General features: G+C 35.1%; 1 pseudogene; it reads right to left on the minus strand.

Moving 5' to 3' along the window:
• Positions 1-26,452: 26,452 nt before the first annotated feature.
• LOC138165566 (uncharacterized) lies at positions 26,453-30,891 on the minus strand (annotated as a pseudogene).
• Positions 30,892-72,089: the final 41,198 nt, after the last annotated feature.

The following is a 72,089-nucleotide window of genomic DNA, read 5'->3' on the forward strand; positions in this document are numbered from 1 at the left end:
AAAATGAGTACAGCTAAGTAGAAAATGTAGAGAAAAAGAAATCCAAAGGAATTAGAAGTGTTGTATCTTAAAGTAAATAACCAAAGAGTCACAGAAGTATGGAGAGTACAAGAGGTCCCAAATCTCATTATGGTAAATTAATTATGGTAATATATGTTAATAATTAAAGTGTAAGTATTAATTATGATAAATTAATTGTTGTTAATTCTAAAAATACTAAAGTATTCACACAGGTTATCACAACCACAGTTAAATCTACAAAGTAAAATTAAAAATTAAAAAACACCAAAGAGCTAACAATGGTCATAAGTAAAAATATTTCTTTATTCTATTGGAGTAGAAAAACTAGACATATGCACGGGGTCCTCTACTCAAACTCAGGAGATCCTTTAGTGTGGCCAAATCACAATAATGTAGCAATGGCTACACAGTGATCTGTAGCCCTGACAATGAGGCGTAACAGCAATAATGGGACAAGTTTGACCCATAGCAGTGCTTCATGAGCACAACATGGTGTCTGCAGCTAATGTCTGAGCTGAAGGACCACCTGGTGCTTGAGTGAAACAATTCTGGAATCTAACTGTAGCTCAGTTCATCCAGTGGGTGAGTACAAATGATTGTTGTTATGACAAGCTCAGGGAACAGCTTTTGTGCCTAATCTTAGATGTGGCGAGAAAAAAAGGGGTGTCTTCTAATGCTAAAAAGAGAAGGGTGGTCTTCTCATGGAGATTCTGACAGACAGAAGCTACTCTATTTTAAAGATTTGCTTACATTATAACTAGGAGGAAAGAGACAAATGCCATTTAAAACACAATTATTTTTAACAGACACAGAACTTATTGGGAAATAAAAGCATGAGGTCTGTGAGTTTTGCTTTGCTTTGCTTTTGTATTTTGATGATCCTATTTTTGATCCTCTGTAGGGCATATAGTAATGAGCTACCATACCCAGTTTATTATAGCGTCTTGAAGAAATCAAAGAAAAGTAAAGGGAAAATGAAATATTTTAGGGAACAAAAGGGAAGGGGGAGGAACTTGGTACCTTAGAAAAATAGTATATAAAAGTGAGGGATGGGAAAGAAGTACTCACCTTATGAATCTCATTCTTTTTCTGCAATGAACAATAGGGGGTTGAATGATCATATAGACATACAAAAATTGTGTGTAAATACATTGAGCAAGAAAGGAAATAATGGAGACATAGATAAAAGATAAAGTGGTTCAAGAAATATGAGTGGAAAAAATAGGCACAAGTTAAATGAGAGTTAATTGAGTTGTGACCAATCACCTCAACTAACTTATCCCTCATACCTTTGTTGAGTATTCAACTGGATTGATCAAAAAGGGGTGTGAAAAAGATCTCGGCATCTCCAAAAAAGGTGATTTACAGTATATTTAAATTACTTAAGAAGCTTGCTTTGACCCTTTGGATTTAGTTAAACTAATAAGCTATTTTGAGATCAAGGATTAAAGTATCTTACAGCTTTGAGGGGATGCTTTCAAGGAAGATTTTGTGAAGGAATTGCTTGTGAGTAGGGTAAGAACTCTGGCCTTGACTCCAGTCTTAGTCACCACCTAGCATCCACAACTTACTACTTCTTGACTAAGGAAGAACGATTGAGCTCCACAAAACCAAATAACTCAGAGCTTATCAACTTTTTGATAGCATCCTCAAAACAGCACTGGGAACCAAGAAAAATAAATTGACACTCTTAAGAAAGGCTGCTCTAATAATTATGAAAAAAAAAACAGAAGAAAAGCTACATTATACCTAAGGAAACCATCTAGAGGATGCCAATAAAAGAACTTCTAGGAGTTACAATTTGCTGATTTTATTATGCCTTCAGGAATAATGATGATGATAACAGGAAGAAATATAGTAAGCTATCTCCCTCCTCCTCTATCCCCCTCTCTTATTCTTTTCTTATTTTTTTATTTTGTTGTTATTATATTTTATTTTTAAATTTATTCTTAAAAAACACACTGAATACCTTTTCCAATTTGGGGAGGGGGAGAGGGGAGAGATGGGGAGAAAATCTGTGGCTCAAAATATTGTGGAAACGAATGTTGAAAACTAAATATAAATAAATAAATTTTTAAAAATAAAATTTAATACAGATCACTGAAACTTCCAATGGCAAAAATTTAGAGACCTGTTGTTGAGATTCAGACATACGTCAAGACATTGCATACCTTCAAAAAATGGATGTAGTCATAAGATTTTAAGCTAGAGAAAGACAATAAATATTGATCTAAAAATATTGAACCAAATGTCAGCAAATAGGTTGCTACAATAAATATATCAAATTATATGCTCTCTAAAGTTTGGAGTTTTGCCAGGAATGCAAAGTTGGATAAGTATTATGACATCTATAATTATAATTGACTGTATTGATAAAAATAAAAACTCAAATGATAATATCAATCCATGCAGGAAAAAACCAACAACTCTATGTTTATATCACATGGCTATCAGATAGGTAAAGATGACCCAAAAAAATTGTCAAAGGGGACTTGGGAAGGCAGGTATACTAATACATTGTTGGCAGAGCTCAGAATTGATTAATTCATTCTTGAAAGTTATTTGGATTTATATTTTAAGAAAATCAGTAAAATGTATTCTTATTGTCCTATCAATTTCAATCCTAGGTCTACTTCCTACAAAGATAAAAATGTGTAGGGTCCTCATATGTATAAACACACATATACACATTCATTTATACACATATATGCATACATGTATATATATAATAAAATATTTTAAAATAACTTTTTGTAATAGCAAAAAAAAAAATGAAAATAGTAGAAACAAAAGGCCAGAAATTATACCGAAATGAAGTGTAAGCAGGAAAACCAATGAAAATAAAGTAAGTCATTTTTATAGTCCTAACTAAATAAAAGATACAGAAAGTCTACAGACACTTGGTGCAGGCTGGCCAGTATGAAAGTGCAGCAGACAAAGCAAGAGATGATAGTAGAAGCATCAATATCAGTAGAGGTGGGCAGCTCCTCAGTGCACAGTGATGGAAAGGATACAAAAAACATGGGCAAACCATAGGAATCCTGTAATATTACTGGACACATGATCAGGATCAATTTGCCAACTCTGTCTTCCATTATTTACTTCTGGCTTACAGTTCCAGGGAAATTCCAACAGTCCTGGACTTGTGACTTTGACAGTCATTACAAGAAAATAGTTCCTGAGAGTACAGGAGCATTTCGGTCTAAAAGGAACAAGAGCCCTATCTGGGTAAAAAACAGAGCGCACATCAGGAAGGCAATAAATTAACTCTTCTAGACACCATCAAGTTGGAAACACCAAAATCTTACTGGCACCCACACTGAACTAAGAAAGCAATAGAAGAATATAAAAGACCAAAGCTCAACCCAGTCATTCTCATCCTACTCTCCAGAGAGGAGCAGAGCTCAACTCTAACACAAAGTCCAATGGAAAGAATTAAGTTGACAAAACAGGCAAACAACAACAAAAAGAACATGATCATAAAATTTTATAATGTTGACAGAGAAGCCCAAGACACGAACTCAAAAGAAGGCAATGACTCAAAACATTTACACACAAGGATTCAAAGGAAAAATAATGCAGATTTGATACAAGCTCAACAAGAATTATGAGAAGATCTGAAGGCATAAAAATTGGGGAAAGAGTGTTATGCAAGAAATTTATGAAAAGGGGATTAATGACTAGGTAATAAAAGAAAAGAAACAAAAGTATAGAAGAAAATAATTCCTTAAAAATCAGAATAGCCAAATGACAAGAGATACAAAAACCTCTCTCAAGAAAATAACTCCTTAAAATTAGAATTGGTCAGGTAGAATCTAATGATTCTATGAGAGTTCAAGAAATAACAAAACAAAATCAAAAGAATGAAAAATAGAAGAATATGTGAAAAGTCTCATCAGAAAAAAAAAACAGCTCTAGAAAATAGAATGAGGAGGGATTATTCAAGAATTATTTGATTACCTGAAAGCCACAATGAGGGGAAAAAGGGGCCTAGACATCATATTTCAAGAAATTATAAAGAAAAACTACCTTTAATACTTAGACCCAAAGGACAAAATAAAAATTAAAAGAATCCACCCCACACATACACACTAACATACACTGATACTCCCAAATAAAAAATCTCAAGACAATCACAGCCAAAATTCAGATTTCCAGGTTAAGGATAAAATAATTCAAGAAGCCAAAAAGAAAGAATACAAATGAAATTGAGTCAATATTGGGATCTCTCAAGACCTAGAAGTGATATTGCTGGGTAAAAGGCTATACATGGTTTTATAGCCCTTTGGGTATAATTCCAAACATCTCTCCAAAGTGATTGTATCAGTTCACAACTCCACCAACAATGCATTACGGTTCCAATTTTCCCACATGTCCAACATTTATCATTTTTCTGTTTTGTCATGTTAGCCTATATGAAAGGAGTGAGGTGGTACTTCATAGTTGTTTTAATTTGTATTTCTCTAATCAACAGTGATTTAGAGCATTTTTCAAATGACAATAGATAGTTTCAATTTCTTCATCCAAAAACTGATTGTTCATATCCTTTGACAATTTAACAGCTGGGGAATGAATTGTATTCTTATAAACTTACTTAATATCTCTATATATGTTAGAAATAAGTCCTTCATCAGAGATGCTATTTATAAAAATTGTTTCCCAGCTTTCTACTTTGCTTCTAATCTTTTTTTTTCATCTGTATGAGAGGAAAAACATTCCTTGCTCTCCTAGTTTGCTTATTTTATCAGCCTTTACATCTAGCTCAAGCACTCATTTTGACTTTATTTTTCTATACTGTATAACACATGGCCTATTTATAGTTTCTGTGAAACTATTTTCCAATTTTCCAACAGTATTTATTAATTAATGAGTTTTTATCCCAGAAGCTGGAGTCTCTGGGCTAATCAAACAGTAGATACTATAGTCATTGACTGTAGTGTCTTGTGTACATCTCATAAGTTTTACATGTTGTCTCATTAATATAATTCTCTGGGATGAAGTTATTGATGGTTTATGTGATTTTTTGTTTGACCCACTCATTCTTTAGGAATAGATTATTTAGTTTCCAATTAAGTTGTAGTCTCTCTTTCCATGACTCTTTTTTCCATGTGATTTTTATTGCATAATGATCTGATAAGGATGCATTTAATATTTCTGTCTTTCTGCAGTGAATTGTGATGGCCCTTTATTACATGTATTTTGTTTTTTATTGTACTGTGTTCTGAAAAGGGTGTATTTAATATTTCTGGCTTTCTGCATTGGATTGTGGGATATTATGCTATAATACATGGCTACTTTTTGTGTAGATGCTATGTACCACTAAAAAAAAAGATATATTTCTATCCTCATTCAATTTTCTCCAGAGGGGTACCATATCTACATTTTCTAAAATTCTACTCACCTCCCTAACTTCTTTCTTACTTATTTAGTGGTTAGATTCATCAAGTTCAAGGAGGTGGTACTTGAGATTGTTCACTAGTATAGTTTTGCTATTTCTTTCTGTAATTTCTTTAACTTCTTTAAGAATTTGGATGATATGCCACTTGGTGCATATTTATTTACTAATGATACTAATTCATATTCCATGGTACCTGTTAGCAGAATATACTTTCCTTCCTTTTCTCTTTTAATGAGATGAATTATTATCTTTGCTTTGTCTGAGATCAGGATTGCCACCGCTCTTCTGTATTTTTTTATTGTTTTTTAATTTCATTTGTAGCATAATGTATACGACTCCAGGCTTTTACCTTTATAATGTGTGTATTCCTTTTTATTTTCTTGTAAACAACATATCATAGGTTTTTAATGCATTCTGCTATATTCTTCTGTTTTATGGGAGAGTTCATCCCATTCACATTCACAGTTATGTTTACTATCTGTGGCTTTCTCTCCATCCTATTCCCTCACCTTGTTTTCCCTCTCCTTTCTCCCTTTTCTTTCTCACTACAATTTTGCTTTTGACCACTGCCTACCTCAATCTGTCCTCCCATCTGTCTGTCCCCTCCCTTTTCTTCCCCCTTTTCCTTATCCCTTCTTCCCTCCTTCCTATCTATATTTTCCGTTCCTCCCCCCCCAACTTCCTATAGGTTAAGTTAGATTTCTATACCTAATTGACTATCTTATTTTCTTTCTGAGGCAAATCTATTAAAAGTAAGGTCAAACAATGCTCATCTCCCTCCCTTATTACCCTGTACTGTGACACGTGTTTGTGCCTCTTCGTATAATGTAATTTACCCCTTTTTGCTTCCTCTTCTCCTCTTCTCCCAGTACAATCCCTTTTCACCATGTAATTAGGTTTTGTTTCACCACATGAAAGTCAACTTATAGTTACCTTACTTATACTTAACTTATACTTACTTTTTATATACCCCTTTTGAGGGTTATAATAAAGATACAGTTCTCAAGAGTTAGAAGCATTCTTTTCACTTGCAAAGGATGTAAAAAGTTTGCTGCTACCGAATGCATCTTGTTGGGCTTTTTTTCCCCTTTACTATTTATCTTTTTATCCCTGTCTTGAATCTTGTATTTGAAGAACAAATTTCCTGTTCAATTCTGTTCTTTTTATCAGGAAAGTTTGGAAGTTCCCTATTTAATTAAATATCTATCCCCTCCCCTCAAAGATTATGCTCAAATTTGCTGGGTAGTAAATCCTTGATTGTAATCCCACTTCCTTTGCCCTATGAAATACCATATTTCAAGCCCTCCATTGTTCTAAGATAGAGACTGTAAGGTCGTACATGATCCTTTCTGTGATTCTATGATATTTAAATTGTTTCTTTTTGATTGCTTGCAATATTGTCTCTATGACCTGATAATTTTGGAATGTGGGTAAAATATTCTTCCAATTTGGGATCTCTTTTGGAGATCATCCATGGATTCTTTCAATGATTATTTTACCCTCTGGTTCTAAGAACTGAGAGCAGTTTTCCTTGATGATTTCCTGAAAGATGCTGTCCAGATTCTCTTTCTGATTATGGCTTTAGGGCAGACTAATAATTTTTAAGTAAGTGTCTGAGGCTGGATTTCAACTCAGGTCCTCCTGACTCCAGGAGCAGTGCTATATTCACTGCACCACCTAGCTACCCCTTCCCTGTACATTTAATAGGTCTAAGTGATGACATATGTTGTTCTTTCTCCTTGGAACAGGGGAACAATCTGAGGACTAAAAAGGTCAGCCTATACCTGGCTGATTTCTCTTCATGGAAGAGTTGGCCACCCTTATAGGGATATTTGGAATTGATTCTGTGTCCTTTTGAATATAGACATTTTGACATCTCAATCACAGATGTCTTCCTCCTTTGAACTCTGGCCAAGTTCTCAACTGTAACGCATCCTGTGCTGAGTCACCATAAGGCCCTGGTGCTGAACCAATCAGGTGCTATTTCACATAGGTAGATTCTGGTGCTCAGCCTATCAGTTCCTAAATCACACCACACTGATTTCTTCTTTGTTTGAAACTGGAAATAATATGGAAAAAAATTTATAAATTCTATTGAGTCTCATTTGTGAGGAGGATGCTTTGTCCAATAGTGTATGTATACATGACATTTTTACTAGACAAGACTCTGGGAACTGGAATAGAAGGACTCCCCAGCTTGTGAACCCAGATTTTGGTTCTTCCTCAGTTTGGTGATATAAGTAAATGTTTCTCTTACTCTGTTTGACTTCATCTTTATCTTTATATTTCTATATTTTATATATTTATCTATACATTTCTATATTTGTTTAATACTGCACCATACTGTCCTTGTGTACAGAATAATATTCCACTGATCATAATTTGCTATCAAGAGTGTTCATTATATTGTTCAGTTCAATCCTAAAATGTACTTATAGAAGCTGCATGGTACAGAGTGGTGTAGCGGCCAGCACCCCAAGTGTCCCCAGGGTCGCTGCCACCACAGGTTCTTGGATCTGCTTTGATAAAGGAAAGCAACTCAAAATGGGTTACCAAGCTTACTTTAATCAGTCAAATATGTATCACTTACCTAGTTCAGGGGAAAAAATCAGCACCCTGAACTTCAAAGTATACAGGCAGAATTATCAAAACAGAAACAGATCAAGTAGACAGCTTTCCAAACGGTCTGTAGCAGCAAGCACCCCAAGCGTCCTCAGGGTTTGAAGCTACCACAGGTTCTTGGATCTGCTTTGTTAAAGGAAAGCAACTCAAAATGGGTTAACAAGCTTACTTTAATCAGTCAGACATATATCATTTACCTTGTTCAGGAGAAAAGGTCAGCACCCTGAACCTCAAAGTATACAGGCATAATTATCAAGACAGAAACATCAAGTAGACAGATTTCCAAACTGTCCAACCATTACATCCATACCCAGTCAACATCTGGGTTTCCACATTCTGGGTTTTTCAAAGCTGGGGGACTCTCAACAACGGCTTCCCAGAATTCAGATCAAATTACAGAACACTTCTCAAAGTGAGTCCCAAAACAAAGCTACACATCAGGGCTTATATAGCCTTCTCCTGGCTCAGAGAATGTAACAACCTTATTGACCCACTGGCCAATCAAAAAGTATCTACTGAAAAACAAGCCTCCCTCCCCAGGCTTCTGGTGCACTTTAGCCTAGGGGCAGGGAAGATCTTTAAAATTTACATTCTCATTACACGGTCCAACCATTATATCCATACCAAATCAACATCTGGGTTTCAACATCTGGGTTTTTCAAAGCTGGGGGACTCTCAACAATGGCCTCCCAGAATCCAGATCAAATCACAGAACACTTCTCAATGTGAGCTCCAAAACAAAGCCTCACATCAGGGCTTATATAGCCTTCTCCCGGCTCAGAGAATGTAACAACCTTATTGACTCACTGGCCAATCAAGAAATGTCTTCCAAAAATCAAGCCTCCCACCCCAGGCTCCAGGTGCACTTTAGCCTAGGGGCAAGGAAGATCTTTAAATTTACATTCCCATTACAAGTGGTTTACTGCTTACTCTGCCATCTTGGTTCTTGGAAGTCTTTTAACAAAACTCCTTTTCAGATGATAAGATGGTATTCTTAGGAAACCCTAGAGAGTAATCTAAAAATAATTATTTGAAAAATTCAAAACTTTAGCAAAATTGCAGGATATAAAATAATACCACATATCATTATTTTTATACATTACAAACCAAACCATTTAGGAAGAGAAAGAAATATCCCATTTCAAATAATTGCAGAAAATACAAACTGCTTTAGATTTCTTTTCACAAGACATACACAGGAACCATGTGAATACAGTTACAAACACTTTACACAAACAAGATAGCTCTCAATCATGGGGAAAATACACAGATCAAGTCAATATAAGGAAAATTATAATATTACCCAAATTCAATTACTTATTCAGTGTTATCAATCAAACTACCAAAGAATTACTTGATAGAACTATGAATTACTCTAACCATTCTTGGAAAAAAAAATTGGAACTATGTCCAACCGCTGTAAAACCATGGAGATCCTTTAACCCAACAACACCATTAACTCTGTATATGAAAGAAATCAAATGAAAAAAAAAAAGACAAAATAATTTGTAACTGCTTTTGTGCTGGCAATGATTCAATATTGAGAATATACCCATTATTTGGTGAATGATTGAATGAATTGTGGTATATGCTTGTAATGAAATAATATTGTGATGTAAGAAATGAAGATGGGGGCAGTTTTGAAAAAGCCTGGGAAAACTTATATGAGCTGATGAAAATTGAAATGACCAGAATGAGGACAATTTGTATACAGTAATAGTAATATTGTAAAAAAAAATATCCAATTTTTAAAAAGACTTAGTTACTCTGATCAACACAATGTATCATGACAATTACAAGAGAAAAATATTTTTAAAAAAATTCTATCCACCTCCAGAGAGAACTATGAGCATAAATTAAAGCATATTTTCATCTTCAGTTTTCTTGCTTTTTTTAGAACATAGCTACTGGTTAAATGTTTCGCATTATTTCATGTTTATAATAGGTATATTTCTTGACTTCTCAGATAAAAACATCTTCCTTTTAATTTACTCTGAATGTTTTTTTTTTGTATTCTGTTGAATTTAAATCACGATTCATATTTCTAACAATAATAGAAACTCTGAAAGTACATTGGATTTCATCATGTCCGACTCATAACTAAAAGAGAGGAGAATTGTCTAATATCTCTGTAAAGGGATCTCTCAACTCATCCTTAAGACTTTCCATCTTTTCATTTAAAATTATATTTAATAAACAATTACTACTTACAAAGATCTATGTTATGCACTGGAACAGTAGAGGTAGCCCTTTCCACCTTTGAACAGACTTTGTTAATAGTAATTTTACCCAAATACCCAGATTGTATCACTCTCTCCAACTTCCCTTCATTGTTTCTATTTCAAAACCTTATACAACCAAAGGACAAAAAGAACAGTCATCTCCTTAAATATTTGAATATGGTAATCATTAGCCCTCTCCATATTCCAGCCACTCCCCCAAAAAGCAGGCTGGTGTACTACAAGGATAAATGAACTTGTAGTTCAGAAAGCTGTGTTCATTTAGTGGCTCCTTCACTTTTTAACTGAGTGATGATGGCCATAGCACTGAATCTCTGTATTTCATTGTTTTTTCATTTTTAAAATTGGAATGATGATACTACAGAAATTATCCCATAAAGTTATTGTGAAGAAATGATATTGTTGATTTTTAAGTAGTAGTTAAAAGGAGTTATTTCAATTTTAAAGTGCAATAGCACAAATGCAATAAAGCTATAACCCCAAGCTTAACTTAAAGATAAATTTAGTTTGCTCTATGCCCATTAGTGGATAAAGGTCTGATTGGTTGTGACAGGAGGTTACTCATTGCTTTTTTTTATTACGAAAATAAAATGACACAGTAAGAATTTTTTTAAAACCATCTTCTGGTCTACAGTCTTGGGCTGTCACATGTTAATTGTGTAACAGTCTTACTGTTATCACATGCTAATTTCCTGACAACTTGTAAATGTAGGGATGGAATCTTTTTTCTTGCATTTTAACATAGACAAACTTCAAAATTTTTGCTTTAAATTAAAACAGCCCTATTCATATTATTTAAAGCTGAAAGACATTAATGATAAATTTCATTTTACAAATGGAAAAAATGAGACCCCAGGAGAGTACTTGACTTGCCTAAGATATATAAAAAGTCTACAGCAGACCTGGATGGAATTTGAACCCTGGCCCTGAGTGCTAATTTCAAAATATTTGTTTTCAATTTTTTTCAAAATATTTACTTTTCTCCAAGATTATAATGCCTGTTTTTTCCTCTAGTTTATGTATTTCATGGTTTCAAGTAGCCTCATCTTCCTGATTCACACTCTGTATGTTGCTTAACTTGTCAGAACTGTATGTTCCTTAACTTCACCCAGAAGTGAACACAATATCTCAGATCTGATCCAACTATGGAAGTTTTATCTTCATTATATTGTAAGGGCATGCTTCAATGATAAACATATTTTACTAGTCAGAGATATAAATGTTTTTAAAATAAGAATATTTCTATTTAAAAGACTCTTTCTTTCACATGCACAGCCATTTTCACAGGAACCTTTCTCTAGAAACATGCAGAGAAACTAAGACCATTAAGGAATATTGATTTGCTTAAATTTGTATATAGTCAACAACGAAGTTTTATTTATTTCTCAGAAGCATAGATTAATGATTATCTGTGAAACAGATTACAATTGTTGCAGAAAGGCAATTATACAATTACCATTAAGAATGACTATATATATATATTAGTTATGAAAGAATTTATTAATTATTTTGAGACTGTTCAAGTTTACTGTCCCTTACTTTATAAACCCTGTATATAGAACCCTAATGGGGAAAAAATTAAAAACTTATCAATCAAAAATTTAAATTTATGTCACTTTCCCCAATCTATCATACGGAATTACTGTAAGATATAATGAGTTACTAGTTAGTCTAAGCAAGAATTCAATATATATACACAATAACCCAGGCTTTAATGATCATGTTCTCTCCAAAGCATCAAGTAATGTTCATGTACCATTTAAGAATGCTATAAAGCTTACATTCAATCCCTTTAACCTTGATATGTAATCAGTGATTTTTTGTGAATTTAAATAAGTCCATTGGGTGGGAAGAAGGTAGAGGAAAACACATTTTCAAGTTGCACATTGCACAGATGCAATGGAAATAATGTTCCTAAGGTTTTGCTTACACAACAGCATGGTAACTTGAATTCATCAGAGGAAATTCATTCCATTAGTGGGCAAAAGCACAGATAGTCTGATTGTCACAGGAGTCTATTAATTGCTCTCCTCTCATTGCAAATTAAAAAAGAAAAGATTACAATTAAAAAAAACTCTCTCATCTGCAGTGTTGTGTGATAGCAGGAAAACATGATAATTTTTTGACAGGTTGAAAATATAGACATGGAAATCCTTTCACTTCCATTTGAATCTACATATGATTTAAATTTGAAAAAGTAACTCAAATTTTAAATACTTTGTCAAATGTCTGCTTACTCAGACTATTTCAAGAAAGCTCAAAGGACAACATAAAGGATAGAAGAGGGTAATACTGTGTGCCTAGGAAATTTTGTACTGTGCAAGTACATCACAGATATCTCTGCATGATAACTTTTTTATTTTAAATTATTTTTTCTAAAAAAAATTAATTCCTTGTTTTGGATGATCCAATTTTTGTCTATTTATATTCCAATAATTCTCAATACTTTAACATCATTGGTAATAGCAAAAAGTTAAAGATTTTGTTTCAACTCTCCACATTTTTTTTGCAATCATTGATAATGGAAAGCTACTGAATCATCTTAGGACTCTTACCTTAATAAAGAGAATTTCTGATGATGATGTTTAATTATATCATAATATAAAATGCATACCTCATTACTCAATAAAAAAGATGTAATTGATTTTCTTTAAATGGGAGTTTTGACAGTTTATTAAAAATACCTTCAAAAATCAAATTTCCAACCTAAAGGAGGAAATGGTTGAGAAAACATCATGATGCTGGAACTTCTTCTACTAAACCATTATAACTGAATCATTCTGTTCCCTTTCTTCCATTGGGATTATAATGGCTACATACTATATAAGCATGTGAAACTAAAAATAGCATCCATCCTCATAATCATGCCATTAAAGCAGAAGATGACAGCAGGAGCAGGAGGAGAAACAATGCTACACATAAATCACCCTGACCTAAAAGAATGAGAAAACTGGAAAGAAATTCTGTGCAAAGCTACCCAGTAACAATCACAAGAAAATCAAGATAAGTTAAGAAGTCATTGATACAGCACACACACATATATGCATACATGTATAGAAGCATAATTCACCATTGAGTGTCATTAAATTAATGGGCAGTTAAAGAAAGAAAAAATACCTTAATTGTAAAAATTGACATAAAAAGCCATAAGTGCTTTATAAGATTAATTAGTTGTAGCAAGGTCGAACTATATGGTAACAAAGAAAGAAGAGGTATTTGGTTGTTCCAGTATTCTAGAGAAGAAGAAATTAAGGTTCTACGTTGAATCATTGTAAGAGTTGAGGTTTTCTTTTTTGAGAAAGTCTCTGTGCCAGTATCTATACAGTACAACAAAAGTAAAGATCACAGATTTGATTTCTATATAAACTCAACAGCTTATTTCTTTTCCATGACCATCGATTAAAGTTGTATCCCTATTCAACCATCTGAAGTCAGTCTAATAATTCAGTTTACTTTGACTAATTTTTCACTAAATTTGTTAGCTACTAGAATAGTTATTTTATTCAACAAGTTGGTATGGGTGCTTCAGAGAGATGTATGGCTCAAAATTTTCCTTTACTCTTCCAGGCATCTGAAACAGAATATTTGAAAAATAATTGTGCACTACTAAAACTAATGGAAAGAAATTAAAATTTTCAAGAAGAAAATAATTTAAAATAGTAGTAGATTAGAAAACAAGAAAGGGGGTGGATAGGTGGCGCAGTGAATATAGCACTGGCCACAGAGTCAGGAGGACCTGAGTACGGTTCTGGCCTCAGACACTTCACACACACACACACACACACACACACACACACACACACACACACACTCACACACACACCTAGCCGTGTAACCTTGGGCAAGTTACTTAACCCCAATTGCCCTCCAAAAATAAAAATAAAAAAACAAACAAAAAAAATAAAAACAAGAAATACTAAGAAATAAGAATAAGAATTATATTAGAATGGTCTTTATTACAGTATTCTATTTTTATCCTAAAAACATATTGTTATTTTTAAAATCCTGGGTAGATAATGTTATTAAATACAATTTTCAAACCGATTAATTCAATTTAATTTTTAAATAAAATTTTAAATAGTATAAAGATTCATAATATTTTCTAAAATATTCTCATGACTGCACAAAGATTAAAATATTTAAAATTAAAACTATTGTATACTATTGTTCAGCTCCATCCAGACAGATTATAAGTTTAGTTGGAAACTGTTCAAGTTGGAGATATTCTACTTGTAAATGTTACCACAGGAATATTTGTTCACCAGAATATGTGTTAGTTATTTAAGCCCTTTACAATTCTATTCCCTGATTCACATTGTGACATTTTTGGTTAGGCAATGTCATCAGGCAATGTGTCTAAATTTCAGTTACCACTAGCAATGAAATTCCCAGGTTAGAAGATACAAGACATTTACTATTTTTTAAATTATTGTAAATTAAAAGAACTGTACTACCACAAAGGGATATTTTGCTTTCTGAAGTCAACAGCGGTCTAATATTCTTCAATAAAGAACTTTTTGTTCTTGTTGAATCCCAAAATACTTCACCAAGTCAGAATTTCCTATTACTTCTCTGTAAATAAAAACATTATTATATTCAATTAATGGAAAAATATAAAGTGGAACAAATTTATAAAAGTTACAACATAGGAAGTGATGCTCTTCTTTTATACTATTGCTTTGCTCCAGGATTTAGAAAGATGAAAAATAAAATTTTGCTCAAACTGCTTCTAGATAATTTGTTGGTGTTTGATTTTCTATTATATTTATACTAGTCATCAATTCTAAAAAAAAATAGTTACTAATTCTCTACATTTAAAGCTTGACTAAAAATTCCTCAATTTTAGCTTACTTCAAAGATTGCATTTATCTGTGGCATTGGGAGGTATTGAGGTAAATAACATAACAAATGTATCCCACATGCCTTAGAGTCCCTCATTGAAAAAAGGGAAATTAAGTCCCTAAAAAATTTCTCTGAAATCCCTTGGTTTTATGCTTCAAGACAGTAGCAGGTGAAGCAATTTCATATACATAGTTGGTATAGTCACAATATGTTTTATTTGTCTCCCCTTAGCAACACAAAAAGGATCATTGTTGGAGTAGTTTGAGATGTGATGAATAAGTATATAGAAATATATAGCTAGATGAATGTGAACCTATAGTGGATAAAATGCATTTTTTCTCTTTTTGTTTTCAGCATATATATTCCCATATTAGAATGGAAAAAATGGCCTCTAAGATGTCTAAACCGCATGCATCTATGAGCTGAGCAAACTATAAAAAATTAACTTTTACTAAAGATAGAAATTAATTCCAACCAAGCTAAATGCATGGTAAATGTAATTTTTTTGTTATTAGTTTCTTTACTTCCAAAAAAAAAAGAAAAGAAAAAAATTCTCTGGTAGTAGTTGGAAAGGAATTAAAATGATTCCTAGATCCACATCATGAAGGACATTGAAATATACCATCAATTTACTTCTTGTTCCAAAACAAACAAGCAATTTAATATAGAAAGCAAAAAAAAATCATAGGATATTATATTTTAAACTATGATTTTTCCCAAATGTGGGTTCACCCTATCGCTGTTGTTCAACCAAATCCTCCCTTGACACTAAATTTATCTTCCCATATATGAAGATCTCTTGATTCTACTCTTGCCTGAAATTTTCCCATCATCCTACTTTTATCTGACCATTAAAAGCATATGACATAGATAGGGCAAAATATTATACTTTATCAGCCTTCACTTCGTATATGCTATTGTGAAAACTCTAAAAAGGTGAGGATTTGTTTTGTCTTTTGGGGGGAGACAAGATGTTGAACTTCTGAGAACCAAGATGACAGAGTAAGCAGTAACTGGCTTCAACCCCGCCATACTCACCTCCAAACAACCATAAAGTCTCAAAGTGAATCCTGGAGCAGAAGGAGCATCTAAAAGATGGGGTAAAGTGACTCTTTAGTCCAATAAACTTGGAGGATCAAAAAGAAAGGTCTCACTTGGGCAAAAAGGTAACAGAGCCCAGGACAGAAAGCAACCTAACAAGCCAGCATCAAGCCCCATCTCAGCAAAACAGAGGGAGAATGTACCCCAATATGGTGAATCAGGAAAACTCCAATATGAGGAACCCTTCCCCCCACATGCTTTAGCATAAACAGGGAAACTGGCAGAATCCAGGTCTGAAAACCACCACATGCTTCAGTACAGTGGAAAAGGGGGAGGGTGGAGGTCCTTTGGCAGCTGGACCTCCATGTACTTCAGCTAGCCATGGACAAACAGTTAAACAGGCAAACAGGTAGACACCTACACTACAGGAACCTAAGCAAACAAGTAGCTTCCATCCATCACAGGTCCACCATGCTTCAGCATAGGTCCAAGGAAACAGACAGATTCCTGAGGCTTAACCTCCACATCCTTCTGAGTAGCCACTGGGAAATGCAAACACACCCCATGAAACCTCAGCACATGCCAAACATCACCACTAGGACCTCAGTTGAGCACCATGTAACATGCCAGACTTCTATGGCCTCAAAAAGTACCAAACAGTCTCCATCACATGCCTTCAGCATAGCACCAGACAGGAGAGTCCCCTGTGCACCCCAGGGCAATATTAGTGCAGCACCAGGTAAATAGCCAAGGCCTATAGTCATGACCAAGGGAAACCTGAGACACTGTTTCTGACACCCTGGGAGGAGTACTTAAATTTGAAAGAAAGGAAAAAAAATGCCAAAACTACAGTAAAAGGGATGAGTAGAAAAATCATGAAAGAGAGAAAAAAATAATTTGACCTTGGAAAATGTTTATGGTGACAGGGAAAACCAAGATAGAGACTCAAAAGAGGACAACAATGTCAAAACACCTTTGAAAAAAAAAAAACAAAGAAAAATGGAAAGTGGTCTCAACCCAGAAATATCTCATAAAGAACTCACAAAAAAGCTTAAAAATTATAAGAGAGATAGAAGAAAAATTTGGAAAAGAGACAAGAGTGATGAAAAGAATTATGAAAAAAAAGTCGCCAGTTTAGAAAACTCTGTAAAGAGCATATGTGGCAAATGAGGAATAAAGTACAAAAAATATTTTAGGAAAATAATACCTTGAAAGTTAGAATTGTGTACATGGTACTTGTACAAGTTTAAAAGAATGAAAAAATGGAAGAAAGTATAAACTATCTCATGGGAAAAACAGCTAACATGGAAAGCAGATTCAGGAAAGACAATGTCAGAATCACTAGACTACCTAAAAGCCATACTAAAAAAGAGGACCTGGATAGGATCTTTCCAGAAATTATTAAGGAAAACTGAACTGATGCTCTGGAATCAGAGGGAAAAATTGGCACTGAAAAAAATCATTCATCACCTGAAGAAAGTAATCCCAAAATAAAATCTCCAAGGAACATTATAGTCAAATTTCAGAACTATCAGTTAAAAATTACTACAAATGGCCTGAAAGAAACATTTCAAATACCAGGGAGTCACAGTAAGTATCACACATGACCTGGCAGATGCAAGATTAAAAGATTGGAGGTCATAGAAGATGATAGTCTGGTGACCAAAGGAGATAGGAATACAACCAAAAGTCACTTACCTGGCAAAATTAAGCATAATACATCAAGGTGAAAATGGTCATTCAATGAAAAAGAATTTCAAGTCTTCATAAGCAGACCAGAACTAAGTCAAAAATCTGACCTCCAACATCAAGACTAAAGAGAAACATAATCAGGTAAAAAAAGGAAAAGAACACATAAGAAATTCAATAGAACCAAACTGTTTATATCCCTACAGATGAAGACAATACCTTTAACTCTTAAAAATTGTATCAATAACAGTAGAGTTAGAAGGAATTGAATATATATATATATATACATATATACAAAAAATTTGTGTCTGTGTGTGTGATATAGGTATAAGGTGAAATTGAGGGAATGACAAAAAAAATTGATATGAGAAAAAAGAATACAAAGGGGGCAGAAAGGAGGTAAAGGCAGAATAGGGCAAATTATCTCCCATGAAAGGACCTATTGCAGTGAATGGAAAGATGGGCAATGAGCATTGCTTGAACCTTACTCAAATAAGCAGTGGCTCAAAGAGGAAACAATAGATACAACCAATTGAATATAGAAATCTATCTTACCAAGCAGGGAAATAGGAAGGGAGGAGACAAAGTAGAGGAAACGTGGGGGCTACATAAAGGAAAGCAGATCAGTAAAATTGATAGACAGAAGCAAAACACTGGTGAGGTGGGAAAGGATGAAAGCAGAGAGAATCCAAACAGAAAGAATAGGATGGAGGGAAATAAACAGACAGTAATAATATCTGTGAATGGGGATGAGGGAAATAAACAGTCAGTAATAATATCTGTGAATGGGAATGAGATGAACTATCCCATAAAACCAAAGTGGAAATCAGAGCAGAAAAAAAAAATGAATTCTACACTATGTTGTTTACAAGAAACACACTTGAACCACAGAGATGCACAGAGAATAAAGATAATTGGCTGCATCAGAATCTATTATGATTCAATTAAAATTTAAAAAATAATAGGGATATCAATACTATTCTTAGACAAAGTAAAAGCAAAAATAACCCTAATTAAAAGAGATGAGGAAGGAAACTAAATCTTGCTAAAAGGTACCATAGACCACGAAACAATCAAAATAGAAGAGCAAAGAATGGCCTACCTGTCAAAGAATTCATTACCAAAGAAGGGATAGAGAGCATTACAAAATGTAAAATAGCCATGTCAATAAAACGATTAATAGGAATCATATTATTATCTCAATAAATGCAGAGAACAACTTTTGGCAAAATGCAGCACCCACACATTTCTGTTAAAAGCACTAGAAAGCATAGGAATAAATGGAATTTTCCTTAAAATGTTAAGCAGTATCTATCTAAAAACCATCAGCAAACATTGTCTATAATAAGGATAAGCTACAAGCATCCCCAATATGATCATGGGTAAAACAAAAATGTTATCATCATCACTGTTAATAAACGCTATTAGAATTAGAAATATTAGCTTTAGAGGTGGCTATGTGGTACAGTTATTAGAGTACTGGCCTTAGAGTCAGGAGAACCTGAGTTCAAATCTGGCCTCAGAAATTTAACATTTATTAGCCTTGTGACCTTTGAAAAGTCACTTAACCCCAATTGCCCTGCCCTTCCCTTTCCAAAAAGAAAAAAAATGTTAGCTTTAGCAATGAGAAGAAAAAGAAATGAAAGGAATTAAAATAGGCAATGAAGAAAAAAGCAATAACTCTTTGCAGATGATACAATGGCATACTTAAAGAATCATAGAGAAACAACTAAAAAAGTTCCTTGAAATAATTAACAACTTTAGCTAAGTTGAAGGGCAGAAAATAAGTCAACATAAATCATCAGCATTTCTATATATTACTCACAAAATCATGAAGCAAGTGCTAGAAAGAGAAATTCCATTTGAAATAGCTGTAGACAATGTATAATATTTGTGAGTCCGCCTGCCAAGACAAACCCAGGAACTACATGAATACAATTAAAATACACATTTCACACAAAAAGAATAAGATCTAAATAATGGAAAAATATCGATTGCTCACGATTAGGCTGAACTAATAAAATAGAAATGACAATTCTCGCTAAATTTATTTATTTATTCAGGGCCAAACCCATCAAACTAACAAAAAACCATTTTATGCAACTAGAAAAAATAATGACAAAATCCATCTAGAAGAACAAAATGTCCAAAATATCAAGGGAATTAAAGAAAATAAATGCAAGGGAAGTCATACCAGATCTAAAACTTTATCATAAAGCAGCAGCCATCAATGCTCTTTGGTACTGGCTAAGAAATAGAGTGGTAGATCAGTAGAATAGGTTAAGTACACACAAAACAGTAGTAAATGACTAAAGTAATCCTACTGTTTGCTAATCCAAAAGACTCCCACTTCTGGGACACAAATTCTCTATGTGACAAAAACTTCTCGGAAAATTAGAAAATAGCATGGCAGACCGTAGGCATAGACAAACATCTTACATCATATTCTAAGGAAAGGTAATAATGGGTATATGATTTAGATGTAAAAAGTGATACCATAAGCAAAATAGGAGAGCAAAGAATAATTTGCCTAGCACATAAAAAGGAGAATGGAAACACTTATGACAAACCAAGAGATAAGGAACACTATGAAATGAAAAACTGATAATTTTATTACATCAAATTAAAAAAGGTTTTCTGCAAAGAAAGTCAATGCAAACAAGATTAGAAAGGAAACAGAAAGCTGAGAAAGATTTTATAGCCAATTACTCAGATAAAAGGTCTCATTTCTAAAATGTAAAGAGAACTGAGTCAAATATATAAGAATACAAGTGATTCCCAAGTTGATAAATGATCAAATTATATGTATAGGCAGTTTTCAGGTGAACAAATTAAAGCTATCTGTAGTCTATAAAGAAATCCTCTAAATCACCTTTATTAGAAAAAGGAAAATTAAAAAAAACCTCTGAGGTACCACTCCACACCTATCAGATTGCTTAATATGACAAAACAGGAAAATTATAAATCTCGGAGTTGATATAGGAAAATTGGAACACTAATGCAATGTTTGTAGAGTTGTAAACTGATTCAAACTTTCTGGAGAGCAAATTGTAACTATGACCAAAAGGCTATAAAACTATAATACCACTTGTAAGGCTGTATTCTAAAAAGATCATGAAAAAGAGAAAAGGACTCAATTGTGCAAAAATATTCATAACAGAGAAAAGCCAAGATGGTGGAAAAGAAGCAGGAACTTTTCTGAGCTCCTCCATTAATTACATCACTAACATCTAAAAAGCAAATGTGAATGGATTTTAGAGTGAGAGAATCCATTGGGAGACAGAATGTGGAAGTTTCCTACCCAAGAAAGTGCCAACATTGGTCTTGGCAGGGGGAGCACAGAGCCCACAGATGCTGCACCAGCATGCACCTGAGAGCAGAACACAGAAGAATGAGAGCAAGCACCAGGGAGCAGATCCACCAACCCCAAGGGTGATTGGCAAACCTTTCATAGTGGGACAGAAGATCTATCTTACCTGGATAAGAGAAAGTGCAGACCCCAAGCCAGCACTCTCCCGGGGCTATCAGCCAGAAGCTTGGATATCTACAAATCTTCTGGGAGCCAGGATGGCTGAGTAAACCTGAACTTCCCTAACCAGCCCCCTGACCCTGAAAACAGAGATTAATGCCACGCCCAGTGTAAAATCCTGAAACAGAGGAAACAGCCTCAGGATTGGGAGTCCTAGAGGAAGGGTATGACTGAAGCTGTGCCTAGACTGAAGTGAAGCACCAGAGGCCTCTCAACAAGCCCCACTTCATCATCTTCACCAGTGGGCGGGGGGAGGGGGGTGGCCTTAGCACCACCAGGGGAATCTGCAGACACCAGACCTGATGGCCAACACCTGTTGAGCCTCTCTGAGCTGTAGCCTAGGGTCATAAAGAAGGAAACCTGAAGTAGCTAGAACATTCCTCCCCCACATCTTACTCTGTGAGCCTCAGGGTAACCCACGGGAAAACTGAGATTCTTGGCCTTGGCCTGAGTTTAGACATCCAGAGGCTACAGGACACAAGGTCAACAGCCAAACTCCTAATCCCCAGCCTGAGAAGTGTGGTACATCTGGACCCCAGAAGCAGAAATCCACTCTAAAAATTAAGGACATAGGCAATCACAATGGTCAAGAAGGAAACTGCAAAACCAAGAATGATACAATTCTATTATAGTAAGCAAGAAGAAACAAATTTATATGACAACATGGACTCTATATTCACACCTGACACCACAGAAGGAAATATGAGCTGGTCTCAAGCCCAAAAAGCATTCTAGGAGGAGCTCAAGGAAAGATTTTAAAAGCCAAATTAGAACAGTAGAAGATATATTTAAATCTACATTGACCTTGGAGAGGTTAGGTGGCCCTGTGAATAGAGCACCAGCCCTGGAGTCAGGAGGACCTGAGTTTAAATTAGGCCTCAGACACTTGACACGTTTACTAAATGTGTGACCTTGGACAAATCACTTAACCCCAACTGCCTTGCTCCCCCCTCCAAAAAAAAAAAAATCTACAGTGACCAAATTGGAAAAAGATCTTACAGAAGAAAACAAATGCCTTAAAAGTAAAATTGGAGTGATAGGATGGGAGGTTCACAATCTAACTGGAGAAATTACCTCCCTAGAAAAGGATCTTCAAAAACTAACTGAGGAAGTCAATTCACTAAAAATTAGAATCAGTCAAATCTAAGCCAAGTACTCTATGATGCATAGAGTCAGTCAAACAAAATATAAAGATTGAAAAATTAGAAGAAAGTTTAAAAATCTCACTGAAAATCAACTGACTTGGGGAACAGATCCAGGAGAGATAACCTAAGAGTTATTGGTCTACAGGAAAGCCATGATGAAAAAAACAGGCTAGACAATATCCTCCAAGAGATTGTCAGAGAAAACTCTACTGAAGTCATAGAATAACAGGGTAAAATAGTCATTAAATATTCACCATACTCCTTCTGAAAAAAGATCCCAGATTGAAAACTCCAAGAAATATAGTAGCCAAATTCCAGAATCACAAGATCTGGGAGAAAACACTATAAGCAGCCAGAAAGAAACAATTCAAGTATCATGGAACTATAGGGATTACACAGGACCTCGCAGCTTCTCCATTAAAAGACTGAAGGGATTGTAATTTGATATGTTGTAAGGGAAAAGAGCAAGGAATGCAACCAAAGATCAACTACCCGGCAAAACTGAGCATAATCTTTCAGGCAAGAACATGGTCATTTAATGAAATAAGGGACTTCCAGACTTTGCTGATGAAAAAGTCAAAGATAAATAGTAAATTTGATCTCCAAAAACAAGAATCAAAAGAGATATAAAAAAGTAAACAAGGAAAGCAAAAACACACACACAGAACTTGTGAATTAATAAATTACATCCCTATATGAGAAGCTGATAGCTGTCAATATTAAAATTTATATACTTATCTTGACATTTAAAAGGAATACATACACATACATATATACAGAGATACAGAGAGAGAGAGAGAGAGAGAGAGAGAGAGAGAGAGAGAGAGAGATTGGACATGGTTATAAATGAACTAATATGATCATCACAAACCATATTGAGGGATACAAAGGGACTCTAATGGGAGAACAGGAAAGGATGAGGCAGAAAAGGATAAATTATGCCACACAAATAGGCAAAAAAAAAAACATACTACAATGGAGGAAAAAAGGAGGGTGTTGAATATCATATGAACCTTATTCTTATTTGTTCCAGTTCAAGGATGGATCAATATAATCAATTGAGTTTAGCATTTTAATGTGTAAAGACACAAAAACTCATTATAATAAAAGGAAAGGAGGGAGGGAGAGGAGCACTGTATGAAATTTATTTTCATTGGTTTTGGTTCAAGGAAGGAATAACATACTCTATTACATAAAAAAAAATCTATTGTTACCTATATGCAGTAGGAAGGGTAAGAGGGGAAAAAAAGGTGGGGGTTAGAATGGAGAAAAATAATAAGTAGTTAGAAGAAAGGGTAGGTTTCTCTAGAGGGGAGAGAACAAGGAAGGGATATTAAGGGAATTGGTGGTAAAAAGGAAAACTCTTAAGGAGGAGAAGGGAGAAGGAAGAACATAAACAGGGGAGTTAATAAGATGGAGAGAAAGACACAGATAGTAATCATAACTGTGAATGTAAAAGGGATGAATTTTCCCATAAAACAGAGGAGGATAGCAGAGTGGATTATCAACCATAATCCTACAGTATCCTGTCTAAAAGAAATGCATTTGAAACAAGGGAATGTGCACAGGATAATTTGGAGTAGAATATATTATGCTTCAGCTAAAGTAATTAAAAAAAGCAAAGGTAGCAATCCTTTTCTTAGATGAAACAAAAGCAAAAATAGAGCTAATTAAAAGAGATAAGGAAGGAAACTATATCCTGCTAAAAGGCACCATCAAGAATAAAGCAATATTATGAAAATATATGCACCAAACTGTATAGCATCCAAACTCCTAGAAGAGAAGTTAAGGGAATTAAAGGAAGAAATAGATAGCAAAACTACACAAGTGGGGGACCTGAATCTCTCCCTCTCTGAGCTTGAGAAATCTAAACTCAAAATGAACAAGAAAGAAATTAAGGAGGTGAGTACAATATTAGAGAGGCTAGATATGATAGATCTCTGGAGAAAATTGAATGGGGATTAAAAGAAATATACCTTCTTAATGGTACATGGCACACAAAAAATGACCATGTACTAGGGCATAAAAACCTCACAATTCAGTGCAGAAAGGCAAAAATGTTAAAAGCATCCTTCTCAGATCATGATGCAATAAAATAATTTGCAATAAAGGGGCGTGGAAAGATAGGCTAAAATTTAATTGTAAACTAAATAATTTAATCCTAAAGAATTAGTGTGTCAAAAAAGAAATTATAGAAACAATCAGTAACTTCATTCAAGAGAATGACAATAATGAGACAACATATCAAAGCTTGTGGGATGCAGCAAAAGCAGTTCTTAGGAGAATTTTCATATCCCTGAATGCATACATGAATAAAATAGAGAAAATTGAGCTTAATAATTTGGGCATGCAACTGAAAAAGCTAGAAAAAAGAACAAATTGAAAATCCACAATTAAATACTAAATTAAAAATAATGAAAACCAAAGGAGAGACTAATAAAATTGAAATTAAGAAAACAATTGAACTTGCAAATAAAACTAAGAGCTGGTACTATGAAAAAAACAATAAATTTGATAGACCTTTAGTCAATATGATAAAAAGGAAGAAAACTAAATTGCGAGTATCAAAAATGAAAAGGGTGAATCTACCTCCAATGAAGAGGAAATGAAAACTATAATTGGGAATTATTTTGCCCAATTGTATGCACATAAATTTAACAATCTAAGCAAAATGGATGAATATTTACAAAAATATAAATTTCCCAGATTAACTTGAGAGGAAGTAGATTACTTAAATAACCACATCTAAGAATAAGAAATAAAACAAGCCATCAATTAACTCCCAAGGAAAAATCTCCAGGACCAGATGGATATACAAGTGAATTCTATCAAATATTTAAAGAACAATTGATGCCAATACTTTACAAACTATTTGGGAAAATTGGTGGAGGTGTTCTACCAAATTCTTTATATGACACAAAAATGTCCTTGATACCTAAATGGGGAAGAGAAAAAACAGAGAAATAAAATTATAAACCAATTTCCCTCATGGATATAGGTGCAAAAAATTTAAATAAAATATTAGCAAAAAGGCTACAAAAACTTATCATGAGAATAATACACTTTGACACTTGGTATTTATTCCAGGAATGCAAGGATGGCTCAATATTAGGAAAAGTATCAGTATAATTGATCATATCAACAACAAAACTAGCAGAAAACATATGATTGTTTCAAGAGATGCAGAAAAGGCTTTTGACAAAATACAGCAACCATTCCTATTGGAAACACAAGAAAGCATATGAATAAAAGGAGTCTTCTTTAAAATGATAAGTACTGTCTATCTAAAATCATCAGGAAATATTATATGTAATGGGGACAAGATAGAAACATTTCCAATAAGATCAGGGGTGAAACAAGGATGTACACTATCACCCTTCTTCAGTTTGGTAGTAGAAATGTTAGCAATAGCGATAAGAGAAGAAAAAGAAATTGAAGTAATCAAATTAGCAAAGAAGAGACTAAACTATCACTCTTTGCAGATGGTATGATGATATACTTAGAGAATCCTAGAGAATAAAGTAGAAATCTACTTGAGATAATAAATAAATTTGGGAAAGCTGCAGGATATAAAATAAACCCACATAAATTGTAGGCATTCTTTTATATTTCTAACAAAATCCAACAGCAAGAGATAGAAAGAGAAATCCTATTTAAAATTACTATAGTCATTATAAAATAAATGGGAATCAGCGTGCCAAATCAAATCCAGGACCTATATGAACACAACTAAAAAACACTTTTCACATAAATAAAGTCACATCTAACTAATTGGAAAAACATCAGTTGGTTATGGCCGGGTTGAGCTAATATAATAAAAATGATAATTTTCCCTAAATTAAATTGCATACTTATTTTTGCAAATAAATAATTTAATTAAAGTGTCACATATTAAAATAAATAAAACAGTAAGTCAATCTTAATTCTAAAGGATCTTATACAAGTGAATCTGTTCAAGCAATTCTCTATTGATGTTTTTGTATATAAATCATAGTTCAACTGTATTTCTTCAACCCCCTGGTTTAGAGGTATAGCCACCTGTAGATCTGAGAGAGATTCTTTAAGACTGGGGACTGTTACTAATAAGGTTCCTTTTTTTTCTCACATTATAGCTGATTTATTCCCAGGCTCTGCCCTGTTCTGATCTGTCAAGAATATATTAAAAGACATTGTTCATTATAACAACATCAGCATTTTGAAGGAATGAGGCTTGCCTACATATATTTGCAAGATTCATCCTTATCCTATCAGCAAACTTATATTTGGCAATGATCATTTCTTGAAGCTGGCAAAAGTATTGATTCATTTCCACTCCATGTAGCTGCAATGCTGAACTATAAAGATAACCCACAAAAATACTGGACCAAGCCTGGAACCAACATCAATCAAGATCTTTCCAGAGAGAACCAGGAGCACATGCTGATAAATGAACTTCAATTCCAAAGGGGAGAAGGAATGAGAAATAAATCCTAAAGGTGCAATCTGGAATGACCCACACACCATTCAGTAGTTTCTACTCATTTTTCCTTTCTCACACATGGAATCAATAACGTCATCATCATAAAGTTATGCATCAATGTGAATTATGGGCTCTGGTTGCTGTTTTATTTTATGAATGGCTACTTGCTCCGAAGGAAGCATGGTTTCTATGTATAAGCAATTCCTGAGATCTTCTGCAATGTTTTTCAATATAACGTCATTATTATGATGAATGAATTCATCAAAATCTCACGTGGTTAGCATCCTGTCTAGAAGCACAGGAAGGTCCCCAGGAGGCAAGCCTCCGAAAAGCTTCAACACTGAGAGCTGAGCAGATACCAGATCTATCTTAAGAGCTTGCTGGACTGCAGAAATCAGAGGGAGCAGGGACGGCGGCTAAAGCGTGGGAGGCGAAGAGACATGGCGGAAGAGGCATACAAATTACATATTTAGTGCCATACCAATCAATCTACCAAAAAATTACTTTACAGAGCTAGAAAAAATAGTAATAAAATTCATTTCAAAGAACAAAAGGTCCAGAATATGAAGGGAATTAATGAAGAGAAATTATAGGGAGAGTGGCCTAGCCATACTAGATTTTAATCTGTACCATAAAGCAACAGTCGTTAAAACTACTTAGTACTGGCTGAGGAACAGCATAGTGGATTCATGGAATAGATTGGGTACATGAGACTCAGCAGTCAATGACTATGTTAATCTACTTTTTGATAAGTCCAAGGACCTCAGTTTTTGGGATAAGAACTCACTATTTGACAAAAACTGCTGGGAAAACTGGAATATAGTATGGCAGAAACTGGGCATACACCAATATCTAACACCGTATACCAAAATCAAGTCTAAATGGGTGCACAATTTAGGTGTAAAGGCTGATACTGTACGAACTGAGAAACCAAAGAATAGTTTGCCTATCAGAATTATGGAGAATGGAAAATTTTGTGACCAAACAAGAGTTAGAGAGCATTATACAATTCAAAATGGATAATTTTTATTACAATAAATTGAAAAGTTTCTGTACAAACAAAACCAATGTAACTGAGATTAATAGGGAAGTGGAAAATTGGGAAATAATTTTTACAACAGTGTCTCTCTCAAAATCCTTATTTCTAAAATATACAGAGAATTGAGTCAAATCTATAAGAATACAATTCATTACCCAATTGATAGATGGTCAAAGGATATGAACAAGCAGTTTTCAGAGGAAGAAATTAAAGATATCTATAAGCATATGAAAAAATGCTCTAAATCTCTATTCATTAGAGAAATGCAAATAAAAAAAAATAGGAGTTACCACATCTTACTGCTCAGTTTGGCTAAGATAACAAAACAGGATAATGATAAATGCTGGAGAGGATGAGGAAAAACTGGAACACTATTTTATTGCTGGTTGAGTTATGAACTGATTCAACAATTCTGGAGAATAATCTGGAAGTATGCCCCAAAGGGTACAAATAAGTGCATATACCCTTTGACCCAGCAATATCATTTCTAGTACTATATTTCTTGGAGTTTTCAATTTGGGATTTATTTGAGGAGAAGTCTAATGAATTCTTTTGATAACCATTTTGTCTTCTGATTTTAGGACTTCAGAACAGTTTTCTTTGACAATCTCTTGGAGGACATTGTCTAGGCTGCTTTTTTCAACACGGATTTCCAGTAGACCAATAATTCTTAAGTTATCTCTCCTGGATCTGTTCTCTAGGTCAGTTGTTTTTCCAGTGAGATATATTGCACTTTCTTCCAATTTTTAAATATTCATGTTTTGTTTGATTGACTCTTGGTGTATCATAGAGTCCTTAGCTTCAATTTGACTGATTCCAATATTTAGTGAATTATTCTCTTCTGTTAGTTTTTGAAGGACCTTTTTTAGGGAGCTATTTTTTCCAATTAGTTCACTAATTTTACTTTTTAAGTATTTGTTTTCTTCAGTTAGGCTTTTTGCCAATTTAGTCACTGTAGATTTAAATTTGTCTTCTACTTCCCTAATTTGGCCTTTAAAATCTTACTTGAGCTCCTGCAAGAATGCTTTTTGTGCTTGAGACCAGTTCATATTTCCTTCTGTGGTCTCAGGTGTGAGTATAGAGCTCATGATGTACTCTGTATTTGGTTGTTCTTGATCACTATAATAATCTCTAATCAATTTTTTTGCCTTCCCCTTCTCCTTCTCAGCTTCCTTCTTTCCCATTATAATTTCCTATTTCCTAATTTCTCAGGCTAGGACCTAAGGGCCTGGTTGTTGACTTTGTATCCTCTAGCCTCTGGTTGTCTATATTGAATCCAAGGCCAGGAGTTTCAGTGTTCGCCCTGAATTATGCTGATGCTTACAGAGTACTCTGTGGAGGAGGGGTGTTCTGGCCACTTCAGATTTCTGCCTCTATGCCCCTGGGCTATAGCTCAGGAAGGATTTTGCTGGTCAGGTGAGGTGGGGCTTGTTGGGTCTTCTCCCCCTCTTCTCTTCAGACTCCTTGCTGCATTAGTTACACCCCTTGTCAGTAACTCCCAAGCCCAAAGCTATTTCCACTATCTCAGGATTTCATTCTGGGTGGGACACTTATATCTGGGTTTTCTAGGTCAGGGAGGGGGAATCTGAGCAGCCAGAGATTACTTTGGCATCCTAGTCCCTGGAAAAACAGGCAGGCAATTTCTAAAATTCCAGGCTGGGGGCTGATATCCCCAGGAGAAGCTGCTATCTCTTCTGGGGCCCCAAGCCCTCTCTTACCCAGCTGCAATGGATCCTCCAGTCCTGTGGTGAGATGCTGGTGAGAAGACTGCAAATTGCCCTTGGGGTGGGTAAGTCCCCAGCTGGGGCTCCTCTCTCTGCTGCAGTCTGCTCTCTAGTCTGAGCTGCTGCAGCCCCCATGTGCTCTGTTCTCCCCCTGCCCGGAGCCATGTGTGCACTTTCCTGGGCTGCATTCTGCCACACTGTCTTCCAGTGGATTCTGACACTCCAAAATCCATTCAGATTCACTTTTTAAAGTTTAGTGACAGTATTCACGAAGGAGCATAGAAAAGTTACTACTTCTATTCTGCTATCTTGGCCTCACCCCCTCCCCATTTTTTTCTTTTACTTCTATTATTTGACTATTTAAATTCTTCTTGAGCATTTCCAAGAAGGCTTTTGGGGTTTGATGTGAATTGATATTTCCCATCGAGGTTTCACATGTGGGTGTATTGACAATCTTATCCTCTTCTGAGTCTGTTTTGATCTTACCTGTCAGTATAAAAATTAATTATGGTCAGCATTTTCTGGTTCTTGCTCAAAATTTTGTTTCCCTATTTCATGGTTTTTCAAGGTGAGCTCTCTTGCTAGAGCACAGGGGGCACTGCCCCAAGTTTCTTGTGCTAGGGTCCTGGGGCCTGACCCGTGACTTTTTGGGCTGGTGCCTTAAGCTGGAGCTTCAGGGGTCTGGCAGTTTACATGGTGCTGAACTGGGTGCTAGTCATTATGTCTGGTATGAGTTGAGACCACATGGGAATTTCTGTATTTTACTGGGCCTGTGCTGAAGCACAGGAAGTTTCAGCTGCTGGAGGAAACCTGCACCCTGTAGCTGGGCTGAATCACATTGAGGTCTTCTGCTGAGGGACTTCTATATGCCTGGGGCTTCATTGGCACATTTGGAGATTCTCCAAGTTGGAATCTGCTGATTCCCCTGGCTATACTAAAGCACCTTAATTTGCATATTTCCTGGCTTTTAATATTTATCATTCCTGCTGCAGCAAAGGGGGCAGTGTCCTAACCTACTTTACCTGGGATTCAGGGGCCTGCTCACTGACTTTTTGTACTGGGGCTTCAGGTACTAGCAGCTGTCGGGTGGAGGCAACTGGCAGCTTAACTGGTGTTGAACTGGGGTCCTGTGGTGGTGTCATGGTTGTGCTGAGGCATGATGTTTTTGGTTTTTTTTTTTCCTGTGTTTCCCTGGGACTACAATGAAGCACATGGAGCTTTGGCTCCTGGAAGATGCCTGCCTACCTGGAGTTCTCTGTCACACATGGTGGTTCTCTGAGCTGAGAAGCAGCTGGTTCCCCTGGCAATGCTAAAGCACATGCGGGTGGGGGGAGGGCCTCATCATTCCTGGTATTGGTGTTTCTCTGCCCCGCTATTGTAAAGTTCAAGATTTCCCATTGGTTTGTTAAGGTATACCATGTTGCTGGCTTGCTGGGATATTTCCTTTCCTAGAATCTACTCCCCTTTTAGACAAGTGAGATGGACCTTTCTTATGGATCCTCCAAGTTTCCCATTCTAAAAGCCTGTTCCATATCATCTTTCTGCTGACTCCCCGCTCTCCCATATTTTTTTTTCTAAGATGCTATTTTCTGTTTTTTTTTTTCTGAAGTCAATATGGGATAGTAACAAAAATTTACTGCATATCCCACCATCTTGGTTCCCAGACTCTAGATACTTTCATTAAAAAAAATAATTGATTGATGAAATAGACATGTAATTTAAAAATAAGAAGGCAGGAGTGGCTAGGTGGCGCAGTGAGTAAAGCGCTGGCCCCAGAGTCAGGAGGACCTGAGTCAGGTTCCGGCCTCAGAGACTTAACACCCACACAAAAAAGTAGCTGTGTAACCTTGGGCAAGTTACTTAACCCCAATTGCCTCCAAAAAGGTAAAATAAATGAAATGAAATGAAATAAAATGTAAAGGAACAAAACAAAGAAAGCGAGTCTCTGAAATCAACAAAGTCCTTCATAATTTGATTCCTTCTAAACTGATGGGGCGTTTTGTTTTGTTTATACCTTACTCTGTTCCACCAACTCTGATTCAGTAACACTGACCTCTTTTCTATTCCTCTCATATAAGATGATATAGGTGTTTTCACTCATTGCCTCCCAGACCTGGAACTTTCTCCTTGCTCTCCTCTACCTCCTAGACTCCCTGGTTTTCTTCAGGTATATAAACCCCCAACTTTTGCAAGAAGTCCTCCTTAATTTATGTGTCTTTCCTTTGAGATTGTCTCTGATTTATCATATATACTTATATAGTATGTGTGCATACACATGTATACATATAATTATGTATACATATATATGTATATACATATACACATTTGTATGCATATACACAAATGTATACATAGTTTATACATACTTGGTTTATGCTGTCTCCCCCCTAATCAACTGTGAGTTCCTTGAGAACAGAATGTATTTTTTTCCTTTTTTGGTACCCCAAGGAATTAGCATAGATCTTGGCACATTTTTGGTGGTAAATAAATACTTATTTTTGATTCAACAATTCAGAGAACAATAAAGTTGAAAATCTAATTTACCTGGTGATGAAATCCATATTTGACAAGAATTGTGAGGAAAACAGAAAAGCAGTGTGGCAAAAAAAAAAATTGGTTTAAATTTACATTTTATACCATATGCAATAATAAATTCAAAATGGTTATGTGATCTGAATATTATAGGTTATACCAGAGGAATGAAAAGGAAAGAAGGAAGGAAAGAAGGAAGGAAGGAAGGAAGGAAGGAAGGAAGGAAGGAAGGAAGGAAGGAAGGAAGGAAGGAAGGAAGGAAAGAAGGAAGGATAAAACTAAATAAAGTATATGGAGGTGAATTCTTGACCAAAGATGGTGGTTGCAAAAAATAAATTAGTTCAATTTGGTTACATAAAATTACACTGATTTTCCATTAACCAAAGCACCTAGGACAAAGAGGGAACTGTAACTAACAGACAACTGATAACTAACTAAATATGTGCGTGAGTGTATGTGTGCATGTACATACATTAGTGTGTCACAGGAATATACATGTATATCAGATATAAATATGCATATGTGTATGTATATATCAAATATCTATGATTAGTGTCTATTATTGAAAACATATAAACAATCAACAGAAACACATGAGCTCCAAAGTTGTGTTCCAATATAATTTTGTCATACAAGTTATAAATGCTCTTGTACATATTGAGATGGGTTTGATGAATGAAGACTCAAAGATGCACAAAACGATTTACACTGGCAGTATGGATAGTAGACAGCACACTGTGACCTAGATTCCAGTTCAACTTGACTCCAAGATCAGTATAGGACCTAAATAATTCCTTTAACATATTGAAGCCTCATTTTCCCCATCAATAATATAAAGGGATTCGATTTAAATGATAGTTAAGTGATTTTTGATTCTCATTCTCCTGGATTTCAGGGAAATGTCCATAATGTCTAAGGATAGATCTTATAGATAATACTCTAAGATATATAAAGTGATTAATCACAACCAACCTTTGAATTAGCTTGTATAAGTATTAAAACTTCCATCAATGCTTCAGAGAGAGAAAAGACAAACTAATATAACATTACACAAAGGACAGCATGGTATAGTGGAAATATCTCTGGACCTAGAATCAGAAAATCTAAATTCAATTGAAAGCTGTGATATTTTGTATTTGTGAACCTTGGGCAAGCAACTTCATGTCACTGAGTCTTTCATCACCTGTAAAATGTGATGATAATAATTATAAAAAGGAGGAAAGCAAAGTACTGCATAAATGGGAGTGATGTAATCAAATTAAATGGACTAAATACTTAAATAAGTTTTTATTTCTTCAAATGTTAAAAAAAAGCCATAAGGAGAGGGGCAGAAATTACATAGTATAAAGGGAATAACTCTCTCCTTCTACAATGTATATTTACCAGATAGGTATTAACTCAAAAAGACAGAAATTTTAATAAGAAAAAAAGACATACTCTATCTATTTTAGATAAAAATATATATACACAATATCTAATTTTATGCAAATTTCCAATTATATGGCAAATGATTCTGAAATCATTGACATTGTGTCTGTGTCTTTGTCTGTGTTGTTTTTGGTGGTTGTTGTTTATTGCTGTTTTTGTTGTATGTATTTTAGTAGTCATGAGGCACATAGGCAATAAAATAGCTCAAATTGGCACTCAGTCATTATTTGCCCTTCATAAACTGTCATCTCCCCTGGGAAAAAGGCTATTGTAAGCTGGAATCACCATCACTTCAGAAACACAGGGGTGAATGCATGCCAACAAATCCCAGTTTGTTTGCAGATTGGACTAATTGCTAAGATTTGCATATTAAATTAAAACTGTGGGACGAGAGGATATTTCTGTCAATCTCCCTACAGGAAGTCTCCCTGGCATCTAAACAAAAACATAATTTATAGGCTTTTAAAGATGATGAAAAACCAGAAAATCATTGCGTGAAATGCAAAATTGAGAATGACTCTTTGTGCAGTTCACTCAGATATTAAAGGCTGTCAAAATTTTTGCCTAGTTTTTGGTGGATTTCCTTAATTAGAGAAGCAAATATGTCAGAGTAGCCAGATCCATTTTTTCTTGCTAAAGAGCCTTCCTTATCCTTATAAGCATTTTTCCTGACTTTTTAAAAAATTTTAACTTTGTTCAAATATATTTTCAACAGTATCTACCTTTGGTATTCATTATCCTGAAGTCCCTTTTCCTGTTGAATTACTCATACATTTTTAATTTTCCGCAAAATCATAAATTACAGTTAAAAATAAGAGAATTCCATTGTATATATTCATTGAATTAAGTATAAAAACTTTACTAATATAATAAATTAGAAACACACATCTCATAAGATATTCATATATTTCTTTCTTTTTTTAAAGCAATTGGGATTAAGTAGCTTGCTCAAGGTTACACGGCCAGTTATTTTGTATGGGTGCCAAGTATATGAGGCCGAAACCGATCCCAGGTCTCCCGACGCCCCGGCGCTCTTACTGACTGCGTCACCTATCCGCCCCCATATTTTTTCTTAATTGGCATCCTTTCTCTTTTTATTGCTATTGTGTTATGATGATTTATCTTCTTTATGTATGGACTCAGTAACAAATTGATATCATGTAAAATAATTTTTCTGACCTGTGTCTGCCACTTGGAACGTTTTTTATGAGCAATTGTAATAATAATTTCTTTAAGTATTAAATGAAATAAAATCTCTCCAGGCATTAAATGCCTTTAAAGGCTTACAAATAAATACTGACCCAAAATATTACCTAAGATAAGAAGAATATAACTTCTCTCACAACCTTTTTTTGTTCTGCTAAAGGAAAATTTCTAAAACAAAAAAGTAAGGTGGGTCAAACAATATCGCACCTATTTCAAAATGAAACAAAATACTATTTATTTGACTAAGGACTTTTGGAATGACAAAGTAACTCAGATTAACCATGTGACTTTGATGATAAATATGTGTGCTGTAAGTATGCCAGCATGCACTAAATTTAAGGGGAGGTTTTCCAGGTATTTCTTACTGACTAGAAGTAGCAGTTTCAGTTCTTTGAGAATCAAGAATGAAAATGTGTTTAATGTTCACAGAATGATTGATAACAGGTCAAAAGAATGGTTTGGAACTGGAAAAATTGTTAGGGGATTTTTAGGTCCTTAATTCTCAAGGGAAAAACATCTCCTATTGAGTTACCTTAGGCTAGTAATTGCAAATACATTTTTTTAAATGTTTCATTAAAGCTCTTAAAAAAAAAAGAAAACATTGATTTTAATTTCCAATATCTTTCCTCCTTGCTTTCTCTCACCCACAGACTCATCACTGGTAACAAAGTCCACCACATGATTACATTTCCTTATCCTAATGTTGTACAGGTCATGAAAATTTGTGAAGAAATTCACAGAACAAACAAGGTAACTGTTTAAGATAATACAATGAGCTTTGCACAAAGTAAAAATAATGTCAAAATTTGTTGTGCTGAAAAATTAGCAAGCAAGACCCAGGAATAAATTTAATGTGGATTTATTCAAGCCCACAACTGTGCAGAGTGTAAACTCAAATTGGACAGCAGCAAGCAGGGGCAGAGCCAAAGTATTTAAAGACAAAAACCACAAAAGTAATGATCTGATCTATGTGAAAGCCGGAACTTACAGAAGCAGAGAAAAGCAATTGGTTTTAGGACACTCATTTTAGGACCTTATATGGAATATGATTAAGTTTCAATTTCCTAAAACAGGGTGGGTGACCATGTCTTGGGCAGTTTCCCAGAAATATGCCTTGGGTGGGTATTTTCAGCATGCTGGCAGGTTTCTCTGTGGTGGGTCTTTGCTTCCTTGAAGAAGGGAACACAAAATGGTGGGGATGGAGACAAGATCGGGGATGACTTGGGGTTGGGTACAACAAATTAAAATGAACCCTATTGCTCATTTAGAGGATCATAGGAAAAAAAAGGATCTCCAAAATCATCGACTAGGGAACGTAATCAAGGTAGCCAAGGGATAACCTTAGGAATATTAATCAGGTAAATGAGTGACAGAGACTTTTGATAAGTAATTTTTAGCTTATATTGAACTAACTGTGAATACAAGTTTGGGAAGAGAGAAGGACAACATTAGTGCTTGTCACACCTAATTGGTGAGATTTTAGCTCTGATTGGAAAAGGAAAGCTATTCCTTTGGAAAAGGTAATATCTAGTAGGGAGATATTAATTAGGTCCCGAAGCAATGAGGTCACATAGTTTCCTTAGATTAAAAAGATTATGCAACAAGAAATTCTCTTCTGACATGATTGCATTTTTCTGAAAGGGTAAGAATCACAAGAAGTCCTTTCCTGAAAAAAAGGTAGTTCGTTCCTAGCAACTAGGTGGTGCAGTGCATAGAGCAGTAGGCATGAAATCAAAAAGTCCTGAGTTCCTTCCTAATGGACATCAGTAAATAGTTGTGCGAGATAAAAATTGTAAAAGTGCTTAGAACACGAGCAGAGTCAAGATGGCGGAGTACAAACAGGACTTCTTTGGGACTCCGGCTCCCACTTCCTCCAATTCATGTAAAAGGTGACTAAATAAACTATGGAGCTACAGAACCCCCAAAATAACACAGAGAAGCTAACCTCCTGCTGAGGACAGCACAGCAGGCATTCAGGAAGTGGCCAACACAGCACTCTCTGAGCTGACCCCAGACCCGCTCCAGCCAGAGGCTTTAGCACCAGGGCAGGCCTGACCAGCAGCTGGCTGGAGGGACTTCAAATCACCAGCAGCTGTGGAAGTTTCCAGAATTATCAACATATAGATGCTAAGGACAAAGTGAGAGGTCAGCGTAGTGGGGAATTTGGGATCCAGTAGTTTGGGAGTGCAGTCAGCCTTTGCCCCTGGGTCCAGAAGCAGCTGAGGTGCAGTGGCCAGGCAGCCCCCAACATGTGGAAGCTTCAGCTCCTGGACATCAGATTGTAGGAGGACCAAGCAACCGGTCTGAGGGTAATCACACTTGCTTTAACCTGCTTGGATCTGCATTGCGGTCTAGGGTGGAGGTCCAGGGGTGTGCAACCATGATGCCAGAGACTATGGAGGCTTCAGAGAGGGCACCCAAATAATACCTTTCGCAGCTGAGAAAACCCCAGTATTTGGGACAAAGCTCCCCTGTCTTGTGGCAGAGTCCTATTGTGGCAAAAAGCCCAGGGGTCAAGTGACTGTGGGGTGGCATAGCCAGGCAAAGGAAGCAAAGCAAACAAAGTTCCAACATTAGACTCCTATTTGGGAGACAAAAGGATTAAAGCATGGAAAAGGAGGAAGACAGTGAAGTCAGAACTCCTGCAACAAAAGCTTCAAAGGAAAATATGATGTGGTTACAGGCCATAGAGGACCTAAAGAAGCAGATGAGAGAAGTGGAGGAAAAACTGGGAAGAGAAATGAGAATGATGAAAGAAAATTATGAAATGAAGGTCAACAGCCTGACTGAGGAAAATCACACTATAAAAAAAAAGACTAACTCAGTTGGCAAAAGAGGCTCAAAAAGGCAATGAGGAGAAGAATGCCTTAAAAAGCCGAATTTGCCAAATGGAAAAAGAATCTCAAAAGCTCACTGAGGAGAATCATTCCTCAGATTTAGAATGGATCAAAGGGAACCTAGTGGCTTTATGAGAAATCAAGATGATGTTAAACAGATCCAAACAAATGAAGGAATAGAAGGCAATATGAAATATCTCATGGGAAAAAAAAAAAAACTGACCTGGAAAATATATCCAGGAGACATAATTTAAAAATTATTGGACTACCTGAAAACCCTGATCAAAGAAAGAACCTAGAAATCATCCTCCAAGAAATTTTCAAGGACAAATTCCCTGGTGTTTTAGAACAAGAGGACAAAATAGAGGTTGAAAAAATCCACTGATCACCTCCTGAAAAAGATCCCAAAAAGAAAACTCCTAGGAATATTATAGCCAGATTCTGGAATTCCCAGATCAAGGACAGTATATTATGAGCAGCCAGGAAGACACAATTTGAATATTTTGGAAACACAATCAGGATAACACAGGATCTGGTAGCTTCTACACTGAGGGATTGAAGGGACTGGAATATGATATTCCAGAGGGCAGAGGAGTTGGAATTAAAACCAAGGATTACCTACCCAGCAAAACTGAGTATCATATTTCAGGGGAAAATAGGTCATTCAGTGGAATAGAGGACTTTCAAGCATTCTTAATGAAAAAAAAAACAGATTTGAATAGAAAATATGGCATTCAGATACAAGAACCAAGAGAAGCTTGAGAAGGTAAACAGAAAAAAGAAATCATATGCCACTTATCAAAGGGGAACTATTAACATTCCTACATGGAAAGACGATAATTGTAACTGATGAAACTTTTCTCAGTATGAAAATAATTTGAAGGGAATATCTATCTATCTATCTATCTATCTATCTATCTATCTATCTATCTATCTATCTATAGTATAGATAAGGATATAGATATATGTCCATATCGGAGAGTATAGGGACATATGAATACATATGTGAATATGTGTATATATGTTTACAATTACACATAGATAGAGGGCACAGTATCAATTTAGTAGGAAGGTATGAAGCTTATAAGGCAAAATTAAGAGGTTGAGAGAGGAATATAATGAGAGGAGATGGAGAGAGCAGAATGGGATAAACTATCTCATACAGAAGAGGCAAGGGGAAATGGTTACAATGGAGGTGGAGAACAGTAAGGCAAAAAAGGTCAACCTTATTCTCATTGAATTTGGCTTAGGGAGGGAATTACATACACACTATATAGGGTATATCAGCCAAGGAAAGTAGGGGGAAAGGGGATGAAAGGGAGAGTGATGGAACAGACTGCAGGCTGGGGGGAAGGGAAGTTGGAAGCACCCACTTTTGAAAAGTGACAGGATCAAAGTAGAAAACAGAACAAGTGGAAGTTGGGATAGAAGGGAGGGGAATATAGTCAAACTTTTACAATATATCCACTATGGTAATATTTTGCATGGCTACACATGTACATACAACCTTTTAGAATTGCTTATCTTCCCAGTAAGGGTGGGTGAAAAGGGAGGAAGGGAATGAATCTGGGATACAAACCTTTAAAATAAAATGTTTAATATATATACTATTATTAATATTATTTTACTTGTAACTGAGAAATAAGATATCCAGGCACTGGGGCATAGAGATCCAACATGCCCTACTGGAAAGTTGGAGGGGGTATGGGAGAAGATATGGGAGAGAGCAGATTAGAGGAGGGGATATCCAGTGGGATTGCTCTTTAGGGTGGTGTGTAGGGGGAAAACCTGGAAGAAATTTTGTAACTCAAAATCTTGCAGAAATGAATTATGTAAACTAGAAGTTAATAATGTCTCAAAAACTAAAAAAAGACTCACAAAAAGTTAAAATTGGTATGCACTTCTGAATTAGTGATACTGAGAATCCCATCTGCTGTATGCCTGGTAGTAATCATTCAGCCTTTACTTCCAGTGATAAGGAAACTACTACTTCAAGGGGCAGGTAATTTCATTTTGGGAAAGCTCTGATCATTATGGGTGGTTTCCTTATATGGAACCTAAATATGTGTGCAACTTTAATCCCTTTACACATAATTTTGCTCTTGGGAGATTAAAAAAAATAAGCCTGGTGCTTTTTTCACTTGACTTCATTTCAAATATTTGAAAATAACCTCTTGTATTTTTTCTAGTTTCATCAATAAATCCTTTTATCGAAGATAGTTAGACAGCACAGTGTTTATAGTTCTGAGTGTATGATTCAGAAAGACCTGAATTAAAATCCTTTCTCAGACACTTTCCATCTGTGCAATCCTAGACAAGTCACTTAAACTTTCTCAGTTTCTGTTTCCTCATCTGTAAAATCAGAGTAATAATATCCCCTATCTTAAATGGTTGTCAAATAAATTAAAGGAGATAACATAGGTAAAGCAAGTTGCAAACCTTGAAGCACTATATAAATTCTGGTTGTTGGTGTGGTGGTGTAGTCAGTGTTGCTATTGAAAATGATAAAGTTTGTTTCATATCTATGAACTTTTTTTTAGCCCGCTCCTTCTCTGTGGCTGTTTTTCAATGCCTGTCCTGAAGTCCAAAATTGAACATAGTCTTAAATAGAGCCATGCTGTACATTAGAAATGGCATAGACTCCAGAGTCAGAAGGCTGGTTTCAAATTTCACTTCCTGTTCTTATTATCTTTATAAGAAAGAATTCATCACATTACTCCCATGGGCCTCAGTGCTTTTTTTTTTTTAATCTGTAAACAGAGTTCTTAGGTCTCTTTTAGTCTTCAACATATGATTCTATGAAGAATAGTCTTACCAAGGAAAAGTATAATAAAACACATCTATTTTTTCTAGAAATTTATTTTTATAAACATAGGAAAATATATGTTTGCATGAAAGAGCAGCTAACCATACTTCCCTTATATAATACCTGTATACTTATATTATGGACACAAGAGAGAAGCTATGAATTCATATTTATATATTCAGTCTATAATTCTAGCCCCTAGTATTTTGGGAGCTTGATATCCATCTACCATGCAAGCTTTCTCTGTCCCCACCAATATTGTATCATCTTCCAATTTAACAAGTTTTGCTTTCTATACATTCATATGAGATAGTCATAATAATATTTAGCTGTTCACGATGAAAGTCAGATCTCATGACATTCCACTATAGACTTATTTAAAAATTTATATTGATCCACTAATACTATTCTTGAGATCTAGTCATTCAACAATTCTGAATCTATTTAAATACACTATCATCACGTTGGCTGATTATGTACTCATTTGATACAATGGAGCGCTTTTATCTGAGATAGAAGGAATTTGTAAAGAGAGGAAATAGAGATAGAAAAAAGAGAGAGAAAGGAAATTAGTGTTAATGGAATATTTTTTAATACAGAAAAAAACCTGAAAGAAATTCACAACAGGACAGAGATAAGCAACACAATGTTGATATTACCATGTTAAATTTAATGTGTTTTAAAAATAAACAACAATAGAGATTGCCAAAGCATTTGTTTAAAAAAATCAGAAAAGACCATAAGAAAATGCAGAATAGGTCAGAAACAAGCTGCATAATATTTGTATTACCAAGTTAAATTTAATATATTCTTAAAAGTAAACAGTCATGATGATCATGGTAATAGAGATGCATGTTTTTTTTTTTCTATATGGTTTTGTTTTCTGTTCATTTTGTATAGAAATATTCATTTTTGTCAAGGCACTGTCATCTGTTTGGCCCATAAGTATATTAAGGATCATCTCATCATTTGTTTCATTGAAATCTAGCTGTTCTGTCTACTACTTTCCCTGATTTTATAGTATAGTCTCCATATTAAAAAAGAAAACGAGATTAGTGTATCATGATTAGTGTATCTAATGAAGACAAACTACACTTTACCATTTTCATTTCTAAAGGTTCATAAACCCAATCTTTAACAACATGGTCAATAATGTTGCTAGCAATGGAAGTTAGGTGCACTGATATATATTCTAATATGTATATCTGCTATCTTCCCTTTTTGAAAATCATGACATTCACCCAGGTTGAATCCCTTGGCATATCTCATTTTCTACATAATTCCAAATAGATCAAATACAGAAGTTCACTAATCCTATACAACAGGTCTTCCAGTAATCAGAGACATAGTTTGTGTAGCCCTGGAAACACTGAGGACGATTAGATTCCTTCTTAGTATATCTTTAGTTATCTTGAGTTTCAGTTACTTTTTAAAGTCTTTATGTTCTTTCTTTTCTAGCCAAAGAATATTTATTTTAATCTTAGATGAAATTTATAGAGAGTAAATCTTACATCTTGGTTTACAAGTATAATATAGGTATTAAAGCTAGAAGGAAGTTCATCTGAAAATGTTCATTATGCCAAAGAAACAATGTCGTTTTAGGCTACATTAAGAGAAGTAAAGAGGTATGATGTTTATTTCTAAGGAGATGATAGTTACAATATACTTTGTCCTAGGAAGGCCATATCTGTTTTAGTATGTTCAATTCTGGGTGCTACATTTTAAGATTGGCATTCATATTCCAAAGAATTCTGGAACAGGATAACATGGGTTGTGAAAAGTGTCAAGATCGCAAGGGTAAATTGAAGACAATGAAGACCTTTTGCCTAAAGAATACTTTGGTCTGGGGGGCATTATAGATATCTTTAATTATTTTTAGGGTTTCTCCTGTATACTAGAGGCATTTAAGTGACATTGTGGATAGAGAACTGTACTTCTACTATGCATGAACTAAATTTTAATACTGCCTCAGATTAGTCACTCTAGTTGTGTGAATTTGAATTTCACTTAACTTCTCTTACCTTTAATCTTCTCATCTGTAAATACAGATAATAATAGAACCTATATTGCAGAATTGTTATGAGTATCAGGTGAAATAATCTAGGTAGAGCATTTTTTAAATCTTATACATGTCATGCTTGTAGTTTTTGCCCCTGTTATATTATCACCTCCCTGAATTAGACTTCTGCTGAAAGAGAGACAGAGAGAGACAGAGAGAGAGACAGAGACAGAGAGAGAGAGAGAGAGAGAGAGAGAGAGAGAGAGAGAGAGAGAGAATCAGGACAATGTGAAGAGTTTACAAGAGGAAAATTTACACTTGGTGAAGGAAGGAAGTATTAAAAATCAAAAGTATTTAAAAATTTCATGGATTGTCCCAGAAGTTAGTTGTTGCACCATCACCTGAGGTCTTTGAGCAAAAGCCAAATGACAATTTGTCAGATATGTGAAAGAGTCTTTGTTCAAGTATGATTTTAACTAGATCCTCTCTCAGGTCTCTAATAACTATTATTTCTCCTTCTCCATTATTAACTCTTAAATGGAGTTGTTACTTCCTACTGAGATTAACATCATTTCTACACTAACAACAAATTACTTCAGAATTTGGTCCAGAATATTCATTTCCTTAATCACTTCCCCTACTTTAAAAAAAAGAGAAAGTATGATTAAGAAAAGTTAACATAAAGTACTCATTGCTTTTCATTTATCAAGGCAATATCTGAATAGCTAAGGAGGCATTTTCCTATATCATGTTGTATTCCTGGTTTATGCTGTTTCTTGTACTCCCTATTTCCTGGAGCATTCTGAAATATATCCCCGTGTTGGTCCATTAATTCTTTTTAAAATGATCTCCACCATGGTTGTTCAGGTTCCTACATTACCTCAAATGAATATATCTTTGCAATTTGTAAGGCTATTCTACAACTTTAAGAAAAATCTATTGTATTCCTCTTAAGTACAAGGAAATTTCCCATAGTCACCAAACATTTATTAATCACCATTCACAACACTACACAGGAAGAAGCAACAAAAACATTCAAAAGAAAAAGGCAAGCAAGATAGCAAAAGATCTATCTAATGAGGTTCTAAAAAGAGCTGAGAATAGGAAGAAAAGTGAAAGTGAAAGGAGAAAGAGAAAGATATACCCAACTGAATGCAGAATTCCAGAGAATAGCAAAAGAGCTAAAGTTTTCTTTAATGAATAATTCAAAGAAATTGAAAGGAAAAAATTATAGTGGGGAAGACAAGAGATCACTTCAAGAAAGTTAGATATATCATGTAAATTTTATACAACATAGGCATGATGAAAGTCAAAATGATAGAATTTTAATACAAGTAGAAGAGATTAAGAAGAAATGTGAAGAATACATTAAAGAACTATACAAAAAATAACTTAACATCACTTATAACCACGATGGTTTGATTACTGATCAAGAGACAGGGATCCTGGAAAATGAGGTCAAGTGAGCCTTAGGAAGAATTGCTAACAGTAAGTCTAATGGAGGTGATGAAATTTCAGCTGAGCTATTTCAAAAAAAAAGATGAAAGATGATGCTAGTAAAGTGTTTCACTGAATATGCAAGCAAATATGGAAACAACGTCCACTGGATAGGAAAAGATCATTTTATGTTCCAATCCTAAAGAATAGTACTGCTAAGAAATGCTCAAATTACTGAACTATTGTAATTGTTTCTCACACGAGTAAGGTTATGGTTAATATTTTGCAAGTTAGGTTTCAGCAATATGAGGACAGAGAATTATTGGAAGAGCAGACTGGTTTTCAAAGAGGCAAAAGAATTAGAGACCAAATTGCCAATATTCACTGGATTTTGGAAAAGGTAAGGGAGTTTAGGGAAAAAAAATCCACATCTACTTCATTGAATGCAGTAAAGCCCTTGACTGTATTGACCACAACAAAATTTGGCAGGTAATCAAAGAGATAGGAATACCAAATCATCTTACTTGTCTATTGAGGAACCTGTATGAGGGCCAAGTAACACTTAGAACTGAACATGGAACAACTGATTGGTTTATGATTAGAAAAAGGAACACAGCAAAACTGTATGTTATCACCTTACATATTTAACTTGTATGCAGAGAACATCATGGTAATATCAGGCTGGATAAATCAAAAGCTGAAAGTAATATTGTGAGGAGAAATAACAATATCAAACATACAAATGATAGCACTCATGGCAAAAAGTTAAGAGGAATTAAGACACCTTTTGATGAGGGTGAAAGAGGAGAGTGTAAAAGTTGTCATGAATCTTAGCATCAGAAAAAAACTTAAAGTTTTTTTTCAACTGGTGCCATCACTGCTGGCAAATAGAGGAAGTAGAAATGGGAGAGGCAGATTTTATATTCTTGGGCTCAAAGATCACTGCAGATACTGATTGCAGCCATGAAATTAAAAGATACTTTCTCCTTAGAAAGAAAACTATGCAAATCTGGATAGCATTCAAAAAAGTAGAGACATCTGTTTGGTCCATATAGTCAAGGCTAAGGAAAGCTGAGGGTCATACAATAAGTATGTTTGAATTGTGGTGTACTCCTTGAAAAGCAAGAAGATTAAATCAGTCGATACTTAAAGAAACTAATTCAGGCCATTCATTGGGAAGTCAGTTTCTGAAACTAAAGCTTGGATACTTTTGCCACATAATCAGAAGGCATGATTTATTGATAAAATTAAAAAAAAAACTGAGGTTGGGAAAGATTGATGGCAAAGGGATAAGGGGAAGGGAGCAGAAAAGATGGAAAAATAATGTCATTGAAACAATGAACATAAACTTGGACAGACTTTAGTAGATAGTGGAGAATAGATGGTCCATGGGGTCATGAAGAACTGGACACAACTAAACAATTGAAAAGCAATATGTAAAAGGCATTATGCTAAATGATGTGTGTTATAGCTATGCCATAGGTCTCATTCACAAAGTGAAATTGAAATTTATTAAATCAAATTTACTTTATTTTATCAGTGTTTAGGTTATTTTGTTTATTACACAAAATTTGTCAATGGGTATAGACATTTGAGATAGTGTGTGTATGTGTTTTAGATATTACAGACAGTCTAGTCCTATGCTCTACTTAAAGAAGCACACTGTTGGTCTGATGGTATCTTCTTTACTAAAAATATATGTGGTCAACTTTCATCTTCTTGGTAAGATTCCCCAGACTCCATGAAAATATACGTAGTTGGTTCAATTAATTCTTCCTTTTCCCAGAAAGCCTATAATTTAAACTACAGATCCAACCATCAGGATAATGTCCATTAATAAATAAGTATTTCTCTTCTAAATTACCTGCTTACAAATTGCAACAATAGGGATACCATCAATGAGGCACCTAAATGCTTAGTATTCTTACTCAGACAATATTTTTAGTAATGTTCCTAGATTCCATCTGATGCTGTCATCTTTCCACCCATAAATCATGAATCCTGAAAAGCAGATAGTAGTGTTCAACTTTTACAAGCATCTGGACAGTCTTTACAATGTCCCAGGTATATGCCCTGAGAAGATAGTCTTCCTCTTTACTTTGAAGGTCAGTTCATTCTATGCTTCAATATCCCTTGGTTCTGAGTCACAAACCACTACCAATTCCCTGGTGTTTTTTGGTAACATGATTGGACCTGGAGTCATTGAGCTCTGAGTTTAGATTTAGCATGAAACACTTATTAGCTTCCAATCTTGGGAAAGTCACTATAACTCTGTCTGCCTCTGTTTCCTCATCTGTACAAGAGAGCTAACAGCTCTTTCCTCATTAAGTTCTTGTGAGGATAAACTGAGATAATATTTATGAAGTACTTTACTCACCTTAAAGTACTGCATGATTGTTAGCTATTATTATAATTATCATGTTCAGTGCAGAATAACCTTTTTTTCCCCCTAATAACACTTCTAATCCATACCATCATTGCATAGCACATAAGAAGCTGATTTCTTCTTAATAGGAGCATCTTCATTATCTACAGGAAAATCATCCTAATGGCTAATAATTAGAAATGCTTGGTAGTAATTTTTCTTCTCTCCATTCTTTCCCACATTTTTCTACTCTGACACCTTGACAAAAGTTATAAAATTTCAATGACTTCTCAAATTCATATATTCCAGCTACCTAATATTACAGATTAGGAAAATGTGGTAAAGGTATAATATCTCTATCTAGAAATAGCTATAGATGTAATTATAGCAATGGAGAGAGATATAGATATGTAATTTGCCTAAGATCCTGCAACTATGAAGTTGCAGAGCAAAGAGCAGAACTCAGTTCTCTTAGGACTTAGTCCAATATTCTTTTAACTACACTTAATATATGTTCTTATTCCTGAAAATTGATATTTTAATTCCTTACACATCATTTGCAAGATTCTAATGGAACCACCCTGGGTTGGGATGAATGAACAGGACTTGGAAGTCTTGCTGGTTCTTGTCTCTCTCATTTGCCAATTGTCTTGGTTTGACGTTCTGTGATTCTTGATTACAGGAAAAATTCTCTCAGATCCATTTATGTCTCAGAGGCTGGCTGCAGATGGCCATTGAATTGTACTGGAACTGAAATTTTGCATCAGGAAGTCACACTAGTTTGTATACAACCACAAGAGGCACCGGCTGATATTTACACAGTTCCAAGATCAGCAGGAAATCTGAGTGAGTGAGTGCTGATCATTTATCTAAATGACTTGAGCTGAAACTTGAAACTCTTGCTAAACTTCATATATACCCATTCTTAACCAAGCAAAATTTAGAAGGTTTTCCAAATTGTCAAAGAATTTAAACTTGAAAGCAATCATATCCAATCATTCTCACCATTTGGCAGATCTAAACTAAGGTGGAGAAACATTAGGTGACCTACCCAAGGTCAGTTTAATTAGAATTAAGGAATTAGAATACACTACAATCTCCTACTCCATGTAGGAATTCAGTGGTCAACTGGTATGTTTGAACATTTCAATAACAGAAAGATCACTGCTTTATCAAACATGCCCCATTTGTACTTTGGTACACAACTAATAATTATATATTAATCAATCAATAAACAAACCTTTATTAAGCACCCACTAAAGGTCAGGTGCTGTCGTAGTCACAGAAATTTAAAAACACCAAAGGACCCAATTTCTTTCCTGTTAGAAACTCACTATCAAACTTAGGAAGATATAGAAAAATGAAGACAAGATAATGTTGTAGGAAAGGCACTCACAGCTGGAAATATCAAGAAATGTATATGGAGGATGATCTTTGAATTGGTACTTGAAGGAAACTAGGGATTCTAAGAAATTAAGGTAAAAGAGAAAGCGAATTTCCCATATGGATATTAGCTAATACAAAAACATGGGAGATGGAGTGCCACATATGAAGACTGATAAAAAGGTCAATTTTGCTCCTCCACATAGCATCTGCTATTCTGCCTCCATCAAATTCTCTGCTTTTTAGGATAAACATACTTATTCGCTTTAACTATTATGCATTTATTATGATTTAAAGATTATTCATCATTGTGGTCTCTATTCTATGGTTTCATTCTAGTTTGGCTTTTTAAAAATGTTGTACCTTGAATTTAATAAAGTACACCAGATATAATTTGATTAGCTAAATATATTTTATTAATAAACTTAATCAATGTTCTATTGATTAGCTTGATAAATTCAAGCTACTAGGTTTATTTAAATATACAAATGAATTCATTATCTCCTTGATTCTGAAGGAGAGAGGAGGGTGACATATCCTCTTTCATGTCATCAACAAAAGCAATTCTACCAATCTGCTTGGGGCCTTCCTCACTCTTTCATGACATAAGCATGTTATGAGTGAAGCACTGGCCATTTAGCAAGCATTGCTGGGCCATCTTTTGCCATGTGACAATTTCATCTCTTCCTGTCAAAAAATAAAATTATTAGATGCAATCATTAATCTTATTTTTCTTCAGTGTTCCATGTTGGCTATATATTCAACCACTGTAAGTCTTTTCCATTACCTTCTGTGTGATATTCATTTTTAGTTCTTCAGAGGCAGTGGTTTTCAATGTCTCTCTGCCATATAGCAACACCTGTAAAGCACTAGTATTAAAAGCATCGACCTTTGCTTCCATGAAATGTTAAAATAACTTTTTAATTTCTTAAAAAACAATTCATGCTGCCCTCTTTTCCAACTCAGGGACAAACCCTTTGTCTATCTGTATGTTCTTCCATGTATTAAAATATAGGCAATAAACATTTTTCACCCACTTAGATGTTCTTTGGTGTGTGTATAGCTCAAAATCTTTGAATGATCACAGATTATTTCCAGAGGGCTTCGCAATGTCTTGAGGATTGCCACAATATCTCTTTGCCTCTAACATTACACTGGGTATTCTCTCTTCTAGTCACAAATGCTTTGGTTGAGTAATACAGCTTCTGCTTTTATACTTTTTCAGATGGTTGTTAATCAAAGGATCATTTCACAGTGGTGTTGTTTTCATTTATCATACATTCCAAGGATTGCTAAAAGTTCTTTATATAGAGATTGGAGTCATGAAGATATAAAAGAGTCTATTAAGGTAGATATTTTTTCTACCAAAACAAAAAACTCTTCTTTCAAAAGATACTAATATTTGTTAGTCATTTTTTAGTGAATCAGATACTTTCTTCACTTCGCACAGCTACCAAGAACCCCTGAACTTTCCTTTTCATCTTTTCTCCTATATTTCTTTTTGTTATTATCCTCAGAAAACTTTGTATCCACCTCTGGCACTTTCTCAAATCAACAACTCAAAGCAAAATTTGGTAACTTTCCCCAACCTGCAGATCATATTTCTTCAATCAATAACTCTAGAACATTTATTTATAACCCCCTGTGGGAGTTTATTTCAAAGTCCAGTACTGTAGAGGTAACCATGGGTTTTTGACATTGTGTCAATTAAGCACAATCTCTGGCAGGTTATACAAAGCTAAAAAAAGTAAACTACTTTTAGGTAAAGTCCCACATGCAATAGGGAGTTAGAGCACTGGATTTGAAGTCAGAATGACTTGGGTTCAAATCCTACCTTAGACATTTGATAGCTGTGTGACTCAGGGCAAATCTTTAACCTCTTTCATTTTTCTCATATGTAAATTAACAGTTTTGAATTTTATGGCCTCTAAAGTTCCTTCCAGGTTTGCCACCATGATCCTATGATCTTCCAAGGAAGGAAACTATTATAATCTTTTAGAAAGGGAGTATCCATACCAATGGAATAATGAAACCTGGAAGGTGAAGCCGAAAAGAGCATTTATAAGCACTGGGGGATGTTTCAGAAAAAAAATTGAGGGAATATATTAAGAAGCTAACACTTCAAGGAAAGGACCAAAAGTGTAGCAAGATGTCATTACAGAGCAACAGAAATATAACATCTGGTTTCTATCATGAGATTTTTACATTCACAACATTTGAGAGTCTATTTTCATAATGGCTAGGAGCATGAAACTTGTACGCAAGTAGTGTTGCAAAAGACATTATCAGGCAGACAAAAGAAGGTAGTCAAGAACAGAGATGAGCAAGCTGAGTGATAGATGTATCAATGCCCCTGAAATGCTAAAATAATAAAAGAAAGGCCACTTTCAACAACAGATTGGGCAGGAGGAAATATTTTATGGAAAATTATGTGAAATATTGTTTTTCCATTCCCTCATCTCTTGTGTTTAATCAATTACCAGACCCTCTCGATTCTAGCCCCATAAGCAGATTTTATATCTTTGTCTTTGCTTCTGTGTTCCTTGCAGCCATCCTAATAAAGGGCACAGGAACTATTCTATTAATCCCCAATGAGTCTTCCTATTTCAACTCCATCCCTTGAATATGCTCGAAATAATTTTCTTTGTGTATAAATTTGGTCTTTGCTAAAAAATTTCAATGATTCCCCTTTGTCTATTGCAATACTTCGAAAAGTGAGTAAAATTCAACCTCCTCTTTATAGCAATCGAACCTTTTCACAACCTTGGCTTTTTAGCCTTATCTTGCATTTCCTTCTTCCAAGTATTCTAGAATACAAACTAAATGGACCACTTTATTTTCCTTTAACAAAAATTATACTTTCCCCTTCTCCATGTCCTTTTCCCTGCCTTGTACCTAAAATGGCCTGTCCTCTTCCTCTTCTCTTGACTTTCAGTCCTTTCTTTAAAGCATAACAGTCTGGCTTAAGACCTTTCCTATTCCACTTAATCAATAATAAATTCTTCCTTTTTTGAAATCTCGCCACTTGGTCTTTAATCCCTCTAATAAAATTTATCTCTTTATATTATACTGTAAAAATAGTTAAATGCATTTGTAATTTTCTCTCCTACTAGACATCAATCTCCATGATGTCAAATTATTACCCAAAATTTCTCTGCCCTGGCCTCTCATAGCACAATGAATGTGGTATATATTTAATTAATATTTGTTTAAATGTATTTTATGAACTATAGGGTTTTCATTTTATAATGAATATGCATAACACTGCATATTGGTTCATTGGTTAGTTGTTAGCTATCCTTCAAAATGATATCACTATGTATATAATCATCTGGCTTATAGGATGAATGACATGCAGATTCTTCCTGCTAGTTTGTCATTTTTGTTCTTTCTCCACATGAAGCCCAATACCAAAGGTGGTTGATTTTTGTCCTTCCTGATCATGATATGATATGACTATTTTGGAATTAAGATATAGTATGTCTGATGGTGGGTGATCAGACCACCTTGGAAAGCTCTCCCACAGAGAGCTGGGCACAAATAGTCCATATGAACATATGGAGTGGATATATGTCTATGTTTGTGTATCTTGTGTTTCTTTTGAGCTATAGAACTTCTGTTTCACTCATAGAACACTGCACCTTCTTTGATGTGGGTATAGTAGGTTGATTCTTTGCAAACATCTCCCATGTCAACACAAGTGATTCCAAATTTCTTCAGAAAGACCTTGAAAGTATCCTTGTATCACTTCAAATGACCACCCTTTAAGCACCTTACTCATGTGATTTCTCTGTAAAAGAGTCTTTTAGAAAAACATGCACTTGTCATTCTAACAGCATGGCCAACCCATAGGAGTTGCACTCCCTGCAGCAGAGTCTGAATACTTGGCAGTTTAAGTCAGGAAAGGATGTCACTGTCTGATACCTTATCTTGCCATATGATCTTCAGAATCTTCAGAGAATAATTCAAATGGAAGCTAATTATTTTCCTCTCAGGACATTGGCAAAGTGTCCAGGTTTCTCAGTCATTCAAAAATGAAATGAGTACAATGGCTCTGTATATTATTCGTTACTTAGGCAGCCTAATACTTCTCTCCTGTGCTTCAGAGCCCCCCAAATACTATTAGTTCTAGCAATGTGTTTGTCAATTTCATCATCTACGTGGATCTCCCTGGAAGTATACTGCCAAGGTAAATTACCTTATCCACAGTATTTAAAATTTCTCCATTTGTTGTAACCAATGGTTTCACATATGGATGGTATGGTGCTGGCTGGTGGAGAATCTATGTTTTCTGGGTGTTAACAGTTATGACAAAATTAGCACAAATAGCAGAGTATCAATCCTTACTTTGCTGCATTTCATCTTTAAAGGTTGCATTGAGAGCACAATTATCAGCAAATAAAAAACCATGCACTAATTTTTCCTCTACTTTAGTTTGGCTTTTAGTCTTTTAAATTTAATTATTCATCATCAATGTGATAACTGACCTTAATGTCATGTTTATCCTCATTGAAAGCATTTGACAACATGGCTGAGAACACCATGCATAAAAGCAAGCACACCATCTTTCCTCATTCCATTGGTGACTAAGAAAGTGTGAGATTATCATCCATTATCTAGAATGGCAAGCATGTCATCATGAAATTGACAAGCAATTACTAATGAACTTCTTCTGGCAACCAAAAGTTGACATTATTTTCTTTAAGCTCGCATGATTAACAGTATCAATGGCCTTGGTTAGATCAAAGAATTGTGTGCACATACCTCTGTTCTGCTCCTGACATTTCCCCTGAAATTGTCAGTCAACAAACACTAGATCAACCATTCCTCAGTCATTTCTAAAGTAACACTGGTTCTCAAGCAGAGGACCATCTTCTACGTGAAATATCAGAATAGTAAGGAAGACTCTGGCAAGAATCTTGGTGACAATGAGTAAGAAAGAGGACCCTCATCCCTACTCCATTATTGTCACAAAGCAATCTATTTTCTATACTTTATGGAGATGGATTGTAGAGGCATCCCTGAACTCCTAGATGATAACCTCCTCTTGCCATATAACCTGAAAAATTTCTGTAACTTCTGTATGGGAAGTGCACCCCCTACCTTGTAAATCTCACCTGGAATAGAATCAGCAGCAGGTGTTTTGCCACATGAGAGGAGACTAATGGCATTCCAAACCTCATCTTTAGGTTGAAATTTTTCTAGAGAGGTAAGAGGCTTCAGCATTCATTTTTGATGGTCTTTTGAGAATACTATGGACATGTTTAGCCCATCACACTTGAAAGATATTCTTATCACTCATCAATGTGCCTCCATAAGTAGTGAGTAGTTGAGATGCACTATATGTCTTTGGTCTATAAACAGCCTTCAGGACATCATGAAAGCACATTTGATTGTTACCATCAGTGTAAAAGTGAATTTCATCTCCTGTCTTACTGAGCCAAGAATCCTGAACTTCTCTAAGCTTTGCTTTCACTTTATTTTGGAGAAGTTAAATGATACCTTCTTGGAAATGAATGAGTTATACTTCTAGTAAACCATGTGGATTTCTCATTTTTTTTTTTCATTTAGTAGCTTCGGAATTTCCCTATCTTTTTTTGTCAAATGTATCTCGATTTTGCAAGTTTTCTGACCCATATGAGTAAATATGGTGCTGTGCACCAAATCTCTGAAATTTACCCACTCCTTTTCTGCTCCACTGTTGCCAGGTATCTGTTGGCTCAGTTTTCCCTTCAATTAACAATAAACCATTGCCACTTATGGAACCTCTCAAAATCTTTTGACTTGAAATCTTCTAGCAGCCATCTTTATTTGGGGCCACCACTTTTGTTGAATGCAAATATTTAACTCATAGAGGATAAGTCTATGATCAGCACAGCACTCTGCAGGATATAATTCCTTCTTCACTCTTTTTCTTTCAGTCTTTTCAGTCTTTTTCTTCTACTTACAATCAACAATTAAATGTCGATATTTACAGTGAGGGTTCATACTTGCAGTTTTTTTTTATTAGATGGTAGACAGTATTGGTGATGAGAAGGTCATGATTAGTAAGTGACCGTTGCTGTTGCTTTTTCCAACTCCATTCTTCCCAAAGATTCCCTTCCATTTTTGGTAGCCTGTGCCTATGCTCGCAAAGTTACTTGCAAAGTCACACAGAATTATAAGCCTTTCCTCTTTCAGGATATTGATGATGTATGTCTCCACGTCTTAAAATTTTTCTTTGGTCCCATTAGGGTTTGTCATTGAGCATTGGTACTGACAATAGTGGTAGGCCACTTTCCTCCAAGTGGCAAACACATCGTCATGAATTTATCATTTACTCCTTTTTCAAGCCATACAAGTTTGTTGACTAGATTGGTCCTGATGGAAAGACTAACACTACCTTAACAGCACTATCCTTCACTATGGTCACTTCAGAAAAAAAAGAGAAAACATTTATCCATCTCCAACTTGCTAAGCTGGGCTTCATTTGCCAGTCTTTTCACTCAGGCCTGCTATTTGGATGTGATACATGCTGCATTCTCTCACAATAAGAGTTGTTCATGTTTCAGGTCTACTGGATTACATGTTGTCAATAAACATGTCCATTTCATATGCCCATGGTTATTAGAATGATCTTTATATATATTTTTGCACATTGATGTGTGTATGTGTGTATGTGCATGCATGCACATGTGTGCTTCATTCACAGAGTGGGACCTCCACCTGCTATAGTAAGCAAACCAGTTAAATAAAGTAGACAATGATTAGTGCACCTCTTCTCACCACTTCCTCACATCAGGAGGTATGTAGTGTAGTGCAGTGAAAAGATGACACTTTGGTCTGTTATACCTGTGAGCATGATAGTGACAACTCTGAATGTATCCACCCTGAATACTTTATCACTTGCCTGTTTCCTCAGAACTTTGAGACAGGTAAAATGGTATGAGTGATGTCTTTTGATTCATATACAAATTGAATTTAAGTGAGCCAAAGTTGCCAGAAGTACTAAGCCTCACTCTCTCTTCCAGAGCCATTAAAGTCCAGTGGCAAGAAAAGTCAAGATTACTGGTTATGGCCTAACATGTAGTGAATGACCTTATTGGCTTAGATATCTAATCTAGCTCTAAACACTTCATAGAACCTGTTTCAGTAGCCTTCATGACTGTTGTAACAAATTACTCTCATCTGCCCATTCTATAGGGCGAAGTCTTCACAGGCTTGGGGTAGAAACCCTCCCCCCCCCAACTCACTAATGGATTTGAAATCCCTTGGTTACATTTAAGCTTATTTAACCTGTCAAAATGGTTTACTGTGGAGTGACTGCTGTGAATGCTACAACTTCTGGATGCCACAAGTGAGAATTAACACCAAAGGTTGAGACCTTGAAAAGGTCTCATCAGTCCTCATACCAGAAGTATAGTTTTCTCTGAACATAACCCACATTGCATTTTATATCACTATATGTATAGGGAATGTTACTTTATATTCTATACATAAACATGTATATGTATATGTGTGTATATGCATATATGTGTTTTCATGAACACACACACATGCACATACATAATTTGGAATGTCATTATATATGAATATAAGTGAAAAAATATATACATAAATCTGTGATTTGTGAGTGAGAGGTCCCAATGTCAAAGTGAGCTCCAAAATCCAGATTGCATCCCATAAATGATTTGGCAAATAAGTTCTAAAGAGTTGCCTAAGATTAAATGACAACAGAGGTAATAGGTAATGAGAATCAGAGTCAGTGCTTCAACTTAGCTCTCTCTCATTATGAGCCTAACATTCTATTCCTCTAATCTACCTCTATCAACAAAAAGATGTTAAGTAATTATCCTGTGCTTTGGGAATGCTGAGGCTCTCAACTTCCAGAGAAGACAAATTCCTTAAAGACCTCTCCCTTGGGTACAGAATGTTTCATTTTTTAAAATTTATTTTAATCACTCTTCCATAAACCCTGGCTTAAAGCACCTACCTATATTTCCATTTGTTTATGAAGTCAGATTTCTGATGTTCAGACATCTGTTCAGACCCCAATACCTAACCATCTAGCACCTATCTATCGTTGCTCGAAAACTCGTCTTGCCTTGAATAAAATATCCATTCATTTTTTGCCATGTTTCCTATCATTTTTCCTACATTCTGCTGACAACAAGTGTACCTTGATTTATTCACGAAGCAAAATAATAATATTGAGAAATACCATTAGGGTTAAAGGCAATTAATAAAAGTATATATCAAGTTATTCTACTCACTTCAGACTGGGCTTCCAAGCTACTTATCTTACTGTCTAACCAGTGCTTACTTGAAAATGTGGGCCCTGAACTTCCTATGCCTCTGTTTCCTAGGCCACCAACTTCATACAATCCAATGAGCAAATGACTTTAATTACTTGGAATGTCACCTCCTTTATTTTTTTGCCTACATCTTATTGGTAATCAGCATTTAGCTCATTCAATTCATTTTCCAATCACAAGCCAAACCTCAGTTACTTAGGAAATGTTTTATTTGCTGATGTGCATTTAATGTACAAATCATTCCATTCGTAATTCATATGTCCTCTTCTCCATTATTCCTACCCTCAAAAAAAAAATCTAAGGAAAAAAAAGAGTACAAGGAAATAGAAAAGCTGTGACACCAATTTGAGGTGTATACTTCCTTAAAATGTTATTCAATTATTGAAAAAACCAACTGGATTTTAGGATGATCTGTACATGAGTGCTAAATATTTGGAGAGGGTGGTGGGATACTTCTAGGGGAAAGAACTATGGCAGCAGTACATGGATTCAAAAGAATCTAGTTTTGTTTTGATTTGTTTTGTTTTAAATAGGCTTCCTGATGTCTTAGAGAAGTTATAACAATTGAAATAAAAGGAGTGAATAAGTTTATAAGTAATTGTGGTTGGAGGGACCACTATTTTTTTACTTAGATGGTTGCATTAAAAAACTCTAGACTGGAAGGTACAAAAAATGTTGGAAAATGCAAGTAAAAAAAATCAAACACTCCTACAAACATTTTAATGGAAAAACCTCATGGGTTTTAGCACCCAATGACCCCCTTTCTATTCTCACCTCCATGTTAAAGATGTACTCCAGGAAACACATGAAAATTTGAAATGGGCTTGTTTCAGATGACAGTTTGGAAATCAGTATTATTGCTATGATGATGCCAGGGAAGAAAGGGCTAAGTAACTGTGATTGCCCCTTAAATATAGGCAATTCTAGCTCAATATCCAATTAATAGACTTTTCACTGTCACATAGTGAAGAAGTGAAGAAGAGAAGAGAGAAAAACCCTCCATTATGCTTTTCGAGAATCAGGCTCATTCTTACCTTCAATGTATTTTCCTAGAATACTAACTTGGCATGAACCAAGGAGAGGAGAGTTCAAGCAGAGAAATGACTGCACAGTAGTTGTTTCTCAACAGAAATAACATTTTTGAAACATATTATTGCTTTTTATTGTGAAAATGTGAATAGCTTATTGATCTTGAATGCTGCTATACAAATGGTTTCCAAAGACACCATCTTTACTCCTTTAATGTCTTTCCTATAATAACTTAGGGACTCTAGCTCTCATACTGCCCATGATTTCAAATGTTTTAGTTAGTTTCCTTGGTCTTTCAATAAAAATGATGTCTAATTAGAGTTAAGGAAGACAAAACTATGTTACATAATTTAGTCTTTTGGACACCCAAGTAAATGCTGTAGCACAAGTATCTTCTGTAAATTATATCTGAAAAACTTCTTCAAAAATTTTCTTTATTAAAGCAAAACTCTTCAGGAAGTCATACTTGTTTAATCTGTAGAGAGTAGCTTCAAGTACTCAATGTACTATTTTCAGTGTACATAGACAATACTAACAAGGAAGAACTATACAAGGAGTCATGGTATAGTTCAAAGAACCTTGCTTTGGAATCAGAAAATATAGACTACAACCTTCCCTCTTCCAGCAATGATGAAACTTTGCCCAAGTAACTGAACCTCTTTGATCTTCCATTTCTTCATGTGCAAAGTGAATAAATTGTTTTAGATCTGCTTCTAATTCCTAAAATTCCAAAATTGGAATCATTTTTCTTTCTTCCTTACACATTGTGGGAGTAAAAATATATCAAATTTAGATACAGCTTTTCACAACAATCCCATTTTATCATATATAGTATTAACCATGCAGAAATATAAATTAAGAACTTGTAGTCTCTACATAAGAAGCATCATGGTTTAGCCATTACCAGAATGGCCTTCAACTCAAGAAGACAAAGCTTTCATTCCTACCTCTGACATATACTAACTTTGTGGTTATGGGAGAGTCATTGAACTTCTTGGTGCCCCCAGAGATCATTCACTGATTGTAAGTTTCCTGTCTATATTGTAGATGGAGTTTCCACACCGGGAGTTCTCCACACTGATGAAATCACATGTGTGGACAAAAAAGCTATAGGAAACTAAAAATATGTAGATTCCATGTATTTTTTTTGCTAAGGAAAAAGAATAACTGGCACATTAGCTTACTTATATAATAAATGTAGCCTGAGTAAAAAGAAGCATGGTTTGATCTCTAGATATAAAATGCATTTCTATTATAGATTAGCATAAATATTACTGGTAAAGATGCTCAAGATATCAGGAAAATTTGTGTAAACTAGGCTCTGTGTGAGTCCAGAGTCAGGAGTCCTTGTTGAATATTCCCTGTACTCACACAGATCCCAGATTCTATCATGTTGGAGTCTGCACCCAAATAGGAAATCAGGTTTCTCTAACACTGTCTGATTCATTATATTCCCTTTTCCCAGAGGAATACTCAAAAAAAATCTCAGAAACAAACTTTTGGTAGGCCTTATGACTAGGGTTTTCTACTAAAAGAAAAATAGGGTATTAAAAAAATATATTTGATGTATAAAGTAGTGGATACCAGATAGAGAACAGCTACATTGTACCACTAAAGAGCTACATAATAATTCAAAGGACTTGTGCACACACCATGACAAATACCTAAAAAATCAAGCAATACACAGAAGATAAAGATTTACAGGAAAAATTTACTCTAACAAAGACAATGAGCCAAGACAATTACAAAGGACCCATTAAGAAAAATACTATTCACCTGCAGAGACGGAACTGATGAATTTCAAAAGCATATTAAAACATAACTTTTTAAACCTTTCTTTATTTTTGTCTTATTTTGTTTGTGTTTACTTTTGCAACGCAGCTAATATGGAAATGTGTTTTCCATGACTTTTTTTTTTAGTATTTGTTTATTTATTTATTTTTTTAAAGCAATTGGGGTTAAGTAACTTGCTCAAGGTTACACAGCCAGTTATTATTTCTGGGAGTGGTGCTGAGTATCTGAGTCCGGATTTGATCCGGGTCATCCCGACACTGTAGCCGATGCTCTTACTCGCTGAGCCACCTGGCCGCCCCTAAGCAATTGGGGTTAAGTAACTTGCTCATGGTTACACAGCCAGGTGTTTCTGGGTGGGTGCTAAGTGTCTGAGCCCGGGATTCAATCTCCAGGTGTTCTCAACACTGGAGCCGGTGCTCTTACTCGCTGTGCTACCTGGCCGCCCCTTCCATGACTTTCTGTGTATAATCCAAACCAAGTTACTTAGATTTGATTTTTTCTAAAAAAAAAAAAACAATATTTTTAATTACATGGGATTGTGCAAATTTAATAAAATAAATGAAATTATGAAAAACTTGTGTGACTGCTGAACAAATATTGCACATTCAGCTAAGATCTGAACTCTCTGAACATTAACATAAAGTTTGTATATTTTAGTCAGTCAGGCCTGTTTTATTTATTCTTCATTGTTAATTAGCTTCTCCAAGAGGATAATTTCAAGGAATCTGCCGACTGGGTAACTCTCACTTTATTCAATAACTTCAAATGTTTCAAGCTCACATGGTTGCCTCCAACACTGGAAGAATGCTTCTTTGCGGATTCATGTTTGTTTCATTATCATCATGTGGATTTCTCCTAAACACAGGTGACCAACTTGCATTCAGGGAAAGCAAAATAAGTGAAAAACAAAAACATGGATTTGAGGTATTGTTTCAGACTTACCTGGGCATGCATAGAGACAGAGATAGAGGTTTAGATGAAGAGAGATAGAGAGACAGAGTCCGACAAAGATGAATAGGCAGAGATTCAGGCAAAGAGACAGAAAGAGAGAGACAGAGACCAAAAATCAGAGTGAAAAACAGAGAAATGGAATAGAAATAGAAACAGAAAGCAGAAATAAGGAAATAGATACAAGATATTGATTCTCCATTTAAAATTATTGAATGGAACTTTTGGTGAAAAAGCCAAGATGGCAGACAAGAGAAAGTGTTTAACTGAGCTCTCCCAACATTCTGTTCCTAACAACATTAAAATAATATATAAAATTGAATTCTGGAGTGGCAGAGACAACAAAAAGTCAGTGTGAGATATTCATCCAAGCTAAAATAACATATGAGACCAGATAAAGAAATCTGTGACATAGGGGAGGAAGCTGACTCAGAACACTTGTGGATGATACACCAGTTATGAACTAAGTGGTATTAACAAAAGGAGCAGAAGCTTAAGAAGTTCTCATGCCAGAGATTGTAAGGGGACCCAGCAACTGATTAGAAAAAAAAATTTGCTACAAGGGACACCTGTGCTAGCACTGGACACAAGACCAGATGAAATTTGGTAACTCCATTGTCTATACCAACTTCTGCATCCTAGTTTAAGGCCATGTAGGAACACTTTTAATGAAGAGAAAATAGAAGCCCTAAGGGCGGCAGAATCCTTCTACAACTAAGGGATAAGAAATGCTTAAGAACAGTATCATTTACAAATCTAAGGGAGGAAGAAGAATATTAATTACACTCCCAAGGGATCAGGAAACCTTCCTGGTTAAAGACCACAGTGAAGACAAAGACAGGAGTAACCATATCTATCCCTTAATGACACTACCTTGGAAGCACCAAAACTTCAAACCTCCCAGAACTAGCTTTGAAAGCAGCAGTGCAAAAAAAAAAGCCTAAAACTTGAGAAAGTGTCCCCTTTCTAGATCCAAGATGAAGAGTAAGCAGAGAATTCTTATCCCTCTCCTGTATTCACCACTGAATGACAAAACAACCATAAAAGAGCACCCCTTCACAAATCCTGGACCAGTGGAGAGAGTAGAAATACAGGGTGGGGCACCCTTTTAGTCCAGGAGACTTGGAGGATATGCAAAAAATGGTCCATACTACTTAAGTAAAAGGGGGGCATAGCCCAGGACAGGAAGTGGTCCCAGAAAGTCAGAAGCAAGGTACATCTCAGTCAACCAGCAGGTAAGCCTGAGACCCAGGATGATAGAACATGGAAACACAAACACCCAGACCCCACATATGCCTTAGCATAGCCAAGGAAATGGGCAGACTCTAGCTTGGAGAACCACCATATACTACCTTACAGCCCCTAGCAGACAGTCATCCTCCAGTGTGCTGACCTCCCTATGCTTCAATAAAGCCCCCAGCAGGTAGGTATCCTCCAGCAGCCAGACCTCCACATGCTTCATCCACAATCTTACAATATGTTGTTTACAGGAAACACAGTTGAAACAGAGATCTACAAAGGAAAATATAAAAGGCTGGAGGAGAATATATTATGCTTCAGTTGAAATGTAAAAAAAAAAAAATCAGGAGTAGCAATCCTGATCTCAAATAAAGTAAAAGTATAAATGTATCTAATTAAAGGGGATAAGGAAGAAAACTATGTCTTGCTAAAAGTTATTACAGACAATGAAGTAATATAAATGCTAAACATAAATGAGCCAAGTGGTATAGCATCGAGATTCTTGGAGGAGATGTTAAGAGAGTTACAGAAAGAAATGAAAAGCACAACTATAGTAGTGGGGGAACTATACCCCCCTCTCGAAACTAAAAAATAATATAACCTCAAAATAAGCAAGAAAGACATTAAAGAGGTAGATAGAATTTCCGAAAAAAAATAAATATGGTAAACTTCTGCAAAAATTGGAATTGGGGTAGAGAGGAATATAACTTTTTTTCCCCAACATTACATGGCACCTACACAAAAATTGAAAATGTATTAGGGAAGTAAAAACCTCACAGTTACTTCTGGGAGCCAAGATGGTGGTATAAGCAGTAAGTCACTGTCACTATTGCATTTTGATCTCTTAAAAAAACAGAAAATAGAACCCCATGAAAAATCCTGGAATGGGGTCGGGGGGAGGAAGCAGCTTTTTAGCCTGCTAAATTTGAAGGATCAGCAATAAAGATGTTTCACTAAGGTAAAAGGGAAGCAAATTCTAGGAAAAGAAATATTCCAAGAAGACAGGGACAAGCCCCACTTCAGCAAAACAGTGGAAGAACCTGAACCACAGGGTGATGCTGCAAATACCCACACCAGGATCACTCATGTACCTTAGGATACCCACAGGAATCAGCAGAATCCAACTCAGAGAACCACCACATGAGGCCTCACAGCCCCAGTGTGGGTAGTTGACTGCTAGCAGTGGATTACCATGTGATTCAGTGCAGCTCTGGGTGGTTAAGCATCTTTTAGAAGCCTGAACAACATGTGTTCCAGTGCAGCCCCAGGAAGTAGGCATACTCCAGGAACAGACCTCAAAGTGCTTCAGTGCAGTCCCAGCAGTTAGATATCTTTCAATGACCAAACCTCCCCCTGTTTCAGTGCAACCATAGGTGAGCAGGGGTCCTCCAGCAGCCTCCAGTCCTCCCTGTGCTTCAGTGAAACCAACGGGAACCTCATAAAAAACCCACCTGACCTCAGAACATAACCAAACACCATGAATAGGACACCAGGTAACCTTCCAGACCCCTAAGGGGACCCAGCTGATAGATTCTGAGACACCAGAACACAAATCCATTGAACAGGCCACTGGCCATCAGCAAAAGAAGCTTAGGAAACTACCCCCTGTGCTTCAGGAGGAGAGCTCAACTTTAAAAGCCAGGAAATAGGCAAACATTATGAGCAAGAAACAGAAAAAAATAACTGACCATAGATTCTTAATATGGTGACAAAGATGGAAACACAAACTCAGAAGAGGACAACTTTGTCAATATTTCTACATCCAAAAACTCAAAGGGAACAATGAATGAGGCGTAAACACAAAATGCCATCTTGGAAGAGCTCAAGAAGGATTTTTAAAGTCAAATAAGAGAGGTAGAAGAAAAGCTGGGAACAAAATGAGAGGTATGCAAGAGAGAGTCAAGTAGCTTGGAAAAGGAAGGAAAATACTGAAGAAAATAATTCCTTAAATATACAGAAAGGAAAAAGAGGTACAAAAATCCACTGAAGCAAACTTCTTAGAAAGCAGAATTGAGTGGCCACTAGGTGGCACAGTGAATTGTGCACCGGCCTTGGAGTCAGGAGGACCTGAGTTCAAATTCAGCCTCAGACACTTGACAGAAAAACTAGCCATGTGACCTTGGGCAAGTCACTTAATCCCAACTGCCCTCCAAAAATAAAAAAAATGCAGAATTGACCAAATGGAAAAGGAGGTACAAAAACTAACTGAAGAAAACAATTTGATAAGATTTAGAATTGGGCAAGTGGAAGCTAGATGACTTGTAAGACATCATAAAAAAAAATAAAACAATGAAAAAAAATTAAAGAACATATAAAGTACCTCATTGGAAAAACAACTGACCTGAAAAATAGATTTAGAAGAGATAATTTAAGAATTATTGGTCTGCCTGAAAATCATGATAAAAAAGTCTGATAAGAATCTTTCAAATAATTATCAAGGAAAACTGCCCTGCGTTTCTAAAACCAGAAGGTAAAAGTGTCATTGAAAGAATCCACAGATCACTCCCTGAAAGAGATCCCAAAATGAAAATGCCAAAGGATATCATAGCCAAATTCCAGAATGATCAGGTCAAAAAGAAAATAATATAAACAGCCAGAAAAAAAAAAAAGATAAATATCATGGAAGCACAGTCAGGATTACACAGGACCTACCAGCTTCTGCATTGAAGGATAACATGACTCAGAGAATGATATTCCAGAAGACAAAAGAACTAGAACTATAACCAGAGACCAATTACCCAGGAAAATTGAGCAAATCTTTCAGGGGAAGAGATACACATTCAACAAAATAGGAGACTTTCAAACCTTCCTGATGATAAGACCAGATTTCAAGAGAATATTTGATTTGTAAATACAAGACTAAGGATAGTGTAAAAAGGTAAACAGGAAAGGGAAAAAAACATGTTATTTAATAAGGGCAAATTGTTTAAATCCCTACATAGGAAGATGACAACAGGTAAATTACATGAAATGCAGAGGCACAAACACCTATTATAGTAGAGGGCAAGTAGAGAGCGAGGTAAGCATTTTGTGAATCTTACTCTCATCATATTTGGCTCAAAAAGGGAAGAACATATTCACTCACTTGAGTATAGAAATCTATCTTATCCTATAGGAAGTAGGAAGGGAAAGGGAAAGAAAATGGAGGACAAAGATAAAAGGAGAGACAGTTTGAGGGAACTGGTGGTCAGAAGAAAAATACTTCTGAAGAGGGACAGGGAAAAAGGAGAGAGAAAAACAGAAACACTGGAAATAGGATGGAGAGAAAGACACAGTAGGAAATGATAACTATGAGTATAAATTACATGAACTCTCCCATAAAATGGAAGTGTATAGCAGAATAGATTAAAAACGATAATACTACAATGTACTGTTTACAAGAAACACATTGGAAGCGGAAAAATATCCACAAAGTAAAAGTAAAAGATTGGAGCAGAATATATTATGTTTTAGGTGAAGTAAAACAAACAAACAAAAAAAATCAGTGGTAGCAATCCTGATATCAGACAAACAAAAACAAAAATAGATCTAATTAAAAGAGATGAGAAAGTAATAAGCACTACATGCTGGTAAAAGGTACCATAGACAATGAATTAATACCAATACTAAACATGTAAATACCAAGTGTTATTGCATACAAATTTTGAAAGAAGTTAAATGAGTTACAGGAAGAAATAGACAGCAAAACTATACTAGTGGGAGATCTCAAACTCCCCCTCTTAGAACTAGATAATTCTAACCACAAAATAAACAAGAAAGAAATTAAGGAAGTGAATAGAATCTTAGAAAAGTTAGACATGGTACACCAGTAGAGAAAATTGAAAGGGCATAGAAAAGAATATGCCATTTTCTTTGTTGTATATAGCACCTACACAAAAAAAATTTCTATATACAAAGGCATAAAAACTTCACAATGCAATGAAGAAAGACAGAAATAATAAATGCTTTATTTTCAGATCATGATGCTATAACAATTATGTGTAATAAAGGGGCATGGAAAGATAGACTAAGGATTAATTGGTAAGTATATAATCTAATCCTGAAGAATGAGGGTCTCAAACAACAAATCACAGAAACAATCAATTACTTCATCTAAGAGAATGACAATAATGAGAAAATATATTAAACCTATAGGATTCAGCCAAATCAGTTCTTGGGGGATTTTGTTTTATCTCTAAATGTTTGCATGAATAAAAGAGAGAAAGAGGAGACCAATGAATAAACACTGAATTTAAAAAATATATAAAACAAAAAAAAATTTAAAATCCCCAACTAAATAGGAAATTAGAAATTCTGAAAATTGAAGGAGATTTATAAAAATGAAATTTAAATAAACTATTGAACTAATAAATAAAACTAAGATCTAGTTTTCTAAGGAAACCAACAAAATAGATAAATATTTGATTTAATAAAGGAAGAAGAAAATCACACTGCCAGTATCAAAAAAAAAAAAGAAAAGGGTGAATTCACTACCAATGAAGAGGAAATTAATACAATAGTTAGATTCTTTTTTTGTGCAACTATAGGCATAAAAATCTGAAAATTCTAATGAAATGGGTAAATATTTACAAAAATGTAAATTGCCCAGATTAACAGAAGAGGGAATTAAATACTTAAATAACCCCCTTTTCAGAAAAAAAAAAGAATAGGATTATGTATACTTAGACCATCCTAAAGAATCACTAAAAAAATTACTGAAAATAATTAACAACTTTAGCAAATTTTGAGGTATATAAAATGAACCCCCAGAAATCATTGGGATTACTATATATCACCAACAAAGGAAAGAGAGGTATGCAAGGGAGAGACACAGCATTACCCTAACTGGGGAACCCATTACAACCTGTTACCCCACCAGTTTAGCCACCGAGCCCCTGATTTGGTTTACTTGAGATGTGTTATGTTTTCTTCCCTCCAATAAAAATCTAGCCATTTCCCTGGCACTCCCATAAAAAAATGAAAAAGTGAACGCTAATGACTCTATGGTACATCAAGAATCAGTCAAATAGAATCAAAAGATAAAGGGAATAGACTAGAATGTAAAACATCTCATTGGGAAAGCAACAGATCTGGAAAATAGATCCAGGACAGAAAATTTAAGAACTAATGATCTACCAGAAAGCCATTATCACAAAGAGAGAGACAGAGAGATGGAGAATAGATTTCCAGGAGAACATCTTTCAAGAAATTCTCAAGGAAAACTGTTTTGAGGTCCTAGGGTAAAATAGTCATTGAAAGAAACTATGGTTCAGCTGCTAAAGGAGATCCCAAAATGAAAATGTCAAATATTGCAACCAAATTGCAGAAATTTCTGGCCAAGAAGAAAATACTGCAAACAACCAAAAAGAAAAAAATTAAAATATTGTGAAACCACCGTGAAAATTATGCAGGACTTTGCAACTTTCACGTTAAAAGAATGAAGGGCTTGGAATATGATATTCTGTAAGGCAAAGGAGCTTGGATTACAACCAAGAAAAAAACTAGGCAGCAAAATTGAGCATAATATTTCAGGGGAGGAGATGGATATTCGATAAAATAAGGGAATTCCAAACCTTCCTGCTGAAAAGAATAGAACTCAACAGAATATTTGATAAATAAATTAAAGACTCACGAGAGCCATAAAAAGGTAAATAAGAATTTATTTAATGTCATTCAATAAAAAAAAAATCATTTAAATCCTTATATGGGAATATGATAGTTGTAACTCTTGAGAACTGTTTCATTATTATGATATTTACTTATATATTTTTCTATTGGAGAACTTTTAAAATTTATCTATCTATCTATCTATCTAGTTTTAATTTTCAACATTCCCTTTCTTAAACTTTGAGTTTCTAATTTTCTCTCCCTTCCCCTTCCCAAGATGGCATGCAATCTGATATAGACCCTACATACACTTTCATATTAAGCATATTTTCACAACTTTCTGCTTCCCTACTACTTTTGATAGCACTTACTTTGTGCATTTTTAAAATTTAATTAATTAAAACGATCCATTTGCATTTCATAATGCCCTTTATTTCTTGTTTGGTTATAAATTCTTCTGTTCTCCATAGATCCAGCAGATAAACTGTTTCTTCTTCTCCTAATTTGCTTATAATTTTTTGCCTTAATGTCTAAACCATTTGCCTATTTTGACTTTATGTTGGTATATGGGGGAAGATGTTTCTTAATGCCTAGTTTCTGCTACATGCTTTTCCAGTTTTCCCAGCATTTTTTTTTTTTTTTGTTAAATAGTGAGTCCTTATCCCAGAATCTGGAGGTTTTTGGTTTATCAAACGGTAGGTTACTATAGTCATTGATTAAAGTGTTTTGTTTTCCTAACTATTCCACAGATCCAAAAATCTATTTCTTAGCCACTACCAAGTAGTTTTGATGATTGCTGCTTCATAATAAAGGTTTAGATCTGATACCGTTAGGCCGCCTTCTTTTACATTACTTTTTTTTCATTGTCTTGATAGTCTGGACCTTTTGGTTTTTCCAGATGAATTTTATTATTTTTTTCTAGCTCTAAGAAATAATTTTTGGGTAGTTTGATGAGTATGGCACTGAATAAGTAAATTAGTTTAGGTCGAATTGTAATTTTTATTATATTAGCTCAGTCTACCCATTGAAAACTGATATTTTTCCATTTACTTAGATCTGACTTTATTTGTGGGAAAAGTGTTTCCAAATTATGTTCATATAATTCCTAGGTATGTTTTGTAGACTCCCAAATATTTTAAAATGTCTACAGTTACTTTAAGGGGATTTTCCTTTTCTATCTCATGTGCTGGGCTTTGTCAGTATTACATAGAATTGCCAATGTTTTGAGTGGATTTATCGTATTTCTTGCAACTTTACTAAAGTTGTTAGCTATTTCAAGTCATTTTATATTTGATTCTTTGGGATTCTCAAAGTGTTCCATTTTATCATCCACAAAGAGTGGTACTTTTGTTTCCTCATTCCCTATTCTATTTCCTTCAATTTCTTTTTCATCTCTTATTGCTAAAGCTAACATTTCTAGTACTATATAAAATACAAGGAGTGATAATACACATATGTGTTTCACCTCTATTATTAGAAAAGCTTCTAGTTTATGCCCATTAAGTATAATACTTGTTAATAATTTTGGATAGATGCCAGTTATCATTTTGAGGAAAATTCCAATGATTTCTGTGCTCTCCAGAGTTTTAAGTAGGAATGGGTAGTATAATTTGTCAAAAGCTTTTCCTGCAACTATTTGACAATCAAATAATTTTTGTAGATTTTATTACTGTTATGGTAAATTATGTTGATAATTTTCCTAGTATTGAATGAACCTTGCATTTCTGGTACAAGTCCCACTTGTTTGTAGGGTATTATTTCCTTGACAACATGCTATAGTCCCTTGTCTAATGCATTATTTAAAATTTTTGCATCTATATTCATTAGAGAAGTTGTTCTATAAGTTTTATTCTATATTTTGGGTATTCCCAGGTTAGAGATCAGCATCATATCTGTATCATAGGAAGAATATAGTAGGTCTCCTTCTTAACCTATTTATCCAAATAGTTTACCTAATATCGTAATTAATTTTTCTTTAAATGTTTGGTAGAATTCCTTTGTAAATCTACCTGGTCCTGGTAATTTCTACTTAAGGTGTTCATTGACATCTTCTTCAATTTCTATTTCTTAAATGCAGTTATTTAAGTATTTTATTTCCTCTTCTGTTAAACTGGACAATTATTTTTTTTTTTAAATACATCCATTTCACTTAGATTGTCAGATTTTTTTGATACACAATTGGGCAAAATTGCTCCTAATTTCTGTTTTAATTTCCTTTTTTTGGTGATGAATTAGCCCTTTTCACTTTTGATACTGGTAATGATGGTTTTTTTTTCTTTCTTTTCTTCAATCAAATTAATGAAACATTTTTCTATTTTATAGATTCTCTCATAAAACAAGCTCTAACTTTTATTTGTTAATATAACAGTTTTCTTACATTCAATTTTATTAATCTCTCCTTTGATGTTCACAATTTCTAATTTGATATTGGGAATTTTAAATTTGTTCTTTCTCTAGCTTTTTCAGCTGTGTGTTCAATTAATTGATCTACTCTTTCTCTATTTTATCCATGTACATATATATATATACATATATATATATATAATTTAAAATTTCCCCTATGTAGCATTTTCACTGTATCCCACAAGTTTACCTTTGTTATCACATTATTGTCATTATCTTGGATGAAACTACTGATTGTTTGTAAGATTATCTATTTCACCCACTCATTCTTTACAATTAGATTATTGAATTTTCAATGAAATTTTAGTCTATCTTCCCATGGCCCATTATTACATTTAAACTTTTTGCATCATTTTCTGAAAAGGATGCATTTAATATTTCTGCCTTTCTGCATTGGATTGTGAGGTTTGTATGCCCTATTAAAAGGACAGTTTTTGTGTAGGTGCCATGTACCATTGAGGGAAAAAAAGGTTTATTCCTTTCTATCCACATTCAATTTTCTCCAGAAACCTACCATATCTAACTTTTCTATAATTCTATTCACCTCCTAAACTTTTTTCATATTTTTGTGGTTAGATTTATCTAATTCTGAAAGAGGAATGTTGAGGTGGCTAACTAGTATAGTTTTGTTGTCTATTTCTTCCTGTAACTCACTTAACTTCTCCTCCAGGAATGTGCATACTATATCACCTGGTATTACTTCATTGTCTTTGGTAGCCTTTAGCAGGATGTATTTTCCTTCCTTATCCCTTTTAATTAGAACTATTTTTGCTTTTGTTTTGTCTGAGATGAAGACTGCTACTCCTCTTTTTTTTTTTACTTCACCTGAAGCATAATATATTCTGCTCCATCCTGTTGCCTTTACTCTGTGTGCATACCTCTGCTTCAATTGTGTTTCTTGTAAGCAACATATTTTAGTTTTGCGTTTTTTAATCCACCCTGCCCTCTGCTTCTGCTTTTTGGGAGAATTCATCCTATTCACACTCCCAGTTATGATTACTTACTGTATTTTTCTCTCCACATTATTTTGCCCCCATTTCTGTTTTCCTCTCTCCTTTCTACCTTTCTCTACTCACTGTTTTCATTCTGAACTACTGCCTCCCTCATTATGCTCTCCTTTCTATCAGCACCCCTTCCTTTCCCACCCTTTCAATACTTCTTCTTTTCTCCCATCTTCCTGTGTTTTGTACAACCCTTCCTTTTCTTCCCCTTCCTTCTCCTACTTCTCTATAGAGTGTGATAGTTTTCTGTAACCAGCTGAATATGTATGATGATTGAGATTATTTTTTATTTTACATTTTGTTCTATTTGTTCATCCTTTTGAATTTGTTTGACTGAATACTGATGTCTCATACAGTCACGGACTTTACCTTGCCCAATTTTAATTTTTAACAAATTGTTTTTGGGGCAGCCAGGTGGCTCAGCTAGTAAGAGTACCGGTCCCAGTGTCAGGATGACCTGGGGATTTATTCTGGGCTCAGATTCTTAGTACCACAAGCAGAAATAACTGGCCGTGTAACATTGAGCAAGTTAACCCCAATTTCTTTTTAAAAAATGTTTTCTTCAGTTAGTTTTTGTACCTCCTTTTTGATTTGACCAATTCTACTTTTTATAGATTTCATCTCTTCCATGAGATTTTGTGCCTCCATTTGCATCTGGCCAATTCTATATTTTAAGGAGCTGTTTTCTCCAGGCAATTTTTATCTTTCCTTTTCTAAATGGTGGACTCTCTCTTCCATACCTACATCTTCTTATCTCATTTTTTCAACCTCTATTATTTGCCTATTAAAAACCTTCTAAGGGGCAGCTAGGTGGCTCAGCGAGGAAGAGAAATGGCCTCAGAGTTGGGGTGACTTGGGATCAAATTCGGTCTCAGATACTTAGCACCACATGCAGAAATAACTGGCCGTGTAACCTTGAGCAAGTTATTTAACCCCAATTGCTTTAAAAAAAAACTTCTAGTGGTCTTGCAGGAAGGCTTTTTGAACTTGAAACTAGTTCATATTCCCTTTTGAAGTTTCATATTTGGGTATAATGGCAATGTTGTCCTCTCCTAAGGTTGTTTTTTGAACTTCTTTGTCCCCATTGAAACAGTTTGTGGTCAGTTTTTTTTTTATTTTTTCTAATTCTGTTTGCCTATTTCTGGAATTTTAAAGGTATTTTTTTCCTTTTGGAGCACAGTGGGCACCATCCCAAGTTTCTTTTGCTATGGTTCAGGAGCCTGTTCGCTACCTTTGTGCCCTGGAGCTTCAGGTGCTGGCAGCTGAAGGCTGCAGGTGTCTGGCAGCTTACCTGGTACTGAGCCATGGTCTTTGTGATAGTTTCTGGCATATGTTGAGGCCAGGTGTGTTTTTTCTGCATTTGCCCAGGGCTCTGCTGAAGCATAAGGATGTTTGTCTGCTGGAGGACACCTGCCTGTCTGGTTCTGCATTGAAGCTCAGGGATGTCCACTTGTGGAGGATGGGGCAGTGCCAATACTCATGGTGGTTCTCTGAGATGGAGTTTTCTGGTTTTCCTGGTTGTGCTATAGCATGTGAAAGGCAGGGTTCATGGGGTTGGTGTTCGCCAGCTCCACTATGCTCGTGCTAAGGATCTCCCATTGATGTGTTGAGGTGGAGGCTGTTACCAGCTGGCTGGGATGCCTCCTGTTCTGAACGGGGCTCTGCTTTTACCCAAGTGACACAGACCTTATTTGCTGATCTTCTAAGGCTGCTGGATCAAAAAACTGGACCACCCCATCTTTTTGCTGTCTCCACTATTACAGGATATATTCTGGGGCACTGCTTTATGAGTGTGTGGATCAGAATGGGAGAGAGACAATCATCTATTGATTATTCTGCATCTTGACTTCTAGAATGGATGTTTCTCTGTTATCCACAATCATATCATATGAAATTTTTTTAATGCTATATTAAATCACAATTATGCTATGTATATACAATTTTGCTCATCTACCCTAATAACCTTGACAAAACAATCATTGGTCTGTCATTATTTGATAAACATATCCTTCCTCTAAATGATGATTCTTTTCCATTCAAAATGCTTACCCAC

Source organism: Petaurus breviceps, unplaced genomic scaffold (genome assembly GCF_028583685.1).
Source record: "Petaurus breviceps papuanus isolate PSGF00001 unplaced genomic scaffold, PetGlider_PUasm1.0 213, whole genome shotgun sequence".
Classification (NCBI taxonomy): domain Eukaryota; kingdom Metazoa; phylum Chordata; class Mammalia; order Diprotodontia; family Petauridae; genus Petaurus; species Petaurus breviceps.